We start from the raw sequence: 72,089 nt of genomic DNA, 5'->3' as shown, positions 1-72,089 counted from the left end.
CCTTTCATGGTGGGGATATCACTTATGCGACAGTTTCGGGATGTACAGTTATGTGATTATATTGCACAGTGTTGTGCAGAATGCACGTGGGTGCCCTCAGCCCATGTAACTTTAGCAGGCCTCACTGGCTGTAACACAGCAGATCTGACAAATCAGTCCCACAGCATTTAACCACCACATGACATATATCAGCACTGCATGCTGTTTTCTAGGCCACACACAATGACCTACATAGATATATGCACATATCAACCTTCAATGACAGATATCTGTCCACCCTTCACTAACAGTTGCAGTATGTCCCTTGCCCTATGCACTTGTGCAGATACAGATAGATAGATACGTACTGCTGCCACACATGGATGATTTGCAGTGTGTAGAGTACTCTTCAGGAACATCTACCACATGCCAACACATACATGTGAGTTACATAGCTTACCTTTGTATTTCCCTGCTCCGTGTGTTAAGGTTTTGCAGTTTTTTATTTATTTATTTATTTTTTTGTGGTTGTTTATTTTGGGTTTTCCCCCTCTATTTCGGTTTATGTCTCAGTTTCCCTCTCTGTTGTGTCTCTGTCTCTGTCTGTGTCTGTGTCCGTGTCTCTCTCTCTCACTCTCTATCTCCCAGCACCTGCAATGATAGAATTGCATGTGTGGACTGCAGGTACAGCCTGCTTTTCTAGGTATCTGCACTTGTGCATGTGACAGCCTCTGCACCACTTGCTGCCCACCATTCAGTAATTGCATGCAGCCTGCTGTGTGGTGATTGCCTTACTCACTGTGATTGCAGCCCACTGCTATAAAATGCTAGGTTAGGTAGGCATAGCCCTTTCAGCTTTCCAAGGTGGGGCCCATGCTTGTTTGCTCTGGACACCGTTCTGTCAGTCAGAAGGTTGGTATATGTCTCTTATCTGAAGCTAGGGTTGTAGCCAGTTATATGCATGTTGTACTCAAACCTGAATGTTGCTGCTTCCAGTACATACTTCTCAGTGTAGACATGTACTCACCCCTCCAAATGCTAACACAGGATACATGGGAGTATGTACTTTATTTCTGACTTACACAATTAACTGCCATACAAATGTGGTTATAGCACTGTATTCCTGTGGCACATGCAGTGTTTGTGAACGGCTATACTGTAATTATTACATTACTCACTTCTGAACAGTTTGTGGTTTGTTTGTGTTGATATTAGCACAGGCTGCTCAACACAACTGGGCATAGTTCAGTACTGAGTATGCCTACCTACACCCTGGTTTTTGCCTGAATACACAGGTGTGTTTTATCTTTAGGTAGGGGTGCAGAACTGCAAAGAGCATTTTTTATTATCATGTGAGGTTTATCTTACTGAACATACAGGGTTGCTGTGTACCTATTAGTCTATCAAGGCAAGTAGTCTGTCTGTGTAGCCCACACCTGTGGACATATCCAGATGGTAGCTAGAGGTTAGCCTATTATACTTTGTCTGTGCACCACACCAGTCTTTTCAGCAGTGGCACATTGGCATTGTCACAGTTGTTTGCTAGCAGTACATGGCTACATCCTGTGATATTTCTGTGTTGTACTCCTACATAACGGCATGCTTGTGGAACTCCTTCCAAAGCTATTTGCAGCATGTGTAACAGCAGTAATGCTGATATGCCTGTATGTTTCTGCTTCTGCCAGGCCTCAGATACTCTCAGGTATATATTTGAACGGCCTCAGTGAAAGGTACATATAAGTGAGATACACCTGCAATATATTACTGACATATTGCAGTTGAGACTTTCTTGGGAATCAGAGCATATGTATAAGTACACCTTTTCTGACGTGCAAGCAGTGTCCACTCTCACCTATTAACATTATTCACTACGTGTGATTCCACACATGTCTGCCTGCAGTTAGTACTTTTCAGAGTGATTCAGTGGGGCACAGCTAACATTGGTTTACAAATCAGGGACATCCCTGTAAAGCAGTCACAGTTGGGGAGTCTGGCCTCTGCCCTATTCAACTTTGCCAGTATTTATCCTGGTCTGATACTGTGTGGTGTTTGTAAGGTGCTACTGTAACATTATTCCCTGCTAGGATGGCTGGTTCTACTTTCACAGTCATGTCATACAATTCCACAACAACTGCTGGTAAAGATCCACAGAACAGGATTTGTGTTATACCATTCCTAATTTCCATTTACATTCCCTCATTGTAATGCATGATATATTTATTTCAGAACCAAGTTATTTGTATATCTGCTGTGGTTTAGTGGTAATTCATGTAGTCTATTGTGTCAATGGTCAGGGGTTCGAGACTGGCAGAGGTTGTTTCTTTTGTTGCTCAGCAGAACAAGGGCCCTGCCATAGAGTGACTAAGGCACTTTTAAGCAGTTGTAAGCGGGTTTGTGTGGGTTTGCACGACGCTTAGCTAAGCGCACATTTGCTCACACTCGCTTAAACCTGCTTACTACTGCTTAAAAGTGCTTACTCCCACTAACCCCCATGCTAATTTCTTTGAAAGAAAAGAAAATGGGGAGATAGGAAAGTGGTGAAAAAGGGGGCACAAAGAGAGACAGGCAGTAGGTAAACAAGCTTGGGATGTGCAGGACGGGTGTAGGGAAGGTCCATAGCTGCCCATTTCTTTACCAGCAACAGCTGTGCATATGCAATAAATTTGGAGTGATATTTGAAACCTTCCACCCCTGGCAGAGGGGTGAGGACAACAAAGTATGTTGTACTGCCAATTATAATTATCAGTTTACATGTCCAATGGACATGTGTGCAAAATGGGCAGCTATGTATGGGGCGTAATTTTTTTGTGGGTACAGATTGCCCTTTTTGTTTTGTTTTTTTTCCAGGTGAGAGTGGGAAGTGAGGTAGAGGAAGTAGGTATGTCTGGGGAGGTAGGTTGGGGAGGTAAACAGACAAGACAGACAAGACGCATACAGGGGCAGTGTATGACACATGGGGTGGGTGAACACAATTGATGGGGTTGGATGTTTGGAAATCGCAAGCCCATGAGCCCACAGGTGGTAACAGTGGAACTGCGATCCCCACCCATGGGCAGTCACCACTGCACCTTCACAGCCCTGAGGGTGGCTGTGCTGGGGGCTGCGTAGAATGGGCAGGCTCACCCATGAGACATGCCACTCTCGCCTCGAGCTGGCGTAGGGGATCAGTGACTGAATGCTAGATCTCCCTGTGCACCACAACCTAGACCCTTTGAAGGGTGACAGGTGGACCTTCTCTGCCCACGCTTGCATGGGGGGTATGAGCCCCATCCCCTGCAGCACTTCCACCCGAAGGTGGCACAGGACCAACGGAGGAGGGGAGCCCGGGCTGGGCACCAGACCTGCTGGTGCCAGGTGCACTCGCCAGCTGAGGAGGGACAGGTGGGTCTGCTGGGACTGGCCTTCCCATACATTCTGTGATTAGGTGTGTATAATTACAACATAAACAACAGCATTCCAGATTAGTTATAACAGCATGCAGTAATATTCCCATTAACCCAACACACCAAGGTTCCAACAATTGAATAGCAAGCATAACACATGCATATATTGAACCACAGTGGATATTCCAACAGCATGCAAGGATGTTTGGTAGCAACAGGCCACCGTGATTGTGGTATTTAAACAGGGCACATGCATCAACGTGAATGCAAATATTTATAGAACAATAGGACACATCCAACAAATATTTAAGATTACACATACCCATTGAGGTGTGGAATTGCATGGTTTATGCACATACAGTCGGGTGTAGAAAAAAACCTCGGTTAGCATCTTATAATTACCTTTTAGTCTACACTACATTCCTAGTGACTGCAGGTGTATATCCCCTACATGTATTATCACACTTGCCACCATACATTAGGTTGTGTAATGGGTTTGGCTAGTTCAGTATATGCCTGACCTATATCTGACATACTAACTGTCCAGGCTGCAGATGTTACTGCTACATATTTCTTGATTGCATTTCTATTTCTTTATCTACATATCTGGGATGTTTTCACATGATATTTTTACTTCAATTTGTACAGAACCCTGCATTTCTTGACACACACTCACATTTCTGGGGAAAATATAACATGATACATGTGTGCCAGATTTACTTATGCATGCCAGCCAGTAACTGACTGTTGCGGACTGTATATATGCGTCACAGCTACTAGCACTTCCATCACCCACTTTATATGGGACTGCACAACTCTGGGTTGCCAGCAGTTTTTTAAACAGTACTATTTGGATAATGCAAGGGTACAACAATATTTCAAACTCTGTGACACAGGCACACTCCGGGTTTTAGACCTTTATTAATGACATTACACAGTTTTCCACAAGCTCACTCCTTTATTTGTTTTAACGGTGCATATGGCTGACATGTTCAAGACATATTATACCTTTATTAATAGGTTAGAACACTCTATTTTCAGGCTCACTCACTTATTTTATATGACAGTGCCTGCAGAGATATTATTCCAGACATATGTTACCTTTCTTAATGGGTTACTACACTCTTTTTCTGCCTCTCTGATGTCTTTATCTGACAGTACATGCAGAGGACTTATTCAGGCAATTTTATGGCTGTATTATTGGATTACAACACTTTCTTTCATGCTCTCTCCCATATTTTATATAATAATACATGCAGAATAATCACTAACCTGCCTGGTGGCGCAGCCTTTGCAGCCTATCAGCATAGGATTGCTGATTCGCAGCATGGTCACCTGCAGCTGTAAAGTAAATGAAGGGATATTGAGACATACCTATATGTTATACATACTCAATTATCAATTCTTACATACTGCATTCCATGGCTACATACTCAGTTGTGGGGCATCCTGCATCCCACGGGCCTCCTGTATCCATTGGTTTAGATGGTCCTGCTTCCGTCTCTTCAGGTCTGCATGGTGGTGACGGACCTGCTCACTAGTCTGACGAATGCCTGTGGCACTGGTGAGGTTATGAGCTAACCGGTTCCAAGCCTCTGCCTTGTACTCCGTCCCTTGGAACTGGCCCTGCAGGAGTCTTGACTCATGACGGTGGACAAGGAGCCAAACCATGTATTTCGACTCCTCAATGACCCAATGTTGCGCTTGGAAGCGTGTTCCCTCTCCAACACTAGCCATTCTAACTGCAGATGTGAGCTACAATCAGTTATGGCGTGTATTCCTGCATATGGGGCTTAAATATGCTGCATTTCCCGCACTTTTTTGTGATTGACCATTTTTTAAAATTCTCGGCTGACTGCAGACCTGCTTAGTAATGGTTAAACTACCATTAGTAAGTATATGTATGTTAACAGTGGCTGTTTTTCCTAAGTTGTCATGGCTTAGTGGTTCTGTACTTTGCTTCTGATGCACAGAGTCCTGCGTTCAAACCATGTCATTCATTTTATTTTCATACTGTCCAGACAGGCTAGGGGGTGTGGCTGCGTTTAAGCAACTTTCCTCTACATTGCTCCTCGGTGCCCTACAGTGCCCTGGTTGGCATGGCGTGCACGTCCGTGCAAACACATTGCGCTGGTTAAAAAGCGCTATTTCGCTATGGGTACCTCTATTGCGCTGGGTTAAGCATTATTAAACTATGGGCAACTCTATTGCGCTGGGTGAAGCGCTGCTTAACTGCAGGCAATTATATATCAGGATCATTTAAAATATTTATTTTGTTCACTGATACATTGGCCATTTCACTGCATTTTAGCACTGTTGAAACATATTTGTCTGGTATTATTTCATATACTGATTTAAAAATAAATACGAAGAGGAGTAGTGGGATTCGAACTGTGAATGCCTCTTTTTTGTGCGAACGCTCTACCATTATGCTATTGCTACTTGGTGTGATTTGCATACACATTCTTTCTTATGCTCTTCCATGTCAGAATTGCTAACTCTAGCTAAGCAATGGGCACCCCCTCGCACACACGGGCAAATACGGGCAGCTATTTTGGGAATTTAAAAAAATACATTTAATGTTTTGCTTTTTATAACTGTGAAGAGGGTTTACAATATCAGGGAGTGTGGTGTTGGGTGCAGGGACATTTGAGCGGACTCGCTCTTCTGTATTTGCTTTTACTTTTCAAACACTTGCAGGGGCATGGGCATTTAGACTGCTTGGCAGTCGGACACTCCCCCTGCTTTCTTACACGGTCCGTGTACGACTTACGGTTGAGTCAGCATGCCCTCATGCATATTCATGGCACGCTGACATCATACCGTTCAACTGCAGCCTCCGAGTAAGACTTATTAAGTCTTACACGGAGGATTTGTGAATTCGGCGGTCTGTCTAGGCTTTGCACAAAGCCTACATGAAGTTTACGTGTTTGAGCAGAGAGCAGCAGTGCTAATTGCATATGCATACCATGTACCACATTTAAATGTAAACAAATGCTGTTTTGTGGCCAACAGCAGTGCTACCTTCCAGAAAACAATGTAAAGCAACACAAACAGCAGCAAACATGTAAACCCATTTACCTATGGGCAAACTAGATCTGCATGTTTGCGTGGAATGCCACAATGATTATTAGGGTTATTAATAAAGCACTGTATATAGTTCCAACACATTAAATGAATGTATATACAGTGCAGAGTATTGTGGAAACCTGTTTCAGGCATACTGAACAAAAGTTGTGTAAATGATCTGTAAGGGTACATACACTGCATTATAAATAAACAGTCAGGGGAAGTGTATGGGTATTGAATAGAGACACTCAGATGAATTATAGGAATGAACACAGGGAAAGAAGACAGGTGAAACATGGGAATGCACATCAGATGCGGGCATGTCAAAGAAGACAGTTCAAATGAACAGTATTCACATATTGACATGATACAGTATGGATTGCACAGTGAATGTATATTATGTGACTGTCACACAAGCTGACATAACAGTGGAGAAAATTCTTTGTGATATAAGCATCCTGACATGTACAATGGAGAGGACATACATCAAGGATGGTATATACTGTACAATAAGGGTTAGATGCATATTGTGAAGCTTTGCAAAATGAGTTGCCTGAATCTGACTGTAATGTCAGCAGAGGACTCAAACAAATGGGACACATAGTTACAGACTCATGGATAACAGTAGACAGAAGCATGCACAATCATGGACAATATCAGAATAATACCACCGTAATCCCATGTCTCTGACATAACATATGTGATTATGAGTGATCATAAATGGTTTTGCAAAAATACACTTGTACAACTATTATGAGTTGTCAGCAATCTATGAGGGGAATCAAACAAACCGTCCTGAAATTTTAACGTCTGTTGGAGGTGTTAAGAGGGACACTGCTATACCCATATTTGAGATTATGATCAGTCCAGGTTACCTGACAAGTGTACATGGCATATATATGGCACAATCTACACTGTCACAAAGGTAACCCATGCCATCAATGTTGTCAGTCAGCTATGTATGTACTGTGTGCATCACATGAAAACGTATCAGACATGCATCTGCCATAACACATTGATGGGTCCGCACCATCAGACACTAAAGTTTATGCAACAAAAAGAATACTTAGGTATGACCAATAAGATGTGTGAGAAGCTCACTGTGACAAATGTGGTAGGAAGAGGTGTAGGGAGGTATATGGAAAAGGGTTAATTGTACTCAGTTATTGGTGTGATGAAGGCTGTGAACTATGGAAGTACAATGGCCTTTGAAGTGGATGTCCTCTACATACTCAGGAGTTGTGTTACATACAAGGGAGTAGTCAGCACTGTGTGCACATGCTGGTGGACATTCCATATACCATCTACCTGAGTACACAATTCACATGTAGCCCAGGCCGGTATGACCCTGACCTTGAGCAGCATCTTACCCTCACCTAGAATGATGCCACAGTATCAAGACAAAATGATTGATTTTAACAATTGGCTAAAATTTTGGTGTCATTCAAAGGGGATCCAGTGTCTGTCAGCCTGGGATGACATGCTCGACAAGCCACATTGCTTCGCTAGGGACGGCTTGCACCTGTCACTCCTGGGCTTTCGGATATTGGCAAAGGCTCTTGCCACCCCCATAGTGCCTTTTTTAGGCAAGGCTCAAAAGACAAACCCACCTCCATAGACAACACAATGAATAAGAAACTAAGGGTAATGCTGCTAAATGCCAAAAGTCTAAGCCACTAGATGCATGCACTCGAAGCCCTCCTCAGTATGGAGAACATCGATGTCTGTGCAGTGACAGAAACCTGGTTCAAGGCTCCAGAGAGCACACCAGCACTACCAGGTTATACCTCATATCATGCTTTTCGGCCCCAAAACTCAGACCAATCCACAAAAGGAGGGGGAGTATCTATATTCATCAAAGATACCCACACCTCCAGGTTAGTGGTGCTGCATGAAGCATCGGAGACCATCCATGTGCAACTAATAGTGGGCAAAACTGCTTTTCAGTTTGTAGCATGTTACAGACCACCCTCTCAAAATCAGGAATCCCACTCGGCTTTCCTGAGAACACTGGAGAATATGAAGATCTCTCCAAACACCATTTTATTGGGTGACTTCAACTACCCAAACATATAATGGGAGCATTATTCAAGCCAAAACACCCTAGCCCAAAGGTTCCTGGAATTTATAAACTCAAATGTTATGGAACAACTAGCCACCACTCCCACAAGAGGGGAAAACGTACTTGACCTAATCATCACCAACATGGGGACTCTATGCTCCATACCAGAGGTATACCCCTCATTGGTAAGATCGGACCATAAATTAATCTCACTGGATATCCACATCCCGACCCCACCCCCAGCCCAGAAAACCACACTGAAAAACTTCTCAAAAGTGAACTTCACACTTCTCAAAACTGAGGTAGAATCCTTCAAGGCCCCCGGGCAAGTGGAAACTACGGCCCAAACTGCAGAATCCTAATATAAATGCATTCTATGGACACCTCCAGGAATGCATGGATCATGCTATCCCAAACAAAACCAAGACCCAATCTTCCAAAGGCAGGTGTCCAGTCTGGTGGACCCCAGCCATAAATAAGCTGTACAACAGAAGGAGGAAGCTACTACATGATAGAGCAAAATCCCTAAAAGGGAAGGCATCTCTGATCAGTACTAGCAAAAAACTACGATCCCTCATAAAATCCTCCAAGGCCAGCTTCGAGAGAAAAATTGCACAGGAAACTAAAGATAGTCACAAGGCTTTCTTCAGTTATGTTATGAACCTGGGATGCAACTCCCAGATATGCTCAGCATTGATCCAAAATGACAAAAAATACACTGAACCTACGGACATTGCCAACATCCTGGCAGACAGGTTCAGTCCAAACTCCCCCCTCCGCCCCAAAAGAGCAAATATCTATCCCAGCAGAGTGCTGCCTCCCTAACATCTCAGATGCTCAGGTGAAAGCCGCCCTCTCCAAAGCAAAAAACACAGCATCAGTGGGACCAGACGGTGTCCTGGGTTGCGTCCTACATGAACTCCAAGAAGAACTAAACCCTCACGTAAAACTGCTGTACAATCTCAGCCTTACTACAGGATATGTAACCAAAGAATGATGTACAGCAACAGTGGTCCCACTCCACAAAGGTGGTGCCTCTACTGACCCCGGAAACTATTGCCCCATAAGCCTGACCAGCCTAGTCTGCAAAGCTATGGAGAGGATCATCATGGAAATCATAAACAAAGACATTGGGGACCTAAAGACACTAGATCCTACCCAATTTGGCTTTGTTAAGGGCAGATCCTGCCTCTTGAACCTGGTCAACTTCTTTGAAACAGTCACCAAGGCCATAGATGAAGGGAAGGTAGTCCACACAGCCTACCTGGACCTCGCAAAAGCATTCGACACAATACCCCACTCGGGCATCATAGATAAGCTATCCAGCTTAAATATAAATCCCTATGTCACTAGATGGGTTGCAAACTGGCTCAAAGACAGAACCCACAGAGTCAGAATTGCTGGAGCCATGTCAGACTCGAAACCAGTTACAAGTGGCGTCCCACGAGGCTCAGTCCTGGGACCTCTCTTGTTCGGTATATATTTTTCTGAGGTACAGGCTAACACGGGAGGACTGTGGCTGACCAAGTTCGCAGATGACTGCAAACTGGGCACCATAATTGACTCTCCAGCTGACATGAGCATCCTTCAAAAGGGTCTCACAGAGACGGATAACTGGTGCCAGAGCCATGGCCTAAAGCTAAACGCCAAAAAGTGTATAGTCATAACCTTTGGCAAAAACAAAGTGCCCACAAATTACCACATAGGTGGTAACCCATTATGTACAGAGGAATTAATTAGGGACCTGGGGACTCAAGTCAAAAATAATCTCTCCTTCGACAACCACATTGCCAAAGTGGTTAGAAAGACCTTCTATATAGCCCACCTTATCATGAAAGTATTCACATCTAGATCAGGAGAGGTCATCATGCCCCTTTATTCATCCCTCATCAGGCCTATAATAGAATACAATGCCCCATTTGGGATGCACCTTACCCGACACCTGCAGCAACTAGAAAGACCCCAAAAGTACCCCACAAAGAGGATCAAGGGACTCAAACAGATGCCATATGCTGCTCGGTTAAGGAAACTCCAGCTCTACTCAGTTGCATACCGCCTACTTAGAGACGATCTATGCCTGACGTATAAAGCTATGTCCAACCCGGAATTAATGGACATGCTCCACCTCAGAAAATCCAAATCCCTTAGAGCTACAGGCTCGAGGGACTTGAATCTCAGAACAGAAATAAATAGGACATGCTGGAGGGACAGATTCATAACCCAGAGGCTCCCTTCACTCTGGAATAAAATCCTGGTACATGTTAGGCAGAGCCCCTCACTGAGTCTCTTCAAGAGGAATCTTGACGAGTGGATGGGAGATCGTAGGTTTACCCCGGGGATTACTTCTGTGTCACTACTAGACGAGGCACAGTAAACTAACCTTAAAAAGGGCACAGTAAACTCAATTCAAAGGGTGGCGAAAGCCAAACACACTCTGGCTAGGCTTGTAAATGCCCTAGGGCAGATAGCCTAGTATGAACCTATGAACCTATGAACCTATGAACATACCACTGGGCCTGCTCATAGGGCTGTGCTGTCTACATTATCATTAGGTTTTGCATTTGCTTTTATAATGTAACAAATCCCACTATGATTTTTTTCATCTAATGTATCTTCATGGCTGTGGCAACAATCCTTTGTGTGTGTTGATACTGTCTGTATTATACTAATATCACACTTGGATTCAAGATTGTCCACAATCTGCAGTCTACCAGAAAGCTTTTCGGAAAAAGGATGTGTATGTCATTCTTGACATCTCTGACTTAAATAATGAGCATGAAAGGGCCTAGCACACAGCCCTGAGGTACATACCTGATCACTGGACTCTAGATTTAGGTTGCTTCACATACTTCAATATATTTATATGTCACGTATGTGATCCAGTGTCTACCCACTTGATGATATAAGTGTTTATGGCCAATTGTGACAGTGTTGCAGTAATATATCATCGTGGATTTGTCTCAAATGCTTTGGCCTGGTCAAGTTCCATAGGATGATAATGCTGTCATCATGCATGCCCTTGATGGCCTTCTTGAGGACATCTAACAGATGTAACAGACAAGGATGTGGCCTGAACAAATCACACATGTCTTTCCCACATAGCACGGATATTACCAGTGTCCATTTAGATAAGGTCCATGATGACATGTTGGTCTGCCTTACAGATGAGGAGAGTCAGGATGTGTCTATACTGGTTTACTTGCAAAGACTGAAAGACCACTTACCCAAAGACAAGACCGAGATGACATCACCAAAACCTCAGCAGAATGAACTCTCAGAACACTGGAATTTTACTGTGGGAAAAGATCCACTTGGCCGCTATGGTGAACTTTGCCCTTTCCCCACTGTAGTGTGATCTTAGACTTGGTATATTAAGCTAGGGGGGTGTGGGGGGCAAAGTCCCCCACATCGGTGGGTTTGGTTTGTTTTGGTTTGTGTTTTTTATGGTGAAGGACGAGTGGCGACTTTCCCATAGTTCCTTATCAGTGTTCTGAGTGTTTGTTCTTCTGTGGTTTCAGCGATTTTGTCTTGGTCTTGTCGTATTCAGGGTAGTAATCTTTCAGTCTTTTGAGGTAGACCTGTCTATGCATGCATGCATCAGGTGATGCCCCCCCCCCCCCAAGTAAGATGGATGTATGTTGATGTAAACCCTTCTACAGGAACATATTCCACCTGGAGGCTGTGTAGAAGTATGGAACTAACTGTGTCTGGTAGGTCCATGTTTTGAGTCATGCTATAGGCAATCCGTGATTTTGTCATGGCCCATTGATTCTGTGTTATTAGCCATACAGAGTGCACAGATGTGCAGGCCTCCTTAGCATTGAAACTGAGTAATGTCTGCATGTACACTTTGGCTGATAGTGGTGACAGGAGGGTGACATGTGAGACAAACAGTCAGCTAGAGGATTATCTAGTTCCTTCAGTTGGGTATGTCTGGTGGCACCCACATGCACATCTGTGCATAGTTGTGTATTGCACTTAACATTTCAAATGAATTGCAATAAATGATTTGTGAAAAGACCTATGAATACAACTATGGTCATTCATCACATTCCATACCCTGGTACTATACACACAGTGGTGCAACTGTACCAATGTTATGTACTTACATCAATTGCACAACATATGCCTATATGTGTTTCATGTGCAAGCTGTGTTTGAGCAACCTGATGCCATATCAGGAAACAATACAGATCTGTTGTTTGTACCTCATGCAGAATATTTCCTAACACAAATGCTAATAGCCACACAATGGTGCTGCTGACCCCCTCAATAATCCTTGGTTATAACAACACAACTGCACATACAATGAATTCCACAAGATTGCAATTGTATCAAAACATGTGATACATTGGTTTTATATATCACAGCATGATAATATGTGTATGAGACAAGGTTTATTTGACCATGTAATGTAATCAATATGGATTTATACTAATGTGTATCACAGAGCATTTAATGATGGTATGTAAACATGTTCACACCTATGCCATATTGCAGTTGTCACTATGATAGTGGAATGTGAATTGGGCCAACAATTGATTTGTTTCACTGCAACAACACATGTCCTAATACACCAGCAATATCCACACAAGTGTATCATACTATGTCACTGACGTTACTTAACAACACATACCATTATGACACGTGAATTACATAAGCTATACCTCTCTGGACTATACAAAGAGATATATGACCGAACTCTCAGATTATGTGTCCCAGGAAGGTATGACCCTAGTCCTAAGCAGCATTCTACCTTCACCCAGGATGATACCACAATATAAACAAAAAATGATCAACTTCCACAATTGGCTTAGCCTATGGTGTCAGTCCAGAAGGATCCAGTATCTATCAGCTGGTGATGACATTGTTGACAGGCCATGCTGCTTTGCTAGAGATGGTCTACACCTGTGTCCTCTATGCTGCCAGATACTGGCAAAAGTGCTTGCATCCCCCATAGTCCCTTTTTAGGCAATGTCACAGCAATAAAAGTTCTGACATAACTAAATCCACTGGAGGCAAACTCAAGGTTCTGCTGCTCAATGCTAGGAGTCTAAACATGAAGTTGCATCAGAGGAAATTGATGACCTGCTAGCTGAAAGATTTGGAGAAAACTTCAATCTCCTGGCCCCACTGGCCATACTCCAAAGCAAACCTGACACCAGCCCTCTACCAAGTATCTCTAGACATAAAGTCATATCCACTCTCTCCAAGGCTAAAAACACTGTCTCAGTGGTGTCAGATAACATCCCAGGTTGCTTGCTAAGCAATCTAAAACAGCATCTAGTGGACCCACTTAGTGTCATCTTTAGTCATACCCTGAGAACTGGTTTTGTTCTAGGGGAGTGGTAAACAGCAACAGTAATCCTCTTGCACAAATGGAGGCCATCAACTGACCCTGGGGACTATAGAACAATATGTCTAACCAGTCTCATCTGCAAGGTCATGGAAAGAATCATCATGAACTTTAGCAACAAGGACATAAGTGACCTTCAGACTCTAGACCCAACCCAATTTAGCTTCATTAAGAACTGATAAGGCTTATTTAACCTAGTAGACTTCTTCAAGAAAGTCACTAAAGCCTTGGATGAAGGTAAGACAGGGCATACTGCCTTTCTTGACCTGGCCAAGGCTTTTGACATAATCCCCCATTCAGGTATAATTGAGAAACTCTCCCATCTGGGGAGTATACCTTACATCACTAGATGGGTAGCCAATTGATTCACTGACAGAACACATACTGTCAAAGTTGGTGAATCAACCTCTACCAGTACAGCCATCACCAGTGATGAACCACAAGGATTTGTGCTGGGTTCTTTACTGTTCGGAATCTCTTTCTTGGAAGTCCAGACTAAAGTAGATGCCTTTGGCTTGCCAAGTCTGCTGATGATTGCAAACTGGGTGCAATCATTTAATCCCCCGATGACATTAACATTACAGGAGGGGCTAACACAGACAAATCACTGGTGCCAAAGCCATGGTCTAAAACTAAATGCAAAAAAGTGCCATTATCAATGCCTTTGGTAAAGTAGAATTCCCTATTAATTGCAGTATTGACAACTCCACCACACCCAGCTCACAATCAGTGATGTGAGACCTTGGAATACAGGTGGATAACGATCTGAACTTTGACCACCAAGTTTCTACAAGGAAAGCCTTCTATGTCATGCACTTCATAAGTAATGGCATCACATCCAAGTCTGAGAATGTTATGACACCACTGTACTCGACCTGCATCAGACCTCTAATAGAGTACAATGCTCCATTTTGCATATACCTCACCAGATACCTGTAGCAGGTGGAGAGAACACAAGGGTTTCTCTCCAAGAAAATACAATGTCTCCAAACCATGCCATGATGTATGTGGATAGATTGAAAGCCCTGCCACTGTACTCTATTGTATCGGCTGCTGAGAGGTGACTTGTGCCTGTATCATATAGACTGCTGAGAGGTGACTTGTGCCTGACCTACAGGGCAGTCTCTGATCCTGCCCTGAAGGAAATACTGCACACATGCAAATCTAATAGCATAAGAGTCACTTACTCTAGGGATCTTAACCTAGCCTATGACATTAATAAAACATGTGTGAGAGACATATATAACTGATGACATCAGCAGAATCTGGAGAGAGGAAGATGGTAATAGCAGTATCCCACATGGCTGGTGTAAAATGCTCTCTCTAATGTCAACCTAGTGAACACACGCACACACGCACACACGCACACACACACACACACACACACACACACACACACACACACACACACACACACACACACACCAGTTGACTGTAGTGAGAAAATAACCCCTACCTCTCTAAGTACACCAATTAAGGACCTTAGTATTAAACACGTGTCACAGCAGAATTCTGACATGGTAAGTGTGGGACAACACTTTATAAGTGATGGCATTAGTAGTGTCTGGTGAGGAGAAGATGGCAATAGCAGTGTCCCACATGTTGATGTAAAATCCTGTCTCTAATGTCAAACAAGTAAATACAAGAGTAAACAGGACACACAGCCAATCTATCTGGAAAACAACAACAAGAAAAACCTAGCCAAGCTAGAGTTTGCACTGTGTGATTCCTTGAAACCTCTTGTAAAAGAGGATTATGGGATATATGCAAATGACCCATTAAGGACACCAGGTGTTTCAGCTATATGGTGGTTCTGAATACCCATGACTTATTTCTTTTTAAGTTGATTAATGGACAAATTCAAGCCAATAAAGCCAAAAACATGCACCCACACACAAATACACCAGTTGACTGCAGCAGGAACAAAACCCCTACCTATCTAATTACACTGGCTCAATAATGTACTATTTAATGCAAGCACCACAGCACAAGTCTGACTTGCAGAGTGTTGGACAACACTTTATAAGTGATGACATCAGCAGTATCTGGTGAGGAGAAGATGGCAATAGCAGTGGTCCCACATACTGGTGTAAAGTGCTCTCTCTAATGTCAGACAAGTGAACAAACACACACACACACACACCCTAACCCCTACTTAAGTACAAAGACTAGAGAACTCAGTATTTAATGCAAGCACCATGGCATGAGTCTGACTTTTATGATGATGCAGGACAACTTATAGTGGCTGACATCATTATTAGATGTTTGAGAGAAGATGTTGGGATACCTGAATAAAATGGACGTACACCTATCAAAATACTGGTACTCCATGGGATTGTAGTGAAGACTACAGGTTATGCAGTTACACTTCTATGACTAGACAGACAAACACACACACACACACACACACACACACACACACACACACACACACACAGATGACTACATTGAAATTATAACACTTCCTAAGTATGCATACTACAGAACTCAATAATTAATGCAAGCACTATGGCACAAGTATTATTTTTACAAGGCTGCAGGACAATTTAGTGCAGGTGACATTATTACTGGATATTTGAAAGAAGATGTTGAGATATCTGTCTGAAATGGATAGCTAGCCATGTACAACTGTCAAGATATTAAAGATCTGCATGTTACCATACTGATAAGTGTGCAAAGTGTAGCATTTGCTGTCATGTTTCCAATGTACAGGTATACCTTAAAATACAACTTTGCAAGCTATATGCAAACAGCTGTCCACATTGCTACAAGTATTGGAAAATCTGAATGTGTATTGCCAGTATAAAGATGTCCATAGTATATAAGAAAACATGTTTTATTTATTTCTGTAGTGTAGTTGATATATTTGTTAAAAAGTACTAAGAGATCAAGTATCAAGTGCATGGGTGCATGTAACAGATGGCTACAGTGTAAATATGTGTTCTTTCCTTAAAAAGTGGCATCCATTTATTTGCATTTCACATGTACTTTCATGGGATAAAGACTAAGTGGGCAGTAAACATACGTAATACATTCTAATGTGCACTTTCCATAGCATACTATAGAGAAGCTGGTTTGCGTGATCAATGGCAAAGTGTTTGTACATGCCAGATACACATTTATATTGCTTTCTCCATTTGCACATAGTTAAGTGATGAGCAAATGCTAGCCTCAGCTTCATTCATAAAATTGTGAATAGTACTGAGTTTAAGAAATACACCTGCTGCTTACCTGACTCTGTGGCATCAGGTGTAAATGCACAGACAGATTTTTTTTTAGTCCAGATGATACAGGGTTTGAATCCAGGTGTATCTAATAGTTTTAAACATGTGTTTATAATGCAATGACATAATTCTTTATTTTACATTCACTGTGTGTTATCTTAGTGCAGCATGTTTAAGCAGCATTGTGCAGATGTAACCATACCACTGAAGACTCATTCACCATTGCACAGTATTGGTGCTCGATAGCACACTCTACACAAAAACTGAGGATAAAAAGTGGAGGGTTCATTGGCTTTTTTTATACTTATGTGTGTGTGGTGTGTGATTCTATTTTTTGACCAGGTGTTAAAATTGGGTAGATGGGAAAGTGGTGAAATTGGGGACAAGCAGGGTGAAGAACAAAGGGAAAGGAATAAAGGACTGTGCAGGAGAGAGGTAGGAAAGAACCATAGCTATCCACTTCAACAGTGTAAAATGAAAATAAGTACAGAGTATTAGCTTAATTTGGACTTTCGCTTCAACAAAAATGGGTGACAACAACACAATTATGTTGTATAGTCAACTGGACTGAATCAAGTGTGTCAAGAAGACATGGGTGTGAAGTGGAAAGCTATGCATGGGATGATACATTTTTTTCACAATTGTTTTCATGGAAAATTTGAACAATAAAACATTACTATATGATAATATAAATATTATAAAACAACTGTACTTTACTGGTACGGCTCACCCAGACTCTGCTACAGTTTGCTGTGAGGGAAAGGTTAGTTAGCTTTTTATTTGTTGTATTCTGTATTACTTTATTGCCTTTTTCTATGTTGTATAATGTGATTTATTTTCTTTACACTGTGCCTTACTTGTATTCTGCTTTTAACTGCATATTAAAACTTGAAAAGACACCACAGCTTTGTCTCTTGTAAGTGAGACAGAATTTTTTCCCACCCTCCCACCTGGTTATTGTTGTGTTCTTAAACACCACTGTCTTTCTAGTTGCCCTCCCCTTATGTTAATGTGACCATATATCTCACTTCCTCTCTGCTTTTACTGGTTGGTGTGAGTAAGCACAAAATTATCATTTTGTGAAATCACTCCCCTTCAACTATTTAAATTTATTGGCCATCCTACTGTATTCCATAGTACCGGAATAAAAAAGTGACCACCCCTTTCAATCTATCTTGCTGTTTTAAAAATAGTGACTCTCCACTAAAACTTAACTTTTTATACAGGTAAAACTTAAGTTACCTACTTTCACATCTAACTTCTCTAGTGCACACTGCAGTGTTTATGATAAATATTGTTTTTTCATCTTACCTTTAAGCATTTATTGCAAGACCACCAGTTATTGGAGAGCCCACATTCTGCCTCTCAGTAGTCATCTTGGGATTAGTGCTTCTGTTTTCTCCTGGTGAGAGAAAGAGTGCAGTTACATTATTTCCTGGAGATTGCTGCTCACCAGAAAGCTTAATAACTGCTTTATAGGTGGCAGCTTGGAATCTGTGCTTATATTCTGATCCTGGTGAGAGTAGAAGCAGAGTGCATTGATTCCTGACTCTTTCTGGTTGTTGAGTGTATGTGTGTGTGCTTAATGTACCTGATTGGTTTGGTTGCTGTTTGAGGCATCTACCAGAAAAAGGCTACAGACCTGCAGACCCTTGCATCATCTGAGACAAGACCGTGGATCAACAAACAGGCTGTGGCCTACTTCTCTTCTTGGGATTGGTGCTAACATTTTGCTTCTGGCGAGAGAAGAAGCAAAGGAGTATGGTATCCCAACAGAGTGAAGCTGTGCTGAGACCAGCATTAGTAGTAGCCAGGCAGTAGCCATTCATGTGGCTGCCCTCTTTCATCATTCTTGACAAGCTAATTCTTTATTTTCAATAAGTACTGCTTGATTTCTTCCTAACATCAGAATATCTGCCTAAATACTTCATCCTTAAATTTTCAGGGTCTATGTATTAGTTTCACCTCACGTGTTTGGCAGGGCTCTGTGCAAACTCAGACACTTTGAGTGACATTCTTTCTCTAAAAGGCTTCAGTACTTAATGTATTGAGTTCATATCCAGGCACGTCTAAAGGTCAGTTCCCTGGGCTTTCTCCTGTCAACCTGGTGAACTTGGGTATCCTGATGCAATGTAGCAACTGCCTCATATGCACAGACAACCCCCTCCTCTTACCTCCCAACACTACGACTTGTGAGAGATGCACATATATAGCCAAATTGGAAGCCAAGCACTCTCCAGCCAAGAATGGTTTAGCCAGTCAAGAGGAGAACGTTAACACCTTCACCACGCAACATAATATCAACATATTATCCTCCAGAACATACACCACCACAACCCTCACATAGTAACACAAAACACACACCTACTTTTGTGGAGGGTCTCAATAAAAATCTACCCAAACAACAGAGACCTCTGAGGCAGAAATGCAAACAACCACCACATCCCAGCATAATCCATGAGACACATAGCTCACATAAACAGTGTGCCACTCAACCAAAGCCCATAAGACAAAACAACTTACCCAATGCAATAGTCATAGATGACTCAATAGTAAGGCACACTGATGTCCCACTCACTAGGTTGAAAAAGGAGAAAGTTACAGTCAGCTGCCTGTCGGGTGCCAGGATCCACCATATAGGTTCATAGGTTCATAGGTAGGTACTTGGCTATTGGCCCTAGGGCCTATACAAGCCTAGCCAAAAAGTTACCCTGGCTTTCAACACCCAAGAAAATTATTTTCCTGTGCCCCTGTCGAACAGAGCCACAGAGGTGATCCCCGGGGTGAATTTCCTATTTCCCATCCAATCATCAAGACTTTTCTTGAAGAGTGCTAATGAGGAGCTTTGTTTGATATAGATAGGTAGTTGTTCTAGAGTATGGGAAGTCTCTGGGACAGGAATCTATCCCTCCAGCATGTTCTGTTTATTGTGGTGACGAGGTTTAGGTCCCTAGAGTGTGCAGCTCAGAGGGATTGGGATTTTTTTAAGTGGAGCATGTCCAACAGCTCTGGGTTTGACATAGCTTTATATGTTAAGCAGAGATCACCTCTGAGTAGGTGATATGCGAAGGAGTAAAGCTGGAGGTTTTTGAGAAGGTCTGCGCAGGGCATCTGTTTGAGGCTGGTAATCCTCTTTGTGAGGTATTTCTGCAGTGTTTCCAGTTGTTGTAGATGTCTTGTGAGGTACATACCAAAAAGGGTGTAGTACTCTATAATGGGTCTAATGAGTGACGAGTAGAGGGGAACAATGACCTCTTTGTTCCTGGATGAGAAACCTTTTGTGATGAGGTGTGCCACGTAGAAGGATTCCCTGACTACTGTGGCGATGTGATTATTAAAGGAGAGACTTCTGTCCACCTGTGTCCCAAGGTCTCTTATCACACTTTCGGTGTTAAGTAGACTACCACCTAAGTGGTAGCTCATGGGTACAGAGATTTTACCAAAGGGGATGACAATGCACTTTTTGGCATTGAGCTTGAGGCCATGGCTTTGGCACCAGGCATCTGTCTCAGTGAGGCCCTTTTGTAGGATGACCACATCATTATGAGTTTCAATTATGGCTCCTAGTTTGCAGTCATCTGCAAACTTCATTATCCAAAGACCTTCTGTGTTTGCCTGTACTTCTGAAAAGTAGATACCAAACAAAAGAGGACCCAGGACTGAACCCTGTGTTACTCCACTTGTCACTTGTCTGAAGTCGGATTTGGAGTCTGCTACTTTCATAGTGTGGGTTCTGTCAATGAGCCAGTTGGCAACCCACCTTGTGACATAGGGATTTATACATAGTTTAGTGAGTTTATCTATAATTCCAGAGTGAGGGATGGTGTCAAAAGCCTTGTCGAGATCTAGATAGGCTGTGTGAACAACCTTACCCTTGTCAACTGCTTTGATGACTGCTTCAAAGAAGTCAATCAAGTTTAGGAGACATGATCTGCCTTTTGCAAACCCAAACTGGGTGGCGTCCAGAGTTTAGAGATTACCAATGTCTTTGTTTATAAGTTCCATGATGATACATTCCATAGCCTTGCAGACCTGGCTCATTAGGCTAATGGGGTGGTAGTTTCTGGGGTCCGTGGTGGCTCCCCCTTTGTGGAGTGGGATAACCATCGATGTGCTCCATTCAGTGGGCAGCAAGCCTGAGGTGAGGCTATGATTGAACATGGTGCTTATGTGGGATTCCAGTTAATTCTGTAGTTCATGTAGAATGCAGCCTGGGATGTTGTCAGGTCCCATGGATGCTGTGTTCTTGGCTTTGGAGAATGTTGTTTTTACCTGTGCAGCCATGATTACAGGAACTTTGCATTCTTCTGGTATAGAGATGGGCCTTTTAAGGGGTGAGGTGGGGGTAAAGTTAGCAATGAATCTATCTGCCAGGATGCTGGCAATATCAGTTGGTTCTGTATATTTAGTGCCTTTGTGTTGTAACTCAGAGCAGATCTGAGTGTTGCCATTGAGATTCTTGACATAGCTATAGAATGCTTTGTGGTTGTCTTTAGAATCAGTGGCAATTTTATTTTTATAACTAGCTTTGGAGGATTTTATGAGGGATCTGAGCTTCTTACTGAGGCTGACCAGGGAGTTCTTCCAGTCATGGGATTTTACTCTTTACATAATGCATGCATTTAGGTCACTCCACAACAGGTACAAATATGACTCTGTCATTGTCCATGTTGGTGTGAATAACCTGAGACGTACCTCTCTGGACTACATGAAAAGAGACATAGAGGAGCTCTTGAATCTTGTAGCCCAGGCAGGTATGTCCCTAGCTCTGAGTAGCATCCTACCATCACCCAGAATGATACCACAGTACAAGCAGAAAATGATTGACATCAACAATTGGCTAAGTTTCTGGTATCATTCTAAGGGGATCCAGTACCTGTCTGCCTGGGATGACATGATCGACAGACCTCGATGCTTTGCCAGAGATGGCCTGCACCTGTCACCCCTGGGATTCTAGATACTGGCCAAGGCTCTTGCCACCCCTATAGTGCCTATTTTAGGCAATGTCCTGAGACAAAATTACCACCATAACAGCTACAAGCAAATGAAATCTGAGGTTAATGCTACTCAATGCTAGAAGTCTAAATCTCAAAATGCACTCACTCGAAGCACTCCTTAAAATGGAGAACATCGACATCTGTGCAGTGACCGAGACCTGGTTCAAGGCTCCAGAGAGCACCCCAACACTTGTTGTTGTGTCTTTTGGCTTTTCCCGGTTAAGGGTCACCACAGCGGAACTCCAGTCCGCTAATGATTGGCAGTAGAATTTTACATGCCGAATTGCCAGCTCTGACCCACAACCTTCAACGAAGGTATGCCCATTCATGCATGTCTCCACGCAGAAGACGCTCTAGCTGAGAATCGAACCAGACAGCATCTTACTGTGAGGCGACAACTCTACCGCAGCACCACCACTGCACCCCAGCACTACCAGGCTATAATTCATACCACACCTTTTGGCCCCTAAACTGGACTGAAGCACTAAAGGCAGTTGTGTCTCCATTTTCATAAAGGATATACACACTTCCAGACTAGTAGCCCAACATAATGCATCAGAGATACTTCAGGTACAAATAACACTGGGTAAAGCTGCAATCCAGATTGTAGCCTGCTATAGATCCCCCACCAAGTCCCAAGACTCCCACTCCACATTCCTAAACACACTGGAAAATATTAGGGTACAACTCAATACCCTTATACTAGGAGACTTTAACTACCCCTCCATTAGCTGGGAAAATTACTCATGTAGCAACACACTTGCTCAATGTTTTCTGGAATTCATTAATTCCATTGCCCTGGACCAACTCATTCTTACCCCCATCAGGGGTAGAAACATCCTTGACCTGGTCATTACCAACATGGGCAACCATTGCTCTACACCAGTAATCAACTCCTCCCTGGTCATATCTGACCACAAGCTAATCACCATGGATATCCACATCCCACCCTCACCCTCCCAAAGGAGACCACCATAAAAAAAACTTTTCCAAAGTCAATTTTGGGCTTCTAAATACAGAGGTGGCTAACTTCACAACACCCATGCAAATGGAAAATAGGTGCATGACTGCTGAATCATACACTGATGCACTGTATGAGCACATACACAAATGCATGGAACAGGCCATACCAAACAGAACCAAGAAGCTCTCTTCCTAAAAGAGAAAACTAATCTGGTGGTCCCCCACCATAAACAAACTCCACAACAGAAGGAAACAAAACTGTTGCAGAAAAGGGTGAAGTCCCAAGACTGGAAAAACTCCCTTGTTAGCCTCAGCAAAAACTGAGATCCATCATCAAATCCTCTAAAGCTAGCTATGAAAATAAAACTGCTGCAGATTCTAAAGGCAACCACAAGGCATTCTATAGTTATGTCAAGAATCTACATGGCAATACTCAGATCTGCTCTGAGCTACAACACTATGACAGTACATATACAGAACCAACTGATATTGCCAACATATTCGCCGACAGGTTCAGTGCGAACCTTACCCCCCTTTCACCCCCTAAAGGGCCTATCACAATACCTGAGGAATGCCAAGTCCCTATTATCATGGATACACAGGTAAAAACTGCACTGTCCAAAGCCAAGAATACAGCTTCCATGGGACCAGATAATATCCCTGGCTGTGTTCTACATGAATTACAAAGAGAACTGGCACCACACCTGAGTACCCTCTTCAATCACAGCCTACTTTCAGGCTTTATTCCTCCCGAATAGTGCACTGCTATGGTCATCCCACTCCACAAAGGGGGAGCGACTACAGACCATGGGAACTATTGCCCCATTAGCCTGACAAATCTGATATATATGGCTATAGAGCTCATCATCATGGGACCTTATAAATAAGGAGATAGGGAATCTCCAAACTCTGGACCCCACTCAGTTCTTCGAGTCTGTCACCAGAGATGTGGATGAGGGCAAGGTAGTTCACAGAGCCTACCTAGATCTTGCCAAGGCCTTTGATACCATCCCTCGCACAGGAATCATAGATAGACTCACTAAACTAGGCATAAACCCCTATGTCATAAGATGGGTTGCCAACTGGCTCACTGATAGAACCCACACTGTGAAAGTAGCAGACTCCAAATCTGATTACCGACCAGTTACAAGTGGTGTTCTACAGAGATCGAGCCTAGGTCCTCTCCTGTTTGGCATCTACTTCTCTGAAGTTTAAGCCAAAACAAAGAAACTCTGACTGACCAAGTTCACAGATGATTTCAAACTGGGAGCCATTATTGGGTCTCCAAATGATGTAGACATTCTACAAAAAGGCCTCACTGACACCAATGACTGGTTCCAGAACCATGGCCTTAAGCTCAATGCCAAAAAGTGCATTGTCATTCCCTTTGGGAAAAATTTGATGCCCATGAGCTACCACATAGGCGGTAGTCCACTAAACACCGAAGGTGTGATAGGAGACCTGGGGACACAGGCTGACAGCAACCTCTCCTTTGATAACCACATGCCACTGTAGTCAAAAAGCCCTTCTATGTGGCACATCTCATTACAAAAGGTTTCTCATCCAGGAAGAAAGAGGTCATAATTTCTCTCTACTTGTCCCTCATTAGATCTCTTATATAATACAATGCCTCATTTGGTATGTATCTCACTGGACACCTACAACCACTGGAAAGGCCACACATATACCTCACTAAGAGGATCTTAGGCCATAGACACATGCCCTATATGGACAATCTCAAAAAACTCCAGCTATACTCTGTCTCTTATCACCTACTTAGAGGAGATCTGTGCTTGACCTACAAAGACCTGTCTGACCCAGATCTGCTAGATATGCTACACCTAAAGAAATCCCAATCCCACCATGTCAAACACTCCAGGGACCTAAACATCATTACCACAATAAACAGAACATGCTGGAGGGACAGGTTCCTAACCCAGGGACTTCCCATACTCTGGAACAAACTTCCCATTCACGTCAAGCAGAGCATTTCACTGGCCCTCTTTTAGAGAAATCTTGATGAGTAGGTGGGCAATAGGAAGTTCACCCTGTGGATCACTTCAGTGGCCTTGCTTGACAGGGGCACTGGGAACTAACTTTGGACGGCATGATGCCAGGGAATCTTCTTGGGCTAGGCTTATATAGGCTCCAGGGCCATTAGCCTAGTACACACCTATGAACCTATGAGCCTATACATATGTAAAAGAATGACAATAAGCAACTAAAATATCTATTTACAATAATATCTGCTATAAAACAAAGCTTTTTAAACAGAAAAAGAAATATGATGAGTAGTTATTACTTAATTAATAAAGTCTGTTTATCCAGCAGTTCTTTGAATTTCAGCCATATATTATACAAAGAGGTGATTCTAGATGTTCTTGTCTTGATTGCGATAAGTTCAAGATGACAAATTTCAGTTGCCAAGTGTACAAATTCTTTATAGTAGGAGTAGTCTGATTCTTCCAGTTCTTGGTGATGACTTTTCTTGTTGATGTTAAGATACTCCATAAAACAGGGTATTTTATTTTCATGATGCACGTGGGAATAGGTGTATTATATAAAATAAGAGATTTGGTCAGCATAAATTCATCATTAAAACAGACTGTAAGAGAGAATTCATATTATCCCAATATGTTTTAAGTTTTATACAATCATAAAACATATGCTGCCAGTAAGCTTATAGTTTACATCTCCAGTATTCTATGGCTTTATTAAACCTCAGTTCAACTTTATGTGGTGTGATAAAGGTTCTATATAAGAATTTCCAAGAGAATATCCTTCCCCTTAATAATAAAGTAGTTTGTTCTGAAGACTGGAGTATTAGTTTTTTACATACATCTCAACCTCTTAGAGCAAAAAATTTGGACAAAGCCTAAAATGATGGTGGGACAAATAGGGACATATTTTAAATATTGCTCTTACAAACTTAGAAAGTTGATAGAATAATAGGTTTTGCATTAGCATGAATATTCTGAAGGATGTGGAGTCTTAAAACTCAAATCTTTGTCATTATTTAATTACTTCAATCCTCGGCTGTTTGCCAGAAAAGTACAGCTTTTAGGAGGAACACACCAAAAATGTAAGGCAAAAATCTGGACATTCTACGAAAATCTGTACAGTTGAGAGGTATGTTTTTTATCATCTTCACTTGGGGAGTTATTGTTAACAAGCATAAAATAATCCCAATAGCTTTCTCTGTGACATACTGTTGATTTCTTAAGTACCTTATATATTTTAGATAGTCCCTCTCCGATTATATTCTGGTGGATTAGAATAATGAGTATATCAATGAATGTGTGGAAAAAATTTCTAACTAATGGTTGTGTGAAGTCCCTCCTCTGCGCCAGTAATCCAGAAGCCTCAGTCCTCACCACTGACACTGGTGAGGGACATTCACTTGGAACAAAAATAGATACACAAGGGGCCGGATTCACGATGGCTTGCACGGAGTCTAAGAGTAGAGTAAGACTCCATGCAGCCATCATGTCCGACGAACAGTCCAGGAACAGCCTGCAGGGGCGTGCAAGAGAGCTCCTAAAATGGCTCTTACACAGACAGGGCTGGGATATGCAAATTACCTCAATTGTAGGTGAAAGGCATGCAAATGAGGTAGATTTGCGATTCAGGAAACTCAAACCTGTCCGAGTAAGAGCAGTGTTATTTGCAGAAATGTACTCAGTTGACAACTGAGTACCATTCTGCAAATAGCAAAACGGAGCCGTGACAGCTCCAAATAAAGGTTGCATCCAGTGCAGGAAGCATGCCAATGGCCAAATATATGGCCATTGACAGTATTTCCCGATGCAATATGAAAAAAAAAATTTTTTTCTCCGATTTCCGATGTTTAAGTGTAGCGCAGCGCCGTGCAAATGGGCTGCGCTCTAAAAAAACAGAAAACTAAAAATTAAAACCCACAAATGTGGATCTTATTTAAATTGTTAATGTACAATGCAAGGGAATGGCAGGCTGAAGACAACATGGCCACCGAGTAGAGGTTGCTAAGGGGGGGAAGCTCAGTCTAAGAGATGTAACCAAGCATTAGTAGACAATCCTATGCAAAGGAGGGTTAGGATAGTGAATCACAAGTTTACATAGCAAATGAGCACAGTCAGTGGAGTGTAGGAGTAGGATAAAGAGAGTAACAGAGTAGAAGATAGGTGACATCATGAGTGGGGTATGTATGAAAGAAGTGAAGCTCATTGGAGCAGAGTGGCATGTGTCAGGTGTCATTTACACATCATGGAAAGAGGTGTGTCAACAGGTAGGCTAGGTAAAGGCAAGAAATGGAAGGTGTATGCTGTGGATAACACCAAAGTTTCTTGCTGAGCGGGTATGCGTGTGTGTGCGCGCCTGTAAACCCGAGTAAGACAGAGTACATGTGTGTAAGCAAGAATGCGTGTGTTTAAGACAGAGTAAGCATGTATAAGGCTGTTTAAAGAGTTGTAAGCGTGTTTGCGCTGGTGTGCGTGCGTTTTAACCCAAATAAGCAAGTTTTAGTCCGTGTAAGCATGTGTGCGCATGTGTGAGCTGCTGTGAGCGTGTTTGCGCTTGTGTGTGCAGCACTGCCCAACCCCCCCCCGAGGAAACAGAAAGGAAAAAGGAAGCACAACAAATAGTAGGAAGCTTTCAGGGAGTACTAGCAGAGCTAGCAGGTGAAAACAATCAGAATCAGGCAATTACACAGGCAGTACACTAGCCCAGCCCAGCTTAGCACTTAAAACTCTGCAAACAACAGTCCATTATGTTTCTCACAACAGACACTGCAGTAAGCTAATAGAAGTGAAAACTGAAAAAGCTTTACTGAGACAAAGAAATGTTAGGGGCTGCCATTGCTGTTATAAGGCGACATATGCAACATGCTGAGGGTGGTGACAATGGAAATGCTGCTGGACAACCCACAGTGAGGAGAAGGAGAAGAGTGTACAGGCCCAGGGTAACCTACCAGGGGCTACATGACCTGGAGATACTGGAGCACTATAGAGTGGACAGAGATCTCCTGCAGCAAATTGTTGAGCTGTGCAGGCCATGCCTCACACACAGAACCAACAGAGGGGAACCCATCCCAGTGGAAACCAAGGTATGTGTTGGCCTAAGAATATTAGCAACAGGTACCTTCCAGAGACCAACTGGTGATATGATGGGGATATCACAGGCATCAGCATCCAGGGTACTGCACCAGTTACTGGATGCCATGTCAGCACATGTCGGTGATCATGTATATTTTCCCAATTCCTGTGAGGTATTGGCCATAAATATGCGTCTCTTCCAGCAAATAGCGGAATACCGTGAGGTAGTGGGTGCAATAGACTGCACGCACATATGCATCAAAGCACCAGCAGGCGAGCGGGGTAAGGTCTACTTCAACCACAAGGGTTTCCCCTCCATCAACTGCCAGGTCGTGTGTGATGCCCAGGGCATAATACTGAATGTGTGTGCTGGCTGCCCTGGAAGCTACTATGATTCCCATATCTGGCATCTGACGCAGCTGTACCAGACATTTGCCAATGGGGACATCCCACATGGTCACCTAGTGGGGGATGCTGGCTATGCACTGGAGCCGTGGCTGATGACACCCATCAGAAACGCACACACACCTGAACAGGAATGCCATAATGAGGCACACGCACAAACACATAATATAATCGAGCGTGTGTTTGGGCTGCTCAAGTCACGGTTCTGGTGCCTGGACACATCTGGTGGAGCCTTGCAGTACTCACCAACTACATGTACAAAAATTGTCATGGTATGTGCTATGCTACATAATATGATCGAGGAGGAACAACCTGAGCCTGCCCCAGTAGGCAGAAGGAGGCATGCCCAGTATGCTTTGGCCTTGGCAAAGAGGCAATGCATAGCACATACACTGGCTCAGTAGGAACTCTGGAAATTATACCTCTCTCTGACTTGCACATATAGTAAAAGGGATGCCTAAGTTGACACTACCTGCTTTCAAACATGTACAGGGAGTGTAGTATGTGCATCCGACATAGGCAGCCCTGCAGCACCACCAGAGGCATGATTGCCATGTGTTAAGCAATATAAAGCAGTGCTAAACAACATTTGCCACCATGTAGTATATGCAAACAAAATTGCACACACTAACTAGCACAACTGTGGTCGATGTTGAGTAATATTGGGCAACGTCTTGCAATGTTGGTGAATATTGAGCAATGTCGGACAAGCCTGGTCTAAGTAGAGCATAGCTGAACAAAAGCCAACATGCTCATATTTGCTTAACTGGCCCTTAAGCAGTCTGGTCTGCTCAGTATGAAAATATAAAGCAGTGATGGGCCTCGAACCCAGGATACTGTGCACTATAGCTAAAGTACTGAACCACTAAACCATGACAGTATTGCAGTGGTCAGCCTGTATGAAGGAATGTTGATAAGTCTATGCAAAGTATCTCATGGAAACCCTGCAGGCACAGCATAATCCCTGTCGAGTTATGACACAAAGGTGAGTCCTGCAGTAAGAACAGAACCTGACTTCCAACACACACAGTATAAATGTTAATATTGGTCATGTTCACACACATCAACAAATGTAGTGGACCTCAGATAGCAACATACTGAAAGGTCACACTGGGCATGCTCACACACTTGAATAAATGAGACAAATGTCTGGCAACAAAACACGGAAAGCCTGAACTGGGCATGCTCATACACTTAGGCCATATCTGAGTACAGCAGTGGGCCACACATATCTGGCAGTTGCATGTGTTAACCCAGGAACCTCTCACTATCCAGCAATCCACCCTGTGTACACAGTTATATGACAACAGACACATATATAATATAGTGGAACCCTGTCATAATCAAATATGTTCTGCAGATACCTAAGTTGTTCATAGAAACTGGTAAAGCAAAGATGATAAAGACCTGCAAACAGTATCAGCAATAAACATTGTGCATCCCGAACATTAGCATAGGTTCAGAGGTCGATACTAGGCTATCTGCCCTAGGGCATGTACAAGTCTAGCCAGAGTGTGTTTGGCATTCGCAACCCTGTCAGATTACTACACTGTGCATGTGAATAGTAGGTCACACAAGATAGCCCATGTACGTTTAGGCTAGTGTGCCTCTGTCTAGCAGGGACACAGAAGATATCCCAGGGGTAAACATACGATCATCCATACAGTCGTCAAGATGTCTGCTGTAGGTGGTCAGTGGGTGGCTCTGCCTATGTGAAACTGGGATTACAATCCGGAGTGAGTGGAGCCTCTGTGATAAGGATCTGTCCCTCCAGCATGTCCTATTATCATCTGTGCTGAGGTATATGTCCCTGGAGTGTGTAGCTCCAAGGGAGTCAGATATCCTGAGGCGGAGCATGTCCAGTAATCCTGGGTTGGGTATATCTGTAAACAACAGGCACACATCATATCCGAGTAGGTGGTAAGCGACTGAGTAGAGCTGGAGTTACTGCATCCGAACTGTGCAGGGCATCTGTGTGAGCCCTAGATCTGCTTGGTGAGGAACTTCTGTGGCAAGTACAGTTGCTGCAGGTGTCGGGTAAGGTACACCTCAAATGTGGCATTGTAACCAAGCATGGTTGTGATGAGTATAGGGGCACAATGACCTCACTCGTTCTAGATGTGAAACCATATGGGATAAGGTGGCCTATATAGAAGGTCTGTCAAAGGCGACAGTACGAACAAGTCATGTCCCCAAACCCCTAACAACTCCTACCGTATGTAATGGAGTACTACCTATGTGGTAATGTGTGGGCATGTTGTTATTCCCAAAGGGGATGACTATGCAACTAATGGCATTTATCTGTATGCCATGGCTCAGGCACCAGTCATCCATCTCTGTGAGGCCCTGTTTGAGTATGCATGTGGCATCTGGAGAGTTGATTATTGCACCCAGTTTGCAGTCAAGTGCGAACATGGTCAGCCATATTCCCCCTGTGGTAGCCTGTACATCAGACAAATATATACTGAACAAGAGAGGTCCCAGGACCGAGCCATGTGGGATGCCACATGCAACTGGTGTACAGTCAGACATGGCACCTGCAATTCTGACCATGTGGGTGCTATCCCTGATCCTGGTAGCAATCCATCATGTCAGATATGTGTCCATATCGACCCTGGTGAGCCTATGCATAATGGCCCAGTGGGTTATTGTGTTGAAGGGTTTTGCAAGGTTCAGGTAGGCTGTGTGGACAACCGTCCCTATGTCGATGGACCTGTTAACCATTTAAAGAATACAAACAGGTTCAAGAGGCAAGATCTGCCCACAACAACGCTGAAATGTGTAGGACACAGTGTCTGTAGGTTCCCGATGTCTATGTGTATGAGTCCCATGACAATACGCTCCATAGCTTTGCAGAACAGGCTAGTTAGGCTTATAGGGCAATATTGTCTGTGGTCCGTTGTGGCACCAACTCTGTGGAGTGGGACCACTGTCGCTGTACGCCATTCCTTGGGTACATATCCTGTAGTAACTCTGATATTGAACAGTGCTGTAATGTAAGGGTTACAGCTGTCACGAAGCTCGTGTAAGATGCAGGCCGGGACACCGTCTGGTCCCATTGATGCTGTGATGTACGCTTTGGGGAGGGCAGCACTCACCTGTTACTGTGTGATGTCAGGGAGGTTACACTCTGTTGGGATGGATAGTTGCTCCTTAGGGGGGATGGGGGGAGACATCTGCACTGAACCTGTTTGCCAGGATGTTGGCAATGCCAGTGGGTTCAGGGTAAGTTTAGTCAGTATGCAGTAACTCACAGCATATCATTGAGTGTCCACCCAGGTTCCTGACATAACTGAAGAAGGCCGTGTGATAGTCCTATGTGTCTGGTGCAATTGTCCGGTAGAAGCGGCCCTTAGAAATGTTCATGAGTGATCGTAGCTGTCTGCTAGTACAGATCACAGATGCCTTCCCCATCTGGGATTGTGCTCTATCATGTAGTAGCTTCCTCCTGATGTTGTACAGCTTATTAATGGCTGGGGTCTACCAGACAGGTCCCCTGCCATTGGAGGAGTGAGTCCTGTTTTTATTTGGGATAGCACAATCCATGCAGTCCACTAGGTGTCCATAAAATGTGTATGTAAAGGATTCAGCAGTCTGAGCCGTATTTGCCACTGTCTCAGGGTCTCTGAAGGACACCACCTTGCTTTGGTGAATTGAGACGTTGGCTCATGAGAAGTTCACCAAGATTAACCAGGATGTGTGTGTGGAGGGTATATGTATGTCCAGTGAGATACATGTATGTTCTGACCTTACCAATGAGGGGTATATCGCTGGTGTGGAACATAGAGTACCCATGTTGGTGATGATCAGGTCCAATATGTATTCCCCCTTGTGGCTGTGCTGACTGGTTGTGCCATAGCATATGAGTCTACAAATTGTAGCGACTGTTGGGCGAGGGTGTTGGGGCTTGAGTGGTATCCCCAGTCAATATTTGTGTATTCGAAGTCACCCAATATAATGGTGTTTGTGGAGACCCTCATATTCTCCATAGTTCCCATGAAAGCCGAGTGTGGTTCCTGAGTTTGGGAGGGTGGTCTGTAGCAGGCAACAAACTGAAAGGCAGTTTTGCAGAATGGTAGTTGTATATGTATGGTCTGTGATGCTTTGTGCAGTGCTACTAACCCGGAGGTGTGTGTATCTGTGATGTATATGGATACTCCCCCTAGCTGTGTTGTCTGTTCCAAGTCTTGTGGTCAGAAAGCATGGTATGAAACATAACCTGGTAGTGCTGTTATGCATAAGTGAGCCTGAATCAGCCGTCTGTTAGTGCACAGATATCACTATCCTCCATACTGAGGAGAGTCCTGAGTGGCTGCAATATGAGCGTAACACATCTGGTGTTGAGCAGCATTACCCTTAGTTTCATTTAACCTGTAATGTCTATGGAGGTGGGTTTGTCTTTTGACCCCTGCTTAAGGAAGGCACTATGGTGGTAGCAAGAGCCTTAGCCAGCATTCAAAAGTCCAAGGGTGACAGGTGCAAGCTGTCCATAGTGAAGCTACATGGCATGTCGAGCATGTCACCACAGGCTGACAGGCACTGTATCCCCTATGAATGACACCAATTTGTTAGCCAACTGTTAAATGTGATATGTTTGTCTTTATACTGTGACATCATAATTGGTGGGTATAAGATGCTAGACAAGGTCAGGGTCATACTGGCCTGGGCTACATGATCAGAGTGTTCCTCCATGTATCATGTCATATGGTCCAGGGAGTAACGTCTGAGGTTTTACGCACCAGTATGGACAATGATGGTGCCAGTCCTGTACTTGCTTTGGAGTGACCTGACTGCATGTGTTATGTGGCAGATCCTGGCACCCGACAGACAGCCCAAAGTGACTATTCCCTTGTTTGGTCTGGTGAGTGGTACGTCAGTGTGTCTGACAATAAGTGTCACATATGACAAGTGTATTAGGTGTGTTGTTTAGCCCGAAGGGCATTGACTGTGTGGCACACTGACATTGTGAACTATGTGATATGTGGGTATTGTAGTGGGGTAGCAGTTGTGTGTGTGTCTGCTTTGGAGGTCTCTGCTGCTTAGGCAGAGTTCATTTACAGCATCCGAGTATGTCTATGTGTGATAATGTGGTTTGAGTGCTGTCGCTAGAGGATATGTGAGACTGATATGTGGTGTGTGTGGTTACCTTCACCACCTGATAGAATGTGCCAGTCATGGGTCGAGAGAGTTCAGCACCTTGTATGTCTATATAGGTGCATCTCACACATATATCTGAGTTTGTCGGGAGGAGGAGAGGGTTGTCTGTGTACATGAGGCAGATGTGACATTGTGTCAACATCACAATATTCACCAGCTGGACTGGAGAGTACACACGAAACCGACCCCTGGACATGCCAGGATATTATGATGACATACTCTGTAGCCTGATCACAAAGGATCAGTAGGGTGTTAAGTGTGTAAAGAGTATAACAGGGATTAGTGCTCAGGTTCGTTGGTGTTTTGTAAAGAGTAGCTGAGAAGGAGTCCAGACTGAATCATGACACCTCCTTCAGCTATGTCATAAATAGCAATGTACACCCATATATGTCCTGAGTCAGGGCCAACTGTACCTGACTGACAATGCCGACATCCTGACAGACAGGCCCATATATACACACCCACCTCCCACTGATGATAGTCCATATCATCATACCAGGAGATATCACATGTAGAATGGATGAGCAGCTACCCCCAATGCTAAAAGCATGGCAGCAAGTGGAATACATTGATTCCAAATATGTGTCATGCATAAACTACAGAACAAACAGATCCTGCACCTGAACAGTCAGCTGAGCCTCACCCCCTACACAGGATGTGGAACTGTTGAATGTGTTACAGCAACATATGGCACTCCCCACAAGTGTTGGTGCACAACACACCATGGGAAGTACAGTCCAGTATGCCTATGAAGTCTGATCTGCAAGGTCATGGAGTCCGTCATGGTTGAAGTCATAAACAGAGCTATTGGAAGCTGACATACACACAACCCTACCAATCGTGGTATGTTCATGTGTGGATCATGGTTCCCAAACATGCTAGACTGTTTGCAAGGCAGCCACCCAGGACATACATCACTGAACACAGCTGCACAAGTCTCACATAGACTTTGAATAGCCCTTTATCAACATCCCAGACACATGTAGTATCCACAAAACCAACAAGCTGTGAATAAATATGTGTTGACATATGAAGGAATGTCAATGTGTCCACAGATAGATCTCACAAGGTAAGGATTATGAGGTCCTGTTCAAGCTGTTGATACCTGCTGACCCACATGGACCATTCCTGGAATGGCATAAAACAAAGTGTACACACATCACCATGTCCAGTCTGATGATGTCACCATCCTATAAATACAGCAGGAGAAGGGAAACCAGCCACTAAAGCAAATAGCGCACTGTGTTAATTTGTCTCTCTCTAGTATCATAACATAGCGAGGTAGGGGGTTGAATCCTGCAAAAGCTGACTGTGTGTATGTGTGCAGTTTCCTTTGAGAGGAGTGCCCTTTTTGGAGACTGGGAAAACTCACTAAAAGAGGTACATTCCTCTTTGGAAAGTCTGATGATGTCACCATCCTACAAATACAACAGGAGAAGGGAAACCAGCCAGTAAAGCAAATAGCACCCCGTGTTAATGTGTCTCTCTCTCTAGTACATAACATAGTTTGGTAGGGGTTTGAATCCTGCAAACACTGACAGTGTGTGTGTCACTGTTGGTCAATGCAGTGTGGGTTTTGGTTTTACTATGGTAGGACATATTATGATTAAAACAGTAAGTGCATATCACACATCAGGTATCTGCGTGGCAAATATATGTGTACATGTCCCCTCAATCAGTACATAGGTGTGAAGCCTGCATACTACATGAATACATCTGTTTCCATTGACAGGTTGTGCCACTGCTTCTCAGATCGTAGGTCACATATGTATGTATGTGACAAGACCGTCCACTGTTGTGATCTGTGGCCAAGGTCATCTGAGCCACACACACCCATGACAGTTACTAAAGAGTAGTGTGAGTGAGGGTATATGTCAGACATGTTCATACAACAACGACTGGCAATAATGAACAGTCTGTATAGGTGTACAACTGTCTTGTGGATATGCATTCAGGCCTCTAATGTCTTATGTGATACACCGAGGGACTCCACAATACCTATGGATATGTGGATACCAAGGGACACATGACATAACACGAGGCTGTATGTACACATTGGTACCCAGCATACATGTTGAGGTCTACCATTGATGTGGTACTGACGGGATAGTATGTATAGTAAATGTGGATGACTATGCCATAGCCGGCTTACTGCTATAAAGCATGTATCAGACAACAGGTATCTGTCTGTATGATACCCTTGTGTAGGATATGCGTCCCATCCAGGGAATGCATTGTAGGCCAATGCTTGCATTTCCTGATGTGGATGGACACATCCCTAGTGTGTTTGCATGTACCTAAGGGGGCTATATGCCAAACAGGTGTTGTCCCAGGAATGGGTGGCGGTCAATAAAACTGGTTAGTGTTAGAGTATAGTACGGGAAGGATCCAACTGTTACTGAGTTCCCTACAACTGTGTGTCATTTGTCAGGACATCATCCAATGATTGCTTATAGACATGCTGTTGAGGTTGTGTATACTACCAGACCACAAATCATTGACAGATATTAACAGTATCACCCACAGCATAGTGTCAACCCATGTCATACACACATGTGGACCCATGTTAGTACATAACTGTAGTAGAATGCATACTGGCCATTGAAAGTTACTATGAGATGTTAACAATGTGTACAACAGGGTATGCCACACGTCCCATGTGTCCACCATGCGTACATGCAGACAGTGCACCCACCATGTTCACAGATGTACACTTGCTAATCTGTACTGCACACATCACACCGTACTGTCCACTCACTAACACATGCTGGCAACACATTACACTTCAGCCAAGTGGCACATGGGTGGACAATACATACTCAGACCTAACAGTGGTGTAAACAATGCTACATTGACAATCAGAGCTTTGATGCATAATGCTTGCTCAGACATACCTACAAGGATGTCATTACACTTTCCTGTTGACAACTTGCTAATATTGCTACACTGCTATAATGTCACCCTGTGCATCAGCACCATGTTAGCTTGTTCCTGCATCAATGTTACAGATGACAGGAGGCGACACAGGTATCATCATATGCACAGGGTGTGTTGTTGTTTGCCAGAGCCTGACATTGACCCATCCAATCGACATGTCTGTGTGTGTGTGCGTGTGTGTGTGTGTGTGTGTGTGTGTGTGTGTGTGTGTGTGTGTGTGTGTGTGTGTGTGAGGGACAACAGTACAGCATGGGCCGACGTTGATGTAATGTGTGTGTGTATGTGTGAGCCCTAGTTGTTTGGTTAATGTGTGTGTGTCTGAATGCACACAGCTCCACCATGTGGCTGCCAGATACGGTAGTTTGTGGGACAGCCACAAACTGTACCTGCTATAGGCTGTACAGATCACTGTCTCTGGCCACGGACACAGAATCTGTGCCTGGCAGGGGTGCTACGGACAGTATCGGGTACCAACCCCGACTGGGTACTGTCATCAGAGGCAGAGGTATGACGACTGGACCCATGTCCCTGCTGGGACTGGCCAGAGCCACATGCACGTGGTCTACTGGGACGGTCAATGGACAGGCCAGCCCCAGCATGGCTGGGGCTGGTACTGCCACTACGGGAGCGGCTGTGAACTGTGGGCCATCCGTGACCACTGCCAGCTGTTGCTGGCATGCGTCCGCGTTGACGTCGCAACCATCCTGCATGGTCCTCCCTCATGGAAGACATATTGTGGAGGGCATCTACTGTCTCCCCCCAACATCTATCAATGACCTCGGTGTAATTCCGGATGGCACCAGCAAGGTCACGGATGCTGTCATTGATAGTGGTGTAATGGGCCCTCTGCACCATAAGTCCCTGTCTGGTGTACCGTTCTATACTTGCCTGAGCCTGCATTACAGCCCGGAACATACTGGACGTTGTAAGACCTGTGAGGGCATGTCTGCCAGGGGCAATACAACCAGCAGTGCTCCCCCGAGAACCCCTGGACCTCCGCCTATGTGGTACCATTCCAGGAATCCAGCTATGGCTGCTGTGTGGGGATGCAAGTGCCATGGGTACCACAATCTCCTGGTCAATGCCAACTGTATGCTGTCCCTCACCTATGGCCATTGGTGATGGGGGATGTATTGACAGTATGAGTGTGCGCATAGATGGGGTTGAACGCTGTGTACTGTCGATTGGCGGACCAACGACAGATCCTGTCAAACCTTCTTGTGCCAGAATACATGTCTCATCATCACCACTATTCGTGGCAGTGGCTTCAGGTTCCCTGCTGCTTTTGGCCACCCCTAACTCAGCACCTGTGAGAGGAAGACAGGAAACACACTTTACAGTCTGCACATGATGCATGCACACATGCACACATGCACACATGAACACATGCACACATGCACACATGAACACATGAACACATGCACACATGTACACATGCACACATGCACACATATACACTCCTCACTACAGCACATACACACACACACCAGCAATCCAACACATACTCTCTAGTGGGTGAAGGTGGGTGCCAGTATCACAAGGCTAACAGTCACCACACATGTGTCAGCATGCAGAATATGTGTTGCACAAGACCATGCAGTGCAAGTGTAGGTGCCCCTATTTCATGGCATTGTACGTGGCTTTGATGCAACTGTGTAGTTGTTCAGTGATTGGCTACACCCTGGAACACAATGTGTACCTGGACACAACATTGCTGTGCACGTATTATCAGCTCTGCAATGCCCTGTGCACCATCACTCACAGGTATACATGCCATTGCTGTATGTGTTATCTGTGTGACACATAGATTTCCATGTCTGAGTACAGTGTCTGTATCCATAGCAGATAATAGTGGGCACAGGTGTAGTACACGCATGCTATGTACATACACGGGATGAGTGGTGCATGTTGACATGAAGGAATCCCAATGCTCGACATGGACAATGTACAGTGGTTATGGTGAGTGTGGGACATATTGCAGATATGTCGGTGCCAGCCATGGCATGGCATGCTACACGACTGCAACATTAAATACCACACATACCCAATGTGTGTCATGTGACCTATACGCCCACTAGCATTCCAGGACATATATGTGACACTTTGTTTGGATGGCGACTGCTGTGCATATTGTGTATAATGGCATATGTAAGCACACACACAACATGCTATGCATATTGTGTATAGGTGCATATGTTTGCACACACACAACATTGAGCTGCTCAGCAATGACTGCCATGAGTAGTACTGTGGTCACTGTAACTGGATGGGGTGTAGTACCCTGTGCCATCATCATCATGCATCTTGTGGTCACTCACAGCTACTAATGTGTGCAAGACCAATGCCTAGCATGCTGTATCTGAACTGCAGTGCCGTGGCTACGTTCACAATTACACAGCCACTTTGTACATGGGTGTGTGAGGTGCCCGATAGGAAACATTGCCTAACATGACTGTGTTATGTGTTGAAGAGTGTTGCACAGCCCCATGATAGGCCTCTACCCCTGAGGTACATCATGTGTGTGTGCATGACATGTGGGATACTGAAGTGTGACCTTACAGCGGGCGTGTGGTAATGCCAAATGTAGCATGTTTTCATGTCCTGCGTATGATAAACGTGTTCTATTGTGTACAGCTGTAGCAATTATGCATATCCAATGTGCAGTACAGTGTTGCCACAAATGTGTCTACTGCTCTGTGCATTGCATGTGATTGAGGCAGCTACTGACTTTACTGAGATGTTTAATGTCTCACAGCAAACATGCACAGCATGCATTATGCATAGGTGTGTTACGTGTACATGGCCTACACCTCACCTATGACATGTACATTTCATTACCAAAATTTAAAGTGTTAACACACTCATCAGCATGTATCGTCTGCCCTGCTGTCACACCAGAGGGACCTACAAGAATATGACACAGTTTGTCAGTGGCCACAACTGTGGCATTGCTACTATGAGTGTGCTAAACTACAATAGAACAACAGTCAACAGTCACAGGTGTACAGATACTTTTCCAAATATCAGTATTGCACACAATAGGCAGCACAACTGCTGAACACACAGTACACATCTCACATATGCATATTCTAACAATACAGGTAACAGTAGTCTACAGCTAGGGCATATTACCTGCACACTCTATGTCATCATGCTGGGTGGCTCCGGCCTTCATGATGACACATGTGTGATGCTGTTGCTGCTGGAGGCGAGGAGTCACCATGCTTAGGAGCAGCTCCTCCACTCTGGTGAGGGGGGGTGTATGGCCACCCCATCACCTGTGGCAAGCTGTTGCCTATGGATATCAGACGCACGCCGCCGGACATGTCTAATTAAATCACTGCAGTGATGGCGTAACTGCTCATATGTCCGGTTATGCATGCCTATGTCATTTACCCAACGAACAAGATCTTGCCACATTGCAGTACGCTCATGCTAGTGCTGGCTGGCCCTGGAAAACAGCAGTGTATAGTGTTGCACCAGGCTGTTATGTATTTCCTGTTCCTCCGCAGCTGCATAGGATGGATTGCGTTGATGAGCCATAGCCCTGGAAGACAATTAAACAATATGTGTGAGCAAGTCATGTAGCACACTTAACATTATTAAGTACAGATATCACTTAACTGCCATACAGTTTGACTGTCAGAGGATACACACGTTCAATACCACATATCAGTGCTCAGCCCACAACTATCTGACAGTGCCTGCCACACTCCATATAACAAACCAGTATACACCAGTACTCGGCACACTGTTTGGGATACAATGCACAACCTCGCCACGGGGGTATATATCAAGCTAATGCATGAAGAAATATGTCATCCAATGCAATGAATGTAAAGCACATTTACAGTATTAATTAACAGGGAACTATAATGAATGTGTCCCGGTATTTTTGCGTACGAGCGGCTGTTTTTTTTTTGCCTTTAAGAGGTTTAGGTTTCAATGCTGGTGTCCGCATACACACCTTAATGTGCCAGAACGCATAGAAAAAAAAGAGAAAAGAAGCACATGTTGTCTCAAAACCAAACGATTGTTCAGTGGTTGCTTTTCATTCACTGAGGAAGTTGATGACGAATACGTGTTGGAACTGTACTTGCGTTTGTGGAATAAACTGTTTTGGGATCCTTTATTGGTTCGTGTTCATTCCTGGTTGGTGGTGCCTTCTTTCATTTCACATTTGCAGTATTACCAGTAAACCACCCTAGTCGTTGATGCCATACCCCTACCTAACATATGTGCATGGTTGTTAATATAGCTGGCATACTGCTGTAACAGAGTATACATGTTGCTAGGTACACACACATACCCTGTAACACACATGTGATTGATGGCATGGTACATGCATCATGACACACACATCAGACATACATACAACACACAAATGTATTTCCGCACAATACCCCTTCCCGGTACCCAACTTTGCCCCTACTTTCGATCCCCTTCCATTTTCTGGTCAACCCACAAAACCCCCAAGACAAAACCCAAATGTAACATTTTCAACCCCCTTACTGTCCTTTTACCTACAAACTTTCAGGAGTACAACAGTTCATAAGGGGAAAACTATTCCCAGGGGAGACCCCCTTTCCTAGCTACCCCCGGTTTGCCACATGAATGGGACACCCCGTAAGGTACACAAGGTACCCACAACCATTCCCAAACCTATATGTTGCATCCCTAATGAACCTTTTTGGTTAACCGGGGACCAAACTAATTTTAAAAACAAACCCCCACATTGGGTTTTTACAGGGTTGGGGCCCATTTATGTCCAATTTATTTACATGGTGGGTTTGGGGGTCATGGGTGTGCAATTGTTTTCCCCAAGGAGGTAATTTGCTATTTGGGCCCTAGGGGTTTTTTGCAGCCTAGGGGGTTGTTTTTGGGGGTTTACCAATGTTGTCCTTTCCCCTTTCTTTTGTCAAGGAAAACCCCAGGGGGGTGATAAGGGGAAATTCCTTTTTTCCCAAACAACACCTTTGTATGACATTTTAAGAGGGGCCGTTTTAAAGCTGGGTGGTTTTTGATTTTCAAAGGGAAAGGAACCCGTACCTTTTCCCATGTTCCCTTTTGGAATTCAGGTTAGGCCCCGGCTTTCCAATTTTGGGGGTTACTGGGGGGTTTTTGGAATTTGGGGATGGCCGCAGATAACCCTGGGGGGTTCAAGTCCTTGGTTTTTGGGCAAAGGGGATTTTTTGAGGGCATATTACCCTTTGGGTTTTCTTCCTTTCCCTTCTTATTTATTATAATAAATATTTATATAAAAATTATATTTTAATACAAATTTTATAATTAAAAAATTAAAATATTATTATTATCAAAACTACTTACCTTTTCCCCTTTTTTCCTAATTCATTTAACTAATATTTATTCTTAAATTTTTAATTATACATTATATCAAATGGGGTTTATCCATTTGGTAAAACCCTTTATACATATATGTTTTTTCTTTTCTATATATATATTTTATTATTATATATATATATATATATATATATATATATATATATAACAAAAAAAAAAAATATATATATATATATATATATATATAATATCATACATTTTCAAAACCCTTCTTACATATTAAAACATATCCCTATATTCCCCCCTTTTCATTATTCAATTATAAATTTTAAATAATTATTAATTTTAAAATTCAATTTGTAAATCATTTGTTTCCGGCCATATATTATATATGTTATATATCTTTAAACCCCAAAAATATACCAATCTTCTTTTAATAATAAATAAATATTAATACAACCCCCAAATATAATTATTATAAATTATATTTTCCCATACATGTATATACATATTGGCTGTACATATAGATTCACATTAGGACCCCCTTCGCCCACCTTTATGGTGGGAAAAACAATTTTCAACCAGTTTTTGGGTTTTGGGTTTTTTTTTTTTGGCCCGTGTTTGGTTTTTTTTTGCTGTCCTTTAGGGCCCCTTGCTGTTTCGGCCTTTTTCCCGCCTGTTCCCCCTTTTCCCCAGTTTTAAAAATTTCATTTACCAAAACACTGCTTTTTTTGGGTTTTGCCACATTACCCCACCCCAAATTTTTTTCCCCCCATTTTGAATTCAACCCAACATTTTACTTTTTCCCGGCCTTCATAAAAGTTGGAGGGAGGGGCCCTTTCCCTTTTTCAATGGGGGAATCTTGTTTTTTGGGAAATGTTTTCCACAAATTTGGAAAGTTCAATTAAGTAGGGGTACCCTTGAACATATTTGGTCCCGAAATACCTTTTTCCCTACCTTCCTTTGTAATTTCTCCCCCTTTGTTGGTCTGGGGTTTGTTTTTTTTTTTTTGGTTTTTCCCCTTGTTTTTGTTTTTGGCTTTCCTTTTTTTTTCTTCCCCTTTTAAGCCTGTTTTTCTTCCACCGTTTTGTTCTGCTGTCTTTGTTGGGCTTCTCCTTTCTCGGGTTGGTGCAAGGATTTTATTTTTCTGTGGGACAAGGGGGTTAAAAGGCTGGCCCTTTTCAGGTAATTTTTCCCTGGGTTTTCTGGGTTAATGGCCTTCTGCACCAAAATTTGGGGCCCCCTTTAGTTTAAAAAACATGCAACCCCCGCTTTTTTTGCAGGTTTTTGGGGGGAAAGGGAATTTTATAAAATGAAAAAGGGAAAAAGGGAGGCCAGCCTTTTCAGGTTGGGGTGGGGGCCCTGCTTTTTTCTTTGAAAACTGTTTTTCAATCAAAGGTTTTTTAAATTCCAACCCCGAAGGGGTTTTAGGCCCAATAATATGTTGTACTAAAACCAATTTGTTTTCCCGGCACTCCTGTTTGTAAGTTTACTTCCCCCTTAATGCTAACCCCTTTGGGAAAATTTTTGGGGGTTTTTTTTTTGAATTAGAAATTCTGGCCCAAAAACTGGAATTTTTTCAATGTGTATGGGTTTTTTAATTTTCCCTTTTTTTACCAGGGAAAATGGTATTTTTCAGCGCAAATTATTTAAATTGTGTGGTTTTTTTCTTCATGCAGACTGGTTTTAAATCAATGGGGGTTTTTAGCTGCAAGGTATTTTAATTTTCCGTGGAGACAAGGGCCCCGTATTCACGTGACCCAAAGTTTTTAAGCAAGGTTGTAAGGGGGGTTTGCCCTGGTTTTATCCCTTTTTAACGTTTGTAACCCACATGGGCAACCCGGGGGAAACCCCACACTTTTCAAATGTTAAAAAACCGCTAACCCCCCGTTTTCTTTCAGGTAAATTGGGGGGGGTAGAAAGTGGGAAAAGGGGACAAAAGGGGAAACCGTGGGAAACCCGTTTTTTATTTAAGGGTTTGGGGGAATTTCCCTAGCTCCCTTTTTTTTACCGGGAACAGTGTCTATTCCCCAATTACATTTTTTTAAAATGAAATTTAAAACCTTTTTCCCCCTGAGAAAAAGGGGTGAGGGGGGAACAATTTGTTTCAAATTAGGGGGAAACCGGAAAAATCACGTTTTTGGGGGCTGGCCCCTTACCCTTTTAAAAATTAGTTTTATCCTTCTGAACGTTTGGGGTTTGTTTGGGGTTGAAAATTACCCTCTAGGCAACTGGCTTTTTCCCGTATGTTATGCCTTCCACAAAACCCTGGTTGGCCCGAAAAAAGGTTTTATTTACCCTTTTTTAGGGTTTCAGAAACTTTTTGGAACATTATTTATTTTTGTGTGGTGTTTACTTCTGAACTGGAGTTCCGGTCCCGGGGTTAGCTAAAATTTTATTTTTTCTCAGTAAAACCCCCCTGGGACAACCAAAAGGTTTTAAGGGGTTTGGCCAATTTTCTTTGAACGTGCAAACAAAAAACTTTTGACCTGAACAATGGGTTTAAAAGGGGGTTCTCCCCCTAACCCCCCTAATTTTTTTTGGAAAAAATTTGGGGGGTTTTAAAACCCCCAAAAGGGCAACCGTGGAAACAAGCTATTTGCAGGGTGTAAAGGGGGGCCATATGCCCTTTTTTCCGAAAACTTCCCCCTTCAATAATTTGGATAAATTTGAAACCTTCCCCCGGGAAAGGGGGGAAAAAGTTGGTTACCCTTTAATTTCAGAATTTGGCAGTTGAAAATTTTGGGCAGCTATGTATTATAATTTTTTTTTGGGGAAAATTTTCCCTCATTAATTGAAATTTTTTATTTGGTTGGGGGGAAACCCAACCCTTTTCCTACTGGTTGTAATTTTCAGGGGTGGGGGCACAATTAAAATTTGTTTGGAAATCGGGGGAACCCTGAAAGAGGGAAAAGTTGGGGGGCTGGCCCCACCCATTCAAAAAACCATGTTTTTCCGCCCCGGGGGGCTGTGTGGGGGTTTTTAAGGGGGCTACCCCCAACCCAATTTCCCCCAAACTGGCTGGGTTTTCCCTTTTCGCTGGTCTCCCCCAACCACAACCCTTTTTGGGGGGAAGGGGGCCCCCCAAAATTTGGGGTTAGCCCCATTTCCCCCCACTTCCCCCAATTGGAAGGCCAAAGGGGGAAACTTTGGGGACCAAGTTATTTTTAATCGCCGGGGTTAGGGGGACCCTGGGTCCCTTTTGGGGGGTTCCCCAAGGTTTTGGGGTTGAAAACTAAAAAAAGGATTTTTTTTTGCTGCTACCCCTTAAAAAAAGGGCCCTTTCCAAGATAAAAAGGGAATTTTAACCCCAAAATGGGTTTCCCAGTTAGGGGGGTTTGGTAAACAACAGGCCCCCAAAATTTGGGGAAAACCTGCTAACTAATGCAAAATTTATCAATAACCCCCAAATTTTTTAAAAAAAAAAATTTGGGGGTGGAAATTGAAAAAAGGGGGACAAAGAGGGGAAAAACCTTGGTTTAAACAAAACCCCATTCCAGGACTTGGGGGGGTATATCCCATTTTTTACAGCCACCATACAATTGGGTTTGGAGTTAAAATTTAAATTCCACCCTGGGAAAAGGGGGAGGAAACCAAAAATGTTTACTGCCAATTTTTATTCATTTTTAAATTTTTTATTACATTTCTGGGAGTTTTCCTAATTTTTTTGTTTGGGGACAGAACCCTTTTTTTGTTTTTTCGGGGAAAATAAAGTAAAATGAGGAATTTTTATGGGGAGGGAAGGTTGGGGAGGGAAAAGCAAGCAAAAAAGACCCCTACCCCCTTTTTGGGGGTGACAAAATTGGGGGGGTTTAACACCTTTTAAAAAGGGGGGATGTTTGGAAATGCAAGGGCCCCAACCCACAGATTAAAGTGGGAAAAGACCCAAAACCCCGGGAGACCAAAAATTAACCTTTTTACAGGCCCCCGAAGGGTTTGGGGTGTTGGGGGTTTAAATGGGCCCCGGCTCACCCTTAATTGGCCCCTGCCTCAAAAGGGGTAATTCCCGCAATTTTTAATTTTTTTGGTTCCCCCCCACCCGCCCCGGGCCCTTTTTTTAAGGGGGACAGGGGCCCCTTTTCCCCCCAAAGGGGGATTAGGCCCCTTTTTTTCATGCTTCCCCCAAAATTCAAAAAGGAAAAACCAATGGGGGGGAGCCGGCCTTGGGGAAGGCCTTTCTGGTTCCAGGTCACCCCGCTGAAAGGGGGAAAAAAGGGGGGTTTTGGGGCCCCTTCCCAAAACTTCTTATTATTTTTAATTCAACCCTGGGAAAACCCGGGGGATTTCCGATTGGTTGTAACCATTTGGGTTATTCCCTTTCCCCCCCCAAAGGGTTCCAAAGGGGGTTTAACCGCCCCCAAACCAAACCTTGGGATTATATTGGAACCCCAAATTTTTTATTCCCAACGGCCCCCCAGGGGGTTTGGTACAACAAAAGGGCCAAAACCAATTTTATTGTGGTGTTTGGGAACAGGGCCCCCCCCAGCATTTTAACTGAATTGGGAAATATTTTTTATTAGGGGGGGAAAAAGGCATTTCCCAAAAAATTTTTTGGGTTCCCCTTTTGTAAAAATTCTGGTTTTTTGCAAAATCAGTAAGGGGGTTTAAAAAAACCTTTAAATTAAAAATTTAAAAATGGCCCTTTTTTCCTACATTCCTTTGTGGCTGAATTTTTTATATCCCCCAGATTTTAAACCCTTTTCCCCCATTTTTTTCATTAGGGGTAAGGGGGGGTTTTGGGTATTTCAATTTGCCTACCTTTCCCCGGGCCCTAATGTCCCGGTTTGGTGTTAAAATGGGAAAAAATTGATTGCCCCTTTATAATTTTTTTTCTTAAAAATATCTGGGAATTTTTCACATGGCCATTTTCACCCCTTTTTTTGACAGGAAACCCCCATTTCTTACAAACTCCAAATTTTTTTGGGGAAAAATAACAAATTTTTTAACAGGTCCAAAAAATTTTTTTTGCATGCCCGGGCCCTTTTCTGCTTTTTAATGTTTAAAATTTTCCCGGTATTAATTTCCCTTAAAATTTAAAAAAAATGGGGGGGGTTGGGGCCAACCTGAAGCCCTTTTTTTCAAACATACTTTTGGGGTTAATTTCAATAAACAACTTTCAGCTCTTCCAGCAAATTGGGTTTTAAACCCTTTAAAAAAAAGGGGGAAAACCCCCCACAGGCTACCCTTTTTTGGGGTTTTTTTTATTTTTGGCAAAAACTGTTAAGGGACAATATAATTTTTTAGGGTTTAGGGGCCCCTCTTTTTTGGCTTTTTTATTTTAAAATTTCAGGGGGTGGAATTTAATTTCCCGGCAATTTCCCTTTTTTAATGGGTTAAACTTTTTTCCTGCCCTCTGATTTTTATCTGACAAAGTTCAATGCAGAAAAAGGGCTTATTAAAGGGGGGAAATTTTAGGGCGTATTTTGGGTCAAACTTTTTTTCTGCCCCCAAAAATTTTTAAACAAACAGGAAAACACTCCCTCCTGGGGTGGGTTTTCCCCTTCACCAAAGGGGCCCCAAAAAAAGGGGCCCCCTGCCCCGGGTGTAAAGTTGAAGGGGTTTTGCCCAATTTCCATTTCCCCTACCCCCTTAAAAAATTCTTTCAAATGCTTTCCAATGGGTCAACCATTTTGGGGATTGATTTTCCCATCCCCACCACACCCCACCCACCAAAAACCCCACCAACCCAAAACCCCCACCCAAACCCCAACCGGGAAAACCCCGGGCCTTTACCCCCCCTTAATTGGGGGGCCCTCTCCCCCCCCCCCCCCCCCCCCCCCCTTCCCCCCCCCCCCCCCCCCCCCCCCCCCCCCCCCCCCCCCCCCCCCCCCCCCCCCCCCCCCCTCTCCCCCCCCCCCCCCCCCCCCCCCCCCCCCCCCCCCCCCCCCCCCCCCCCCCACCCCCCCCCCCCCCCCCCCCCCCCCCCCCCCCCCCCCCCCCCCCCCCCCCCCCTCAGACTATAAGGTAGATACTGCTACCAGAACACTCTGAAAGCCAAGGTTTTCCTTCCTTTTAAGGCTTCTTTTTAAAAACCAAAGGTATCCCAAAAAAAATTTTACTGAACAAAAAAAAAAAAAAAAAAAAAAAAAAAATTAAAAAATTGCTCATTTTGTTTTTTAAGCATATTTGTCAGTACTACTCAGGTTGGGACTCGAACCGTGAATGCCTCTTTTTTGTGCGAACGCTCTACCATTACACTATTGCTATTTGGTGTGATTCGCATTAACATTCTTTCTTATGCTCTTCCATGTCAGAATTGTTAACTCTTGCTAAATAATGGGCACACCCGCACACACACAGGCAAATACGGGCAGCTATTTTGGGGATTTACAAAAATATATTTAATGTTTTGCATTTTAGAACTGTGATAGGGGTTTACAATATCAGGGAGTGTGGTGTTGGGTGCAGGGACATTTGAGTGGACTCACTCTTGTGTGTGTGCTTTGTTTAGTTTTAAAACACTTGCAGGGGCATGGACATTTAGACTGCTTGGCAGTCGTACACGCCCCCTTCTTTCTTACACAGTCCGTGTAAGACTTATGGTTGAGTCAGCGTGCCCTCATGCATATTCATGGCACGCTGATGTCAAACCGTTCAACAGCAGCCTCCAAGTAAGACTTATTAAGTCTTACACGGAGGATTAGTGAATCCAGGGGACAGTATTTCCAGATGCAACTCTCTGCACCAAGCAAAATTTCCCTTAAGAGCACACAGGGAACACACTCCCATCCTGGGGCTGGGTTTCTCTCTCTCTCTCACCAGGCCCTAAATAAGAGTTCACACTGACCACGGCTGTAGAGTTGAGTCCTCAGCCAAGTGTTCCAACCCAAGTCCTCCACTACCCTCTCTGTGAAAACAGTGCTCTGTGTCACTGCTCCAAGTAGCTGGCACACACACTTTTGAGATATGATTTTCACACATACACACACACACACACACACACACACACACACACACACACACACACACACACACACACACACACACACACACACACACACACACACACACACACACACACACAACTGGGAAAGGCTGGCACAGATTTACCAGCTATGCCCCCTCTCCTCAGACTATAAGGTAGATACTGCTACCAGAACACTCTGAAGCCAGTTACTCTAAGGCTCTTACCAAGGTATCCAATTATACTGACAGAAAATTAATACTAATACAAATGATAGTGTTTGACCAATGCAGCAAAGCTTTCAGGAGTGGTCATGGTATCACCAAATAAATATAAGTACTCACAAAGGTTAAAATATTCTCTAAAAGATCAGTCATAAAGCAAAGATTAAATATATTTAATAATAAATAATAAAAAAATATGAAAATGCTAAATATCTCTTTATAATAAACACCAGAGTTTCAATTACAGGAAATATTAAAAATAACACAGATGGAAAGGTTCACACAGATATAGAAAAACAATACTTATCTAATCTGACTATATTTTCCTGACTGACTAAAGAATTACTGTTCCCTAGCTCCCTTACTTGAGCAAGGCAAGGTGAAGTGGGTGAGTGGTCTTCCTTCTTTGTCAGGTTTCAAAAACAGACTGCCCTGAGACTCATCTAGTATTAAAACATAATTTCAGTCCTGGATTACAGAATGACATCACATGCATCTGGTCACCTGACCTTTAATTCCCACTCTACCCCTTTACTAGAAACTGAACCAGAATCTAGCACATAGGTGTCATAATACAAATACATAGAGCTTTGCTAAGATGTGTTACGGCATCTGGGAGCTATAAAACCATTTCAAAAATGTCCACCCTTCCAGGGTAACAATTAGTTCACTCCTAAGGGCAATACAGTAGGATTTTTAGTCCTGGTTTTCACACACATTTTGTCTCTGGCTGCAATCAGAACTGCAGGATACAAACTTTATGGCCTAAACCAGGTAATTTAATTTCAGGCTATTTTTCAAAGTTAGCTGGACTGAGGTTAACCTCTTCTCTTCCATTATCCTCAGTTACAATATATTGATTTCAACAGTTACAATACAGTCTAACATACAGGTATATTTTTTCTGTACAGCAGGGCCCACCGTTGATACATTTTTGACACAAGCAATATAAAAAATACATTTTCAAAACAAGCACTTGTACAAATACAGTTGACTTCTTTAGTCTTCATTTTTGTATTGTAGTTTTATTATTTATTTTATTTTATTTTACATTTGTTGACCGGGCTAGTCTAACTGGATATATGTCTATTTTCAGTAGAGGCCTGGGGAGAAAAGCTCCACATAAAACAGATAAACACAAAGAGCAGTAAAAATTCAGTTACAGAACATTAAACTTCAGATACAGATAGTTTCTCAGACTAAAACAAGTGTTTAAGGTAATTTAGCATACTGGATGGAACAGAAAAATAGAACAAAATATAAGATAAGATAATCCTTTGCGGTTGTTTTTTTGATTTTTTTTTTGTGAACACTGTGGGAAGAAAGTATTCAGAAGGAAATGGAAGATTCCCATCTCAGAGTTATAATCAAGGAACATAAGAACAGACTAGTTAAAATGTGAAAAGGCTGAAAGCGCCTAATAAACAGTTTTGTATTATTTTTACTAAGTTGGGCTGGTTTCCTAAGGTAGTATGTCCATCTGAAGGCTTTTTTGATTCCTTAGTCTTTGTTTACCCGAGGTTTCTGCTGTTTTTTTTTTTTTTGTTTTGTTTCTTATTTCACAGTGGTCGTGGACTTTGCTCACCTTTCGCAAGTTACATCTATTTTGTGCAAGTGTATCCTATCGGTTTGATATTGGACTGCTGTGCGCCCTACTAAGTTCCTTTTTTTAGTGGATATGGCTGAATTTACAGGAGCATGTTCTTTGAGTGAGGGCAGTGCTGCTCCAGTGGAAAATATTATGGATTGTTCAGTGAAACTGGGAGAAGAAGGCAATCTGTCATAGTTAGTCAAACTGCTCTCTCAACAGGTCACACAAATACAATCCTCTTTGGGAAGACTTCAATTCCCAGAAGTCTTAGCAACCTTTTCTCAATGATGTAACCTATTGAACCAGGAAATAAACAATGGCAGATTCAGACTTAAATGGCCGGCAGTGCAGAAGGAAATGATTTTGACAACTAACATGGACGATAGCCCATGTGGTCAAAAGGATAATTATTTTGAGGAAAATGCTAAACGGTTGGATAGGTGGCTAAATAGAGACTTTTGGTTTACAGCCGATTCTTTGGTTAATACTCTATAAATAAATGGTGCTTCTGACTGACAAGAACCCCTACAGAACTTTGAAGAAAAGCTCAGCAAGGTATGTGCTTTACAGTGTGACAATGCATACCTTGCTGAATGTGTGAGATTAAAATGGGTACCAAAGGGTTTACATATGTATAAATTCCTAAATCAGACTACATACAGACAAAGGGTATTAGAGGAACTTTTGAGTATGTTTGACCGGCATGGTCAGGAATTGATTCAGTTTATTGTTGGAATTAATAATAACCATATTCAGGAGTTAGTTGATGAAATTAATGAGATGAATGAGGAATGCTGGTATGGTTGGTAAAATTGTTCACCTTACAGACACAAGTTCAAGGGTTCAATCTCATGTGGCTAGGCTGGGAAATGGCCCCCACAGGGCAGGGGGTAAGTACTAATCTATGCAATCTGAACCTATACTACTCAGATTTTTAATGATGTAATTTTTGCAAGATTTAAAACCCAATATAATTTTATTTTTGATAAAGTAGAGGAACAAGTTAAGTCTAATATGGCCAACAAACAGAAGAAACTATTATGAGATGCTTCTGAAAATAATGACAATTTATCTTACCCTTTACCTGAGGCATATTTCACAAGGAATATGGCTGTTTATATTGGTACTGAGGGGGAAATGAGGGGAGCAGCAGGTGGTAGTCCTAAGGGCCCCTACAGACAAAACCTACCACCCTCGAGTAAAAACTAATCTTATAATAGGGAAAATGGGGAGGTTTCTGAGGGAGAGTACCCAGTTCTAAGTAGGTCTGAGAGGATCGAAAATAAATCCCGTCAGTACAACAATAATTTTTTACCTCACTCCCAGCAGATAACAGGGCAGTCGTACAAGGGACAGAAACCACAGTGGAGGAAGAGCAGCAGGAGCAGGTTTTAGATGATGACAAAATTATAGAAGCCTTTGGGGGCAAAATGTTAAGTTTTCAAGGTTTTAATATTTTTAATTATAGTGCACAGGTTGTGGGACCCAACCATTTCTCTTTGTTCAAGAAAGGGCTTAAATTTGTCTTGAGTGTGATATTGCAAAATTATTGACAGAGTTTAAATTATATGCTAGAAAATTAAATTTTAGGGCAATGTTTAAGAACCAGGTGGATAGGGATTTTTCTGAGACTAATTTTAAGAGGAAAAGCAAATTTAATCCACCTCTACACTCTTTAATTGCTAGTTACGAGAAGATTTGTTTGCAAGAAATACACAATGCTTACAACACTCATCAATGACAGTTTATTAATTTAACTAAAGAAGAAACACATTTACTTCAGGAACTACACATGGATGATATTATTAGGATAATGAAACCTGATAAAGGAGGAAGGATGGCTATATTGAACAACATAGATTATACTAACTTAATAGGGGATATGTTACATGATACAGACACGCATGTTGTAGTGTCATTAAATGAAATTAATAATGCTAAAAGGAAAATGCAGCTATTAGATGACGCCTTATTTCAGGGAGTTATTAGTGCACTGCTTTTTAACTTTTTAAAAATCGAGCATGCAGTTATTACAGATGTATTTTTTATCCCCAAAATCCTAAACATATTCACACCCCTTCCTTTAGAATTTTAGTAGCATCCCATAATAGTCCTACTTATACCTTAGGGCTATTTGTTGATTGGATTCTTAAGGGTATTTTAGAACCTATAAATTATATACCAAAGGATTCATGGGATTTTTTAAGGAAAGTAAAAATGAATATTATTCTGATATATGTAGCTTTGTTACTACTGATGTAATTGATTTATTTACTTCTATTCCTCATAAAGCAGGGTTAGAATTTTTTTATGATGCCTGCCATGAACTTTCTGTCTTGAATAGTGATTTGATTAATTTTATTACGGTACTTACGGTGTACATTTTGGATAATAATTATTTTACGTATGGAGGGGAATTTTTTAAACAGGTTAAGGGTGTAGTGATGGGTGCCAGCTGTACACCCATCTATGCAAAGTAAGTATTGTACTCATGGGAGAAAAATAAGTTTTTAATTCTGAATTTAATGAATTTTGGTTTATGTACCTTGGATGATATTTTTATTTTGTGGAAGAATGAAAAAAGGGAAGTAGGATGATTTGTGGATTACATGAATGGGGTTTGTCCTTATTTTAAGTTTACATGTAAGGTTTTGGATGGTAGCACAGACTACCTTGATGTTACAATTTTTAAAGATTATGCTAACCACTGCTTTGGTTCTAAACTTTTTAGGAAGCCTATTACTCTAATACCTTTTTTGGATTTTCAGAGTAACCACTCTCTGCACAGTAAGAGGAATTTGGTGAGAGGCCAAATGATTAGAGCAGCCAGTATGTGTTTTACAAAGCAGGATTTTAAAAATGAGTTGGGTACATTGTTTAAAATGTTTGAGGAAAGGGGTTACTCCTTTGACATGATTGTTGAAAGTGGCAAGGAAGTTTTAGAAGGATGGGGTTATCTTTTTAAACCATTATTAGGGAGTGATACTGTGGTCATTCCCCTTAGAACTCAGAACACACAGAGCCTTTTTGCACATTCTATGATTTTACAATATGGCGGTTTTAGTAAGGAAGTTAAAACTATTCTCACTAGGAATTGGGTACTATTTCAAACTAATTCAAAATGAATTCATTATTTAGGGAATAAACTATGTTTTGTTTTTAAGACAGATGTCAATTTGAAATATTTACTGGAACTTCCCTATCAGGCTAGAGAGACCAAAGAGGTACTTATAAATGTGGGTGGTGTAGTTATTGTGCCTTTATTTTATCAGGACAGGAAGTAGTAGTGGGAAATCCCTCTCAAAGGAATAAACTGAGGACAGGAGAGTGTGGGAGTTCAGGTCTGATGTATATTGTAGTATGTCAGGGGTGCCACTACTTTTATATCGTTAAGATGGAGAGAACTCTATGTAGGTATATCTATGAGCATTTGTACGCCATTAAACATTGCAATTCAATTAATGGTCTTTATAAACATTCTATGGTTTGTAATAATTATAACAGGTTTCTCTTTGGCATTACTGATAAGGGTAGGAAAGGATCCACGTGGGGGGTATTGGGAAAACATCTTAGTGAAGAAGGAATTTTATTGGCAACTAAGATTGAATGCTATTGTACCCCCCCCCCCCGCGTCTCAATGATAATAGTAATCTTATGCCCCTTCTTAATTATAGGGCATTAAATATGTACTAAGTTTGAATTGTTGACACCCTTTAGTTTTTCTTCCTTGGGGTTATTAGGTTTTAAGTGGATTGGAATTATAGGCCTTTTAGACTCCTGTTCCTTATACATGAGTTATTTACTATTATGCATCATTTGTTATTATTTTTGTCAGGATTGTTATTGATAGGTATATTTATGACAGGTTTTATAGGATATTTGACTTTTTTAGTCTTCATTTTTGTATTGTAGTTTTTTGGGAGAATTTATGCATTTAATTAATTAAGGTCTCATTTGATAGTAACTGATTATTTAAATATCTGTTTTGTGTTTTTTTTTTTTTCATTCCGAAGAAGTCCTTATGTGAGAAGGACGAAAGTCCTTAATAAACTGTTTTGTATTATTTTTACTGAGTTGGGCTGATTTTCTACAGTAGTATGTCTACCTGGAGGCTTTTTTGATTCTTTAGTCTTCTTTCGCCACAGGATTTCGCTGTTTTTTTTTTATTAATGATATAGTCAACATTTTGTAACTTCCCATTGTCTAGTAATTGATAGCAGTAAAACAGTTTTTTTGTCTTTAAATGTAGTCATTGTTGTTACATTAAATGTATTAATACTATTTTGAGTGTAGGCAATTGCAAAAACAAAGACATTTCATGCTTTATATTCAGAGCTCTTGAAAATGAAATATTTAAAGGAGGTTATTATTGTATTTTTATAATAAGAATTAACTGGCTTGTTTTTGTTTTCTATAAAATAGTCTTTTACTAACCAATGAAATTTATTAGTAGCTATTTTAGTATGATATGACTTTGTTAAACTATTGGATTTACACCAAATACCTCCCTGAATATCTTTCCATTTGGCATTATAATTGCTATTTAACCAAGAAATAATTCAACCAGATTCAATAAACTTTGTAGGTTCTGCACAGAGTCTACATAGAGTGTATTCACGTATGCAATGCTACGTATTACATGGCATCGCTCAATTTTGCGCCATGAATATTAATGATGCACAGCACGGGTAGGGAAGGTTTTGTGGCTCACCCCAGTTATACTGGCCTCAAAACCTGTACAGTGAATGTGGATCATTCCAATGCGAAGGGCAAGCATGCATTTTCTGAACGATATGAAGTATGAAATACAAATTTATCTGTCAGGATATATTGACTGCAATCTTCAGTGTGATTTCACAATAAGCCACCCATTTTACAAGGAGAAAGCCAAATATATGACATAAATATGTGCACATTCTGCAAAACTGTATCTGCACATTCTGCAAAACTGTGGACAGTCTGCTCTTTGTGTTTTAATTAATTTGTTTTATCTTTTTCTTAATATTTTTATTTATTAAATTGCCAGTGTTTGCATGATACATCACTTGCCATAAACATGTTTAGCTATGCTCAGTTGGTTTGCATAAAGGACAGCAGTGCACAAACTGGAGAAGTAGACCACCCAGGTTGTAGACAGGACCCAGACAGTCAGACATTTGTATTGGATATATTCAATTAATAATATTGTGCTTCACACAACCGCACTAAATGGTTTTGCGCTGTGGTTAACAGCAAGAACCTTACAATAACTACTAAGATAGCAGATATCAATCTCACTAATCCCATAACAGCAGGTGTTAAGTGTAGAAGTAGAGTGCAGATGGTATAGGGTTCTAGTACAGGGTGTGCAAGTTTTGTTTTACTGTTGTGAGAGTGCAGATTATAGCAACAAAGTGCAAGATACATAACTGTTTTTTCAATCTTCTTGTTGTAATACCTGCAGGTGTAGGAGAACCATATATATGATAAAATTAAAAAGCCCATTTACACAAGTGCCTATACACCTAATCTGCTAGAAATCACTTTGTTTGCCACTGTTGTGCATTGCTTACTATTGTGCAAACATGGTGCCTGGCAGTGCGCACTCTCACCTACCGTGTTTGTGCAATGGTAAGTGATGCATAACATTTTCAAATGTTGCAAATTCAAACTGAGTGCACTCTCAGTAAGCACAAGACATGGAATAGGTGGGAAACAGCAACATATAAACTGTAATTGGTGGGAAATGCTCACTAGAGATTGAGCTTGAACTATGACAGGCATTTCTGGAGTTGCTGGAGAGGGTGTATGCTTTTGGGCACAACATTTGGGTGTCCAGGAGACCAAGATTTTTGTTGGACTCCTAATTAGAGAGCATTGGCCCAGGCTGCTGCACTTGGAATAGTGTTTACCAGGGCCTTAACCAGTGAGACAGGTATCCCCTGGGCAGGTGAGCAATGCAGACATCATTTTGATGACCTCCAGAGGAGGAAGCAGGATACCCTTGATCTTTGGCTCAGGGAATGTCAGGCAAGGGGTACCCCACAGATGTATAAGTATCAAGTTTATTGAGTAACTGTAAGAGTTAAAAACTAGAGTCAAAAGTAGTATTCATAATGGTATTCTGTTTTTTCCACAGCTGCTGAGAGAGAGTCTCGAATGTTTGATCCCATGCCACGTGTCTAGCAAGGATGAGAGAAGCATGTGGTATGTATGCATCAGAACAGTACTTTCTAAATAGTATTTTAATAATAACAATAATAATATTTATAGAAATGTTGTATTATTAAAAATTAAGGACCACTTAGTTGGTATTTAATAGAGTTGTAGCAAATTGAGCATGCAAATCCCGATTGTAAAAGAAATTTTGTATGCTGTAGTCTGTAGTGCAAAGCAATGATGCCATATTCTCAAATAACAGTAGGCATGCATCTCTAGACTGTAAAAGGAAAGTTATGCATGCAGTAGTCTGTTGGACAAAAGAAGTATTTTAGCAGTTGTGGTTTCAAAAACCACACATCCCAAATATACAATACTGTTATGTTTTCATCATTACTGGAATGTAAAATGAAGCAAATAACACCAAGGAGAGCAAATGCCTTGCTACCAAAAAAGTAAAACAGGATAATGTGGCCAAGTTGTAGTAGCATAGGCAACCATAAACCATACGAATGCCAAAGTCTTGTAAAAATATAAAATCAAAGTCCTTTATTCATGCACAGAGGTAAGTGCTTTCACATTCACTTCATCAGACCATAAAGACCCACATTATACAATACGTTATATAACCACCATGCAAATCACTTAAGCAATAAATCAACAAGAGCTTAAAGGAAAAGTAAACACTTAAACTTCATACTTTTCATGCACTCTTAAAAGTTAATATACATCTGTATGAAAGCATTAGATAAATATAAACGCTAATAAAAATGCTAATAAAGCAGAAACTACAAAACTAATAACTAATCATAGAAGTATCTACCTTATACTTAGCTAATAAATACTATAAATAGTATAACTAAAAACTGCTTAAAAATAACACATGTATGGTATATGAATAAAGTATTCAGAGAAACCCAAAAAGCACACAATATACTAAAACTAAAACTCTATAACATATTCTAACATGAAAGCTGCACGAACCATGAATGGAAGAAAATAACAACTTAATAGTCGTGCATTAATATGAGTGACCACAAAAGTGGGTCTAGACAATACCCAAAAATAAAACATAATAGATGGCACAAAATCATAAAGATGAGCATCATATTAAAATTGACCAATACTATAAACATATGAATAGATGGAGACTATAAACATATGAATAGATGGAGACTATAAACGTATGAATAGATGGAGACTATAAACATAGCCACAAGATATAGTAATACTATGAAAGAGCCTCTCTCAAACCTATCTTGAAGTCCAGAAGAATGGTTGTTAAGTAAAAGTACCACATTTTAATGGCTTTTGGCTGTGTGTGTGTGTGTGTGTGTGTGTGTGTGTGTGTGTGTGTATATATATCTATATATATATATATATATATATATATATATATATATATATATATATATATATATATATATATATTTGTATTACTATATCTTGTGGCTATGTTTATAGTCTCCATCTATTCATACGTTTATAGTTTCCATCTATTCATATGTTTATAGTCTCCATCTATTCATTTGTTTATAGTCTCCATCTATTCATATGTTTATAGTCTCCATCTACTCATATGTTTATAGTCTCCATCTATTCATATGTTTATAGTATTGGTCAACTTACTTATTCTTTGCTCATATGATAAGCTGCTACTTGAGATATTTGTCTATATTTATTGGACAATTTTAATATGATGCTCATCTTTATGATTTTGTGCCATCTATTATGTTTTATTTTTGGGTATTGTCTAGACCCACTTTTGTGGTCACTCATATTAATGCACGACTATTAAGCTGTTATTTTCTTCCATTCATTGTTCGTGCAGCTTTCATGTTAGAATATGTTATAGAATTTTAGTTTTAGTATATTGTGTGCTTTTTGAGTTTCTCTGAATACTTTATTCATGTACCATACATGTGTTATTTTAAGCAGTTTTTAGTCATACTATTTATAGTCTTTATTAGCTAAGTATAAGGTAGATACTTCTAGGATTAGTTAGTAGTTTTGTAGTTTCTGCCTTTATTAGCATTTGTATTAGCATTTATATTTATCTAATGCTTTCATACAGATGTATATTAACTTTTAAGAGTGCATGAAAAGTATGAAGTTTAAGTGTTTACTTTGCCTTTAAGTTCTTTATTGATTCATTGCAAAAGTGATTTGCATGGTGGGTATATAAGGTATTGTATAATGCGGTTCTTTATGGTCTGATGAAGCGAATGTGAAAGCGCTTACCTCTGTGCACGAATAAAGAACTTTGATTTTATATTTTTACATGACTTTGGCATTCTTATGGTTCATGGTTGCCTATGCTACTACAACTTGGCCACATTATTGGAATGTAACTTCATACCTCTATACCAGTGGTAAAAATGACTTTCTGTAATTTGTATTCGGTATAATATAAATACACATATGTATCAAATTGCACATGTATATCACAACTGTAAAAGAAACTATGCATGCTTTAGTATGTAGCAGAAAGCAATGGTACCATATTCTCACATAGCAGTGGACATGCATCTCTAAAGTGTAAAAGGAAAATTATGCATGCTGTAATCTGTAGGACAAAAGAAATATTTTTGAGTAGTCATCAGTTGTGGGTTCAAAAAACGCACTTCCCAAATATATAGTACTGTTATGTTTTCATCATTATTGGAATATAACTTCATACCTCTATACCAGTGGCACAAATGACCTTCTGCAATCTGTAGTCAGTATACCTGGAGCACGCATATGTGCAATATATGCACACATCAAGGATTGGTGGCTACAATCTGTGCAATAGTGTGCCTCAGTTATGAACTCAGTAGTCTTAAAAGTAAGGAAGCAACTTGTTAGAGGAGTTTGTAGTGTTAAAAGTAAAGGTAACAGAATACAGTGAAATAGTTGTATCAATGATTTGGATGTCACATATGAAATTACTAACGTTGCCCCTTTCTTTCTTTCACCCCAACCCTTTTCTCTCTTTTTTTTTTGCGGGGGGGGGTTTATTTTCTTATTTTTTGTTTTTCCCACAGCACAGCAGGGTAGGACTATCCCACGAGATCCATCTGACCCCACTCCACTGGCTACAGCATCTCTTCCCAGCATTAATGGTCCTGTACCTGGTACCACCCCTTCTGCCACCCCTGATCTACCCAGCCCCTAAGGTAGATCTGCCCCAGAGAAAAGGCCTGCAGCTCCCTCCGGGTGCAGTGGCAGAGAGGGTGAGTTTATCACCTGTGACTAACTGCCAGGGATGGTGCATAGGACTGTGTATCACACTATTAGTGCATGCCTATGCCTACCGGAGACACTGCTCTCCATCACTGTATTAAATATCACAAGGAGATGCAAATGTCAAACACTGCAGCCATCGTCGTCAGACTCAGATAACATACTGACATCAGGTGACACAGTGCCCATAGTTTCACTGTCAGAAACACCTGCGAGAAAATACAGAAACACAGGAATAGCTTAATAACAGAAATACTACACTGCAATATATGCTAACAAATTAATAATGCTGCCAGCATTACTGAAAGCTGAGCAATATGGAAAACATGACTTAAGAACAAATTCCACTTTACAACATTGCTTTATATTGATCAGCATTACTGACATGACAGTATTCCACTTACCAACTGCAGATGGCAAGTGTGCCTGTAGGCCAGTTGGACGTGGAAGAAGTGAAGCAAGAGGTAAGGCCAAAAACACCACCATCAACAGTAACACAGGGTCTACTACATTATCCACTGAATAGCAGAAATCACCAGTTTCCCAAGAACGTGGTTTACAATCACAAGCTAAGTTTATACCTGTAGCAATCTTCTAACCATGAAAACATAAATTAGATGTGCCACAAATAACGACTCCATTTAAATGCCTTGACCTGTACAACACTATTCAACTGTTCAGATAACTAGGCTTACCTGGAAGATCCTCATGTGATGTGGTTGGTGGAGGGAGGTCCTGCTGCATTGATGGGATAACTTTTAGAGGTTAAGAAAGAGGTAAGGCCAATAAAACCACATTCAACACTAACAAAATAGTAATATATTTACACATTTAAAGCTGCAAACAACAGAAATGTACACAATAATGTGGCTGATAAAAGGCTAAGCTTATAACAAATGCAATCTGCAATCCCCACAAAAACATAGCTACTGTACATGTGAGGTACACTTAACTTATTAATTTCCCTTCTAGCAATATACAGCACTATTCAACAGAACACATAGCAAGACCTACCTGTAAGCTCCTCCTGGGATGTTGGCACACTGGCACCCCCATTAAGAGCATGGTGCACATCAGTATCGTGGGAGCTCTGGCTGCTCTGATGTCAGCGAGGAACTGCTCACTGGGGTCAGTGCTTGTTCCATAGCACCTGTACCCATGAAGTCATGTCCAGCAGCTCTTCATCTGGCAGGTGTTATCATGTCAGTGGGCCTGTGGTATACCTGGTCAAACATTCATCCATGGCCACCCATGGCATTTACATTGGCAGCTACTTCTTGCCATAATGTCATTTGATGGGCACTATCCCACCTGTCCCTTTGAAGTAGAAGCACGCTATGGGTGTGTAGACCATCTATTATGACCTGGTTTTCCCCTAAATGGTGGTTGTTAGGGATTCACAGTTCTGGATGCCATAGCTGAACTCGGCCTGAAAGAAGACAGATGTAGAGTATACGTAAGTATCACCTAACTACAACACAACTGTTTATAGATGCAACATAGATGGTAGACAGTCAGTATTTTCACCTCACTGTTACCCCCCCACCCATCCCTACCCCTTCTACCTCGCCAGCTGAGCTGCTACTTGCAATTGCAAAATCAATGCTCACAATGTATTCAACATAGTAACAATTTACATACCCCCCAGTGACAATATCCCTGTACTAGAAAATATTTTCTCCTGGCTCACTCAATATCTACCTAATGAAACCATCATCAGAATCAGAACCAGAATCACAATTATTGGCCAAGTATGCAAGCATACAAGGAATTGACTCCAGTTTCAGTGACTCTCCAAGTATGAATTAAATAAATGACATACATACAACTATTAAGAACAAGACAAACAACATACATGCAACTATTAAGAACAACACAAAAAAGTAAATATACATATACATATACATACAGGGTGCAAAGTACAACTTGTGCAAGAAATACTGAAATAAACTCTGAAAGAAACAAGTGTTAACAATATGTAAACAATACTACAGAATCTCAGAGGCTTGGTAAAAAGAATACTCCAACCTAATAAGCTGAGCTAACTGTTTATGAACTTGATGGTCTGTGGAAAAAAGCTGTTCTTATATCTGCTTGTTTTGGTGCTTAATCTATAATGCCTGGCTGATGGTAATAGTTCAAAAAAATGGCGGCCTGGATGTGAAGGGTCAGTGATGATGATCATCTTAGGTGATGTCAACATTAATTGGCAAGTCCTCTCCTCAGATGATCCTAGTACCAACAAATCATGTAATTCTATCTCTAGATATCTAGATATATAGAGATTCTATCTCTTCTAGATTGGATTCTAGTCTCATATCCCCATAAATATGACTTCCCATAGACACTGCCTGATGCTCTCAGTGACCACTGCACAGTCAAAGTACTCAAATTATCTCCACACTATATAAGTCCACATAAGTTCATAGCTTGTCACAAACTGCCCAGCTTTGACTCCGATACTCTTAACAACTATCTCTCAGCTATTAACTGGTCCTTCCTTAAATACTTACCCCTGAATGATGCTGTTCAAAAATTCAATTCCATATTCCGTAACATTCTCACCTCCACTGCTAACTTACGAACTGTTAGAATAAAATCTATTATATCCCCTCTAGCTTACACTCTCCACCTGCTCCTTAATGCAAAAAAGAGACAAAGCTTGAAAAATCTGGTCCAAAACTAAACTATTCTCCTACTTCCAATACTATAAAGAACTTCACAACCTTGCTATGAAACCCATCTATAATGAGAAGAACTTCTATAATAACCCTCCAACCTCTAACCTTACTAACCCAAAGAAAGTCTGGCATGCCATCAACCAAAGTCTTCATCCTGGAAAACCCTCATCTCCCCAACCATGCCGTAATACACCATTAGAAATAACCACTAATTTCCATTCTTATTTCATAGACACCATTAGCAAATTGACTTTTCAATACAACTCCAACCTAAACTCTAACTCTCCCACCCCTCCCATTTCCTTCAACTCCTCTCTGGCCTTCTCTCTGAAAACAGTATCCACCAGCTATATTAAATCCTTACTTCAAAGCTTAAACCCTGATCCCCCTTCTTTGCTAACCTACCACCACTCTTTTTCAAAAAAGCTGCTAACTCTCTTGCCCTTCCCATTTCCATTCTCATTAACTGGTATATTACTGAATCTAGAGTTCCTGCTGTCTGGAACCATTTCTTTACCTTACCTATCCACAAGGAAGATAACGCCTCAGAACTTGCTAACTTCAGGCCTATTGCAATTCTATCCCCCCATCTAAAATTCTTGAGAAATGTGTACACAATCAAATTCTTCACTTTCTCTTACATGAAAATCTAATCACCCCCACTCAACGTGGTTTTCGACCTAGACATAGCACCTCCACCACTCTCATTTCCTTCATAAACACCATTTCCTATGCCAGAGACCATAATAAACTTGTTTCATGCCTATTTCTGGATCCCTCGAAGGCATTTGACACCATCTCCCACCCCCTGCCCCTACACAAACTCTCAGAATTAAACCTCTCCACTTCCACTATCTATTGTTTGCTTATTACCCTAAAGACTGACTTCAAGTCTGTCAAATGTCTCTCTGCAACTTCTTCTGCTCTGCCTGTCAAGATGGGTGTACCTCAAGCATCAATCCTTGGCCCATTACTGTTTCACATCTTTATCAATCTACTGTATATATCTTGCCCACAGTCAACACTGGTGCAATATGTGGATGACTCCACTGTTATCACCATAGCCGATTCCTTATCTGAACTAAATACAATGACACAGAAATCCTTTGTAACCATTAACAAATGGCTTACTCAGAACCAGCTAATTCTAAATCCTAAAAAGACAACTGCAACTTCATGTTGTTCTCCTTCACATTGTAGGCCATATCACTTACAGCAGTTGACATGGGAGAGCAGTTACTGATTTTATGTCTGTATGAGGTATGATACAGTAACAAGTTGGAACTATGTTAGGTATATATGTACATATGACACAGTTATTCACATGTCTAACTGTGTGTTAACTGTATACTATAGTTCTGTAAGTATTCTACTGTCTGGATTGCCATTGTCTCCATATTTTGATAACAGACATACATAAAGGCCTAAATATACAATGACCTAGATATTGACATTGGAGTTGTGATAAACTGAAATATTATTCATATATGTTCACTTTACATTCTACAGGCCATGAATAGGTATGTTACTTGACTATGGTCCCCCTGCATATTCATGGCCTACTGTAAAACATGACACCCAGCAGCAGGTGTCAGAGTGCAACAATCAAAATTTGTATGTCCCCATATTGACTGTGCAAACTTCTATGTCTTACAGCACAGTAGTGAAACATGACCAAAACACCAATACAAGTATAAAGGTAGCATTTACATTAACCTCAACAGACAAATCCAGTCCCGCTAAATAACACAGTTCTTTCTGATCCACAAAACGTTGAGGTTAGAAACCATACCATGAGTTATTTGGATAGAATAAAACCCAGGTCAATGTGATATGTGTGGTACAGCATGAGGTCATGGATGGATGGATGGTTGTTTGAATATGCAGTTGTGTGATTAATACATATGCAAAGGTATCATGCAGCTGACGACATCTGTAGACTGCATATAGGGCCAAATAAGTGTCCCACGTGCAGTAGTTAAATGTTCTATGTATTGTTATGAAATAGTTATTTTACACATACAGTTATTTATTTATTTGTTTACTTGTTTGTTTATTTATTTATTTCCAGTTTTATTACCGGGGAAGTCCACAGGGCCCAGAGAGCCCATTTTCAGTGAAGGCCATGGGAGAAAAGCTCCATAAAACAGATTACAGTAAAGATAGCAGCCCAATAAAAATAAAAGTACAAGTACAAATACATATCAAATAATACAAAGCGTGAGCAATATTGCCCATAGCGGAAAAATATTGTGCAGATACATTTTAACAAATTCACAAAGTTAAAGTCAAAAGTCAAAAGCTATTTACAATATTTACAGAGTGTGAGAGATTGTGTGGGAAGTAGCTACAGAAGGTTATAGCCAGCTATAATGTGCTTAGGAACTGAGGAGGATACCCTCCCAGGGGCTTTTGTAAAAGGGTTCTAGGTAGGGAGAATGCAGTTGCATTTCCATTTGGAGGAGAGGTAGGTGTAAAACTAAGTTTTGAAGTTGTTTGTGTTTGACATTGTCCTTAGTGTGGAAGGGAGAGAGTTCCATTTCTTACCTAAGGAGAAGGAGAGGAGAAGTTGTCCAGCAGGACATTTAGGTTTGTGGACAGTAATTAAGTTTTGGTGTTCAGATCTGGGAGTTCTATTTGGGGTGCATGGGGGAAGGATGTTAGTTAGAGTGGGGCATTTGTTTGGATTAAATATTAGTCTATGTGTTGTAGTCAGCTGGGGGAAGTCCAGGTAATTTGTGAATTTTAACCAGTTGAGGGATTGGTGGGTAACACAGTGATGAGTGGAATATTTGACTTTGGTGGCAAATTTAGAAATAACAGCTTTAAAGTTTGAAAGTGATGAAAGAGGATAGGTTAGTTAGTAGTGTGACACCATACAGAAGGGGGGGGAGGAGGTAAGAAGAGGCCAGAGTATGCCTGGTAGAAGTAGAGAGGAAGTGGTTGTTCCTGTATAGCATACTTAGTTTTTGATGGGTTTTCTTGATATTTTGCTGAATATGGATGTCAAACTTGAGGTGTTTGTCTATAGTTACACCTTGTAGTTTGGCAAAGGGAACAACTTCAATCGGAAAGTTGCTTTGGCTATGGACTTGGTAGGAATTTTTATCAAAAGAGAAAAATTTGGGGGGTATTTTAGACTTGTTAGCATTGAGAGAAAGCTGATTTTGGCACATCTGGATCTCAGTAGTTGAGAAGACAGTCTGAGTTTTAGATAGGAGTTCAGGGAGGTTAGAGGCAGAGCAAACAAATGTAGAATCATCTGCATATTGGAGACATTGGCATTAGGAATAGCAGAGTAAAAGTTATTGATAAAGATATTAAACAGCATTGGTCCGAGGATGGACTCCTGTGGTACTCTGATAGGAGTAGGTAAGAAAGGTGGGGTGCCTTTTCTCCATTTCACAGCCTGAGATCTATCTGAGAGCTTGAAAACCAAGAAAGAGTGTTTTGGGAGAAATTTAGGTTTGAGGGATGACTTAGAAGGTGCTTATGGAAACAGTATTGAATGCTTTAGCGAGATCTACAAGCACTGTGGATACTAAGTTCCCAGAATCTCAGGCTTGATTGACAGTTTCTAAGAATGAGAGTAGAGCTGTTATGATGTTATGTTCTGCTTGGAAGCCATGTTTGATAGGGGTAAGAAGTTGTTTTTTAGTGAGAAAAGGCATAGGTTGGAGGTGGATGAATTTTTCTAGGATTTTGGAAATTGGAGAGAGAAAAGCTATAGGGTGGAAGTTTGAAATGTTAGTGTTTTTGTCTCCCTTGTGGAGAGGAAGAATAAAGGTGGAACACCAGAGTTTAGGGACATAGGATTCCTTTATGCATCTATTAATTAGAATACTAATTAGGGGAGCTATACCATCGGCAGCAGACTTGAGAAAGGAAGAGGAGATGTTGGCAGGTGCATTGGAGCAGGGTTTAAGTTTGGATAGAAGTATTTTTATGTAGTTAGTAGAGATAGGTTTAAGCTCAAACATGGGGGGAAATTATTTGGGGACTCAGATGAGGTGGAATGTAGGAGAGATGGGTCATTGTTGGGAAACATTTTTGTTTGGTCAGATATAGACTCAATAAAGAAAGAGTTGAATAGTGAGGCTAATTCAAGGTCAGATTTACTTGGTTCTGGACAGGGGTTATTTTTTGAGCCTGGGTTGAGGAGTGAGTTTATGGAGTTCCAAGAAAGCTTAGGGTTTTGGAGATGGTTGGACTGGAGCTTAGTGTAGTAGGATCCTTTGTCTTTGAAGATTTGTTTTTTTGCAAAGTTACGGAGCTGTGTATATTGGAAAAGGGTTTTGGGAAGTTTATTCTTTTGGTAAAGCTTCCAGGATTTGTCTCTTTGATGCATAACTTGCTTTGTTTCTTTGGTTAGCCAAAGGGCAGTTATAGTTTTATTATTGTTTCCTTTATGGAGCTAGTGGATTTAGAGTGTCTAGGAAAGTAGAATTAAAGTGGTCTATGGCTTTCTGTTGACTGTAATGGAACAGAACCAATAGAAGCTTTCAGTTGACTGTAATGGAAATAGAACTCCTACCTATCTAAGTGCAGAGACTACAGAACACAGCAAAGTACACAAGTGCCACAGCTCAAGTCCAGTTTGGAGCATGTCTGATAATACTTTATAGGCAATGACATCAGCAGTGTCTCTTAAACAGAGGACAAGGGTAAACCATGCTGTTGTAAAATGCTATAGGCAATTCTAAGTAGCAGCTCACTCTCTCTCACACACAAACACACACACACACTTGACTGCAGTGGGATTAGAACTCCTACCTATCTAAGTGCATGGACTACAGAACACTGTACTAATGCAAGCGCCACAGCACAAGTTAGATTTCTACAGGACTGCAGGTAAACTTATAGTAGGTGACATCATCAGGCAATGTTGGAGACAATAGGTTGGTATGCCTGCATGAAGTGGATGTGTCAGCTTGTGCAAGTATCAAAATAGTGGGACACCATGGCCTTGGTGAAGTAACTGTAGGATACCAGGTGTAATCTGCTGACTACACACACACACACACACACACACACACACACACACACACACACACACACACACACACACACACACATACACACACTTGTCCATGGTGGGAATAGAACTCCTACTGATCTAAGTGCACAGACTGCAGAACTTAAAGCAAGTCCCATGGCACAAGTACAATTTGTATCAGATTCTAGGTGTACTTTAGTAGATGACTCAGCAGCCCATGTAGTGTACAACAGCTTGTGAGTCCTGCCTAGGCACATAGCCTCATAGCATTATATGAGGCAGTTAATCTATTAGCAGTATTCTGTTAATAACTCTATTAGTGTACCAACAGGATTACCCTTACTAACCATACTTGGATGCTTAATATTAGCAGAGCATGATTATAAGCACCAAAAAGTGGACTTGTTCATGTGGGAGCATACTACAGTAAATATTACAGTTGGTAGCATGATTGATACATGTTTGGAAAAAGGAATGAATCCCCAGTGTTGTACTGATTTGTGTTTGGGGTTGTCGGGAGGTGGTCAACATTCTGATGTGTTGTAAATATATAAGACATGCCTATATCTGGACCTTATTTTATAATGTTTCCAATGTAATATCCAATATAGATCAAAAATGAAGCATCACATATACAGTCCCTTACTGCAGCACACAGCATATTTGTGTGATGGTGAGTAAAGTGTGCACACATGGGAAATGCACCTCTTTGCGCATAGGTAAGCGGTGAACAAACACGAGCCAAAGTGTGCAGGTCTACCAACTGAGTCTGTACTCTACGCCTGGTTTGTCAGTGACAAAGGGCAATAACCAAATATATCCAGGTTCTATTTTTAGCAGTCTGATTCCTAGGTGGTCCTATTTGTCCAATTTTAGTGATGAGGTGCTCCATGCAAAACAGATGTGCTGAGCCAAACATGACACCTTTTGTTTTCTGCTACAAACAAGGCAATGTCCTTGTTCTTATCAGAAAACATGTGTCATGTTTGACTATGCTTAGACAATTTACCCCAGGACTTGACATATACTAGTAATGTACATGGACAGCTCCTATATTCCTTATCCCATAAGTAAAGGAAAGTGATACAGAGAAAAGAAGTGAAATGCATAAAAGCTAGGTGTGGTAACCACAATAAAAAATGAAAGTACACTTTACACATGTCTACATAGTGTGGGATTTATACCTGCAAACCAATGCAGCTTTAGAACACAGGATGGATGCTTATTCCTCATTGCCACAGGAGTAGCTACGCAACACAGTAGTACAAGCAGTATTCACACAAGGAAGTGCAACACACTGTACACTGCTATCACAGATGGGTTACTGGTATGGATCATACAAGGGAACCCCACTGTTTTGTGTGGGGGCAGGCAAACCTCAGTTACTGTTATGTGTTGAAAAAGCTTATCCTGTTGTTAGTGTGGTGATCACAGCTTATTTCTGATGGTGCAATGAAATATGTTATTCTCACCATGTTACTTGTTACTCTCCTTGTTCTGCATCCTGCCTGCAGTTTGATCTTGGGACTGTTTTTGAAGTCAAATACTGTGATGTGCATCATTACTTTACAACTGTCGTGTGTAATGCTTTACCATTGCAAAGGTATGGTGCTACATTTAGGGCATGCAGTGTTGCTCATTACCTTTGAGAGGGCTGACTGTATGAAGCTGTAATGGATGAGGCATACTACTTAGTAATGGAAACATTTAAGTGAACACATTTATTCTGCTGTGACATATTACAGTTATTTCTGTGTACATTCATCAATATTCACCTGATTACTGTAGCAAGGTAAATCAGTCAATAATATGCCATAATATCATTAAACAATCAGCCCAGGTTCAGGATCATACCTCTCAAACTCTTAGAGCATGAAATATGGACAAAGCCATAAATAAAAGAAGGACAAAAACACTAAACTAAGGATACTTGCTAAATATTGTTCTTACAAACTAAGAAAGTTGAGAGAATAACACATTTTGCATTATCATGAAATTTCTGAGAGATAGGAAACTTGAAACTCAACTGTCTGCCATTATTTTTTGACTTTAGTCGTTAATGATTTGCCAGTAATTTTCCATAACACCACACATCTTTATGAAAAAAAGACCAAGAATATAAGGCCATATTCTGGACATTGTGCAACAATTTGTCTATTTGAGAGGAAAGTTTGTGAAGTACCTTGCAACTGCAGCAGTTAACAGTTTTAGTTCAGGGCAGTACACAGCCAATGCATGTGGAGGTAAAGGTTGTATGAGTTTTCTGGCATAAATGTGACTACACATGTATGTGAGTAGGGGAAAGAGATTAAGTCCCTAGGTGTTCAGTAACTGTGCTCTGCGCTGTCTCTTTGACAAATCAAGGCCATAGTGGGCATGGCTAGCTCTTTTAAATACAAGTAAAATAATTGCTCTCCTGTCACATGTTATGATACTTTCTAGACAAATACAACTGCATTTACTTGATTACTGTACCACGCTAATAAAGTCATGTATATGGCATATTATTATTACAGATTACAGAGTAGGGTTAACACTTACCTTGCAATTTCAGCAGTTGACACAGTTTTAGTTCAGGATGTATTCTGTCTGATGCAAGCAGTATACAGCCATTACATGGGGAGGTAAAGGTTGTGTGATTCACCTGACATCATTTTTAATCTATGTATGCGACTCGGAGAATGGTATTGGGTATTTAAGTGGTCAGTGAATGTGCTATGTGTTGTCTTTTAGCCAAAGCAAGGGCATACTGTACATTCCTATTTCTACCTCTGTTCATCACATCTGGTGTTTCCCCCTCCAAGTCCTCCTGTGACTGTGCCTGTGGTGTAGTAGGCATTGGTGGGTAAATGTGTGTCCCTTCCCTTTGCTGATCCTGCACTGCTGCAGCTATGTTCTCAGTATCAGACTGTGTAGCACAGCACATACTGTGAACGTTTTGTACATGTATGTGGATCATATTGCAAGGCTCCACCAGATATATTTAGGCACCTGAACCGTGACTTCAGCAGCACAGACACATGCTCTATGATGCTTCTAGTTTGAGTGTGTGCCTCATTATAGCATTCTTCTGTGGGTGTGTGTACACATCTGATGGGTGTCATCAGCCACAGCTCCAGTGCATAGCCAGCATCCCCCAGTAAATATCCCTGTGGGATGTCCCCCCTAGCAAACATCTGGTACAGCTGTGATGTGTTCCAGATATAGGAGTCATGATAACTGGCAGGGTTGCCAGCCCACACATTCAGGATAGTTGCCGGGGCATCACACATGACTTGGCAGTTGATGGAATGAATCCCTTGTGGTTACAGTAGATTCTACCCCCTTCATCAGGTGGTACCTTGATGTGTACATGACTGCAGTCTATAGCACCCAGTACTTCACAGTAGTACGCTACCTGGTAGAAGTGGACCATAATGCTGGGCTTCTTCTCAGACCTATGAGGGAAACATATGTGCTCACTGGCATGCATGAACATGGCATCCATGAATTTGTGCGGAATCCTGGATGTTGATGCCTGTGACATGCCCATCATGTCCTCAGTTGGTCTTTGAAAGGTACCTGTAGCTAATATCCTAAGGACTACACATACCTTAGCTTCTACTGGGATGGGTTCTCCTTTGTTGGCTCTGGGTCTGAGTTGAGGGTGGCAGAGCTCACAGAGTTCTTTTAATGTGCCCCTGTCCACCCTGTAGTGTTCTACAATCTCCAAGTTATGTAGTATGTGAAATGTCAGCCTGGGCCTAAACACTCTTCTCCTCCTCAGCCTAGGCCTATTGTCATCAGCATTAGCAGCCTCAGCTTCAGCCTGTAGCACATACATATGGATTAAAGCTGCAGAAGGCCCCTAACACTGTCTCAGGTTAAAAGTTCCTTGACTGTACTATAATGGTATTGCAGTAGGCAGGAAAAACAGACTTGAGTCTACATGGCTGTTTTATAACCTGTGGAATAGCACTGTGCTGAAAATCACCTGCTTCTGCTGTAATTAACATCTGTGAGACACACCTGCTACTTACTTGCAAGTATTAAGTGTAGTTTCAGTCATTGCTGCTTGTCACACCACTACATGCCCCTGCATGCACCTGTGTACCCCTGCATGCACCTACAGCAAAACAAAATTGTAAATAAGAAAGTTGCAGACCCTGTATTTAAATCCTACACCATCTGTATTCCAGTCCAAGCATATACACATGGTGCTATAAAAATAGGAACATATCAATTAGACAGACACCTGCTATGTATTGCTTATTTTCCCACAATTGAGCTTAGAGTTACAGGGAAAAAGCACTGTAGAAGTCCCTACACAAAGTGGTCTGTCCTACACGGTTATACTTTTTAGTGATTCAATAAATCAAAGGTGTGTGGACCTCATTTGCATAGTAACTGTGTAGAGAGGCCATCTTGTACATGGTTAGTAACCATATA

The sequence above is a fragment of the Protopterus annectens genome, chromosome 1.part0 (genome assembly GCF_019279795.1).
Source record: "Protopterus annectens isolate FY-2018-M chromosome 1.part0, PAN1.0, whole genome shotgun sequence".
Lineage (NCBI taxonomy): Eukaryota > Metazoa > Chordata > Ceratodontiformes > Protopteridae > Protopterus > Protopterus annectens.
The sequence above is the reverse complement of the archived record's forward strand: the minus strand, read 5'-3'. Positions refer to the sequence as shown.